Here is a 71,765-nt window from a genome sequence, read left to right on the forward strand (position 1 = left end):
TGATACCGGAGCGAGGCCCCTTCCTTTTCTAGTCCTTCCACGCGCCAGGTGGGTGGGTTTCGCGGTGACGAGGCGACATCTCTTTCCCCTCTGGCGAGCACGTTAACTGGGGAAACTGCCAAATTCTCACGCCTTAGCTGCCCTGCCTCCACCTCCCGCAAGTCCGTTTGCCCCTCTAGGCCTCTGCGCCTGCAGTGGTTCTGACCCTCGCCTTTAGAACCCTGCCGCTTCCGCCTCTTATTTCGCGCCTTGTTTTTAGTTTTGGAAGGGGCGGAGTTGAAATGACTGCGCCGCCGTTGCCGAAGCAACGCCTTGGTTACTTCCGTTGGTTTCAATGCTTCCGGGTTGGCGCTGCAGTGGCGTTTCCGACTGTGGGAGCCTCAGCTTCCCAGTCGTCCGATGAGCCCGAGCAGGTGAGGGGGAGCTCCTGGACTTCCAGGCTGGGGAGCGGGGCTGGGCCGCGCCAGGCCGCGCGGGGCCGGGCTGGCCTGGTTCCCGGCCTGGGAGGGGCTTAACGGTCCTCTGGTCTCTCTCTCCCCTCAGCTGAGTCCCTTCCCTGTCTTTCACTCTTCTGGCATCGGTGGTTTTACTTCTTCGATTGAACCCTGCTTCCTCGACCCCCCTGGGAGGCCGCCTCCTTCAGGCGCCTCCCTTCTCTCCACGAGCTCGCTCTGACAGCTGAGGAACTGGCAAGATCCTGCTACCCAGAGGGTGAATGGGTATCTTTCCCGGAATAATCCTAATTTTTCTAAGGGTGAAGTTTGCAACGGCGGCCGTGATTGTAAGCGGAGTAAGCAAACACCTCCATTGTATTAGTGTGAGGGATACTGTTGAAAGATGCTCCCCTTCGGTTTCTACCCCCTGTCACTCCTGAGGTCAAGGCATTGAAGGCATCTATTAAAATGCAGTTCAGTTACTTGATTGGCATGACAGCTGTTATCAACATGAATTAGTTTCTCAGACAGGATAACAGCAGGGACATTTATAGTTTCCTGTCAGTGATTCCTTGTTGTTGTTGTTTTTCCCCCCAGCCTAGAGATGCTTAGCGTTATCATGAACTCTTCCCTTGTCTTCATTCCCTACATCATCGAGTTCTTTGTGTCTTCATTGGAGAAGTCTATCTCTAACCTCAGTGCCAACAAGCATCTTTGTCTGCTGTACTTTGCACCATCCTAAGCTAGTCTCCCTGCCTCTCCCGTTTGTAATGTAATCCACTGTGTTTGCTGCAGCCCTAATAGGCTAAAATGTGGTGGATTTCCTCAAGTCACTTCGTTGTTAAACACACACACACAAAACATGCAGCCCCCTCCTACGCCCCCCACCCCCACCCCTTGTTTTCAAGCCTTTCAACATAACATGCTCCTTATCACACTTCTTGTCTGATACTGTTTCAGTCAACAAGGGAATTCTCTGTTCCAGTTAGTTTCCTTTCTTCTAAGGACAAACCATACTGATGCCTGCTTCTACATGCTGTGCTTGTTCCCACATTTGTGTTTCTGTTCATTCTGTCTCTTCCCTGCCCCTCTCCCTTACCTGCCCTAACCAGGTTGTACCTACTGTCTCTCAAGGTTCAGTTTAGGTTCTCTCACCTCGGCAATTTTCAAATTAGTCAATCCCATGCTGGTTGTAGTCTTTTCTATGCTCCTCTTGCTCTTAAAGTTTGTACTACACAGTTTAGCACTTAATTTTTCTCTAACGCACTACTTTGATTTCTTCCACCAGATTATAATCTCTTGAAAGGCAAGTACTGTATTTTGTACTTTTTTTCCCTGTCCCATCTCATTGGTTATTCAGAAAAGATAGGTTGAATGGTAAATATTGTCTTGGTGCTAGAACGAATATCTATGTTTTTCAAATATGATTATACCCAAAGTGCATTGCAGGTTTGGGCATTTAGCACGCCTTCAATAAATATCTGCTTGGCTCTCCATTGTTACCTTCTGAATCTGAGAATGTCTAATTTCTACTCTTTCTTAAAGGAGAAAGCAGGAGAGGCACCCAGAGTTTCCTGACCAGATCTTGGGAGTAGTATAGGGCAATGTAACTTGTATTGTAGGACATTCTTACTTTCACTCATTAGTCTATCAAATTCTCCGAAGTCAGATCTTCAGAATAAATGTTGGCATTTTGAAGACAATTTTCATTGGTTTCTTTATACAGTAAAAATATTTAGGGTACTATATTTTTATTTTACCTTAGATATGATTACTTTTACCCATATCTGGAGTTAGCCCCTGCAAGTTAAAATAATTTTTAGAGGGCTTGGGGTATTTTACATAAGTAATTCTTTGCAACAAAAGCAAGGGAACAGGGTTCGTAGGCAGAGAACATCTGGGGATCAAGATAGTGTCATACACAGGGTGTGTAGGATTGGCTAGGTCTAGCAAGTTACCTTCCTGGTTTCCCCTGCAATCTTTTATATAAGGGCTGCATACATAGGTAAAGGACGTCACACTGCAAAACCAACTAAGTATTGAATGGATGTGTATTCAATTCTATGCAAGCTATAATGGGGGTTATAAAAAGTACCGTGAGATATAGTATCTTCCCTTGGGGATCTTACTTAGTTAAGAGAGGAAATAACATTGGACATCTTGAAGTTGACCCTCATCCTAGTCATTATTTTTATGCCTGAGATTACGATATAGAAGGGATAAAAGAATGTTCAAAAAATATTGCACACCTGTAGAATAGGTGTGACACAACACGCATGCATGTAGACAACTTTATGTAAAAGACTTGGAGGTTTCAGCTGACAGTTTAATGATTTGATAGTGTGATGTGGCTCCCAAAAAAGTGAGTGCAATTTTAAGCTCTAGCAGTTGAAGTATAATGTGTCAAATGAAGAGAACGATCATGGATATTTAGCTCGAGAAACATGAGATGTAAGAGAACATCATAGCTGTCTTTAAATATTTGAAGGGCTTGCCTAGGGAAAAAAGAATGCATTTGTTGAATATTACCTCCAAAGACTGGGTACAAATTAGAGGAAGACAGACTTTTGGCTCAATATGAGGAGGGAGTGTCTAAAAACAGATCTAATCAAAGATGATCCAGGATTTCTTCATAAGATTTTTTCCTAGCATTGGAATGAAAGAGATTTTACTATCAGATGGGAGTAGGGAAGTCATGATTGTGGCAATGGTGGGTTTTGCCTGTGGTCTCCAGATTTTTGGATTTCATGGGCCAGTAAAATGTAAATGAAAGTGTGGGGCGGGTACACAAATACAGGCTAGTTAGCCTATGCTCCAGGCGTAAGAAGAATGTGATCTGTTAATAATAGACAGTCCCTAAATTAAATACATTTAGCTGAAAAAAAAAAAAAAGGACTAAGTACCCTTATTTTTTTCATTTCGCTCCAGAATTGTGGGAACTTCATTAGGGAACCACTGGGCTAACTGGCCTAAGATTCAGTGACTGGTCTTTCATCTTCCTGCCATATCCTCCCTGTTCCCTGCCTTTCACTGATTCATCATTGCTCCCTGAGCACATTTTCCTTATTAAAGCGCTGGTAGCAAGTTGTGAAGTTCCAATAGAGGCTTTCTGTGTAATACAAAGAGTTGAAAAAAGTTGTAAAGAGAAAGTTTTGGAGAGACAACTTTATGTAAAAGTAGCTGTCTGAAACCTTTAAGACTATTTGGGGCAATCGATACGTTTGTGAATGGAGAGTTAATTTTTTCCTCACAAACTCAAAGAGGGGATATGCCATGGTCTTGCTTTTCCATCTCTCCTCTCACCATATGTGTCATATTTTACTATCAATTCTAGTTGGAAAATGTGGGCATAGCTACAAATGGTGATAAGGTAGTATTTAGTCTTCAAGGCTCCTATTTCCAGCTGCAGTTGATATTCGAAGTGGCTATTCCTACTTTGCTCATTAGAATTCTTTTCAACAACTTTCCCCTAAAAGGGCTATCTATCCCAGACTCTATATGTACTATGCTTGAAAGGAAGCCTCCATAATGATTTTTGTGGCCTGTGACTAAAACATTTAATCAGCATGTTTGCTATCTTCTCTGGAAAATTGTATTTTGCTTAGTTACAGAGAATTCCTTATGTGGAAACAAAGCAAAACCTTTAAAGAGATACTGTGACTCATAGCTGCTAACCCCAGATTGGGCAATGGGAGGGAGGGGTGGGCAGCAAGTAATATCTGTTAAGATGTAAATTTGGGTACTTAAATTTTAAAAAATGTAATAATGATAGTTAACTAACAATTATTGAGCTACGTGCCAGGCACTTTTAAAGGTGTTTCTCATATATTATTTAATTTTCACAACAACCCTATGATATAGTTTTTATTATTAGTTCCATTTTACAGTTCAGAAAGTGGAGGCGTAGAGAGATTAAATAACTTGCCCAAGGTCACAGAACTAGTAAGTGGTGGAGTCAGGAAATGAATCTGGAGTTAGCATTTAAATTTTAACAGTCTGACTTCAGGAGTCTGCATTCCTGAACATAAACCACTTGGAAGTTGCTTTTGAAATTCAGAAGTATACATACTGTGAAGCTCTGAAAAAGGAATATTTGAAAGAAATCTGAGAGTCCATGCTAATAACAGATACTACTTTCAGGTGGACCAGGATTTAGTAGGCAATGCCTAGAGCAGTTCTTAAGTGTGGAAGCATCAGCGTTATTTGGGATCTTGCAAATTCTCAGGGCCATACCACCAATCAGAAACTCTGGGGGAGAGGCCCAACAATCTATGGTTTAATAGACCTTCTAGATGATTCTAATACATGCTAAAATTTGCAAAACTTAGAGGCCAGAGCTGTGGAAAAAATAAAATTCAAGAGAGAACAAGCTGAAAGTGGCAGAAAAAGAGAGTAAAGCTGAAAAGATTGATGATGACAGGTCTAACGGGGGTGGGATAGGGAAGGAGAAAAGGGAGGCTGGGAGCAGAATACGTTGTTAAAGAACTAGAACATAAAAAGAAAAACAGTATTTATATGTGTGTGTTTTAAAAGGTCAAGAGGAAGGAAAAGGAGATCCACTAGATGGATGTACGTTAATGTCAGAGGGAAGAGAGACATCATATTGCTATCATTCCTTTGGGCACTAGAAGGAAGGTGAAAAGATTCTTAGCTCAGCCTGGGCCTAGTTGGGGGGACAAAGTTATATATAGATAGAAACCCTATAGTGGAGAGATAGGAGGGCTAAGAATATGAGAGAGTAGTAGTGTGAGCCTGTGCTTTGCACCTGAATCAAGCTAACTGAATACCATGAACTGCTTTTATGAGATGCCTCAGCCTTTATAATTTGAATTCCGGGTTCCTTCATTTGTAATTATCTAGTTGAATGTCAAAGCTGGGCGTGCTGGATGGACCGAAGCCTCTTCTCTGGGTGGGGATGAATATAACATTAAAGAAACTGGAGAGAATGAAGGGCACAGGTCAATCTCTGAGTGAATCACACGCCTACCCCTACAAAATGTCAGTAAAGAACAAACTCATGATCATCCAGCACATAAAACAGGATCCCCCATTTTGTGTCATTCCACTTGGTGGGGTTTTTCCTCTACATCTGTTTTATTTGCCAATTTTGTTTATCTAAATTATATGATCAGATGCTAACAAATGCTCCTCACTCTTGTGCCTTGTTCTGATTTGTGTTTATTTTTAGCACCAGAAAAGTACCACTGTAAGTCATGAGATGTCTGGTCTGAATTGGAAACCCTTTGTATATGGCGGCCTTGCCTCTATCGTGGCTGAGTTTGGTAAGAATGTGAGAAATGACAAATCTGCATTATACGGTATAGATGGTAGCTTATGATGATGGTTATTTTTGGTGAAAGCTAGATAAAAAATAAGAAGCTCGCCTTATTTTGAAAATTGTCTCAAAGCCATGAAGTAATATTTCAGAGAATGTACTACTGATGGTATGGCAGGTGAGTTAAGAAAAGTCAAACTGAAGAAAGCTTTTTTGGTAGTTTAGTGATTTGTTAATTTGCTAGGCTTAAGTAAAATACATGAATATATAGAGGGAGTTGATATGTCATAAGGGTTTTTGCTATATTTCTGTATTAATAGTCTTTTATACTAAATTATAAGTTTATTTGTACTGAAAGTCCTTTTTTTAAACCTCTGTCCCATTTTAGAAGAAAATGTACTAACAAGACCAAACAAGATTCTCTTCTACATGATTTTAATTTTGAAATATTTTTAGATTGTCGTTTTTTCATCTTCCAGATGTTCTCTTTTCTAAACTATTCATAAATGACTACTGACCTTCTTGGCATATCCTGTGGTGTTGTGATATTCGGGTCATCAGTGACCAGAGCTACCTAATCACCTTGTTCGTTTTACACCCTGAAATATCTTTTGTCAATGTGATGACCACTTCTGTTTGTTGATGTAAAAGGTTTGGTTAAAGAAATTCCCCCCCCCAAGCACTCTGCTGGTATTAGTCCTGAATTACCTAAGGGACCAGGATGAGTAGAACCAAATAAGACTTTGCCATTATCTTTCATAATATTAGGGGACTATTTGTTTCTTGTAAACAGATAAAAGAAAAGCCCACAAAACTTTGTAACACTATGTAAGAGCGTCTGGAGCAGCAATCCCATGCTTTCCTATCTTTGTGAAAATTTGGGGAGATTTTATGAGACACAGAGGTGGGGAGACTTGGGGTGGGAAGGGGCAGGAGGGAGACTGATAAATGCCAGATTGTATGTTACAGATGAAATAAAAAACAACAATTATTTTGCATTTATAATAGGGCAATCTGAAAGCATTTTATTATATTACAGTTTGAAGTATATTGTGGGTCAATTGGTGCTGCCTATGTATAGTATAGTGCATTTTTCACTTACCACATGCAACTCTTGTCTTCTGACAGTGGTATTCTACTAAAGCTCTTCTATGTGTTATAAAAAGGACTTTGTCTTAGGATTCAAATATTGTCCTTGGCTTATATTTAGCAACAACTTAACTGTGATTCTTTGGACATTTATGAGTGTGTTCATAAATGTCCAAATGAGTGGACATTTATGAGTGTGTTCCTTTATAGGGACTTTCCCTGTGGACCTTACCAAAACACGACTTCAGGTTCAAGGCCAAAGCATTGATGCCCGTTTCAAAGAGATAAAATATAGAGGGATGTTCCATGCGCTGTTTCGCATCTGTAAAGAGGAAGGTGTACTGGCTCTCTATTCAGGGTGAGACTGGTTCTTTCTTTATATCATTAACAGAAATGCTTTTTAAAGAAGCCATAGTTTTCAGCTGTCTGATAGTTTGTGTCCGTTTCATATTCACCATTTTAACTTGTAATTCAGTATTGATATGCCAGTTTATATTTCTCCTGCTTGTAAGTTTTGAACTTTGGATTTTGTGTTCATTTGGTTGTAAGTGATAATAACATTTTAAAATGGATATATCGTTGCAGCATAGACTTTCTGTGGATTTCCCGAGAGTCACTAATAACCACTGTTAATAACAGCACCAATTAATTATATATATTTTTGTGATATCCCTCCTGAGTTGGCAAATTCTGACTTCCTTTAAAATTTTTCTCTTTGAAAAAATATTATTCTTGCAGTTTAAACAGAAAGTGCATAATGAGAGAGAGGGAGACCCATCTTTATCATCACCTTTTGATTAGCCATAAGTTTGTGGTTTACTGTCTAGTTTGTAGTTCATCTGTTGCCAGTTTCCTAGGCACTCCTGCATCTAGGCTACCAGTTTATTACTCAGAGAATAGACATCAATTTTATCGTTAAACTATGTTACATCGTTAAACTATGTTAGACTTAATTTAAAAGGTAATTTTCTTGGGAGAAAAATCAAGTAGTGTATCCTGAAGCATCCTGAAGATGATCCGCTATCCTGATTTGTGGATCATCTGTTTCACCTTGTTCTTTCATCAGCATGGATCATCACAAGATATTTTCTGATAGCAAGCAATAAAGTCAGAAATATGCATATTTAGTCATCATTTAAAAATCCTAACCATTTGAGCTGCTGCTGTCTTTCTATTTATACCTCCTACAGTATAGTTCTGCAATTTGGAAGAATCCCAAAGGAGGTATGAATGAGAATGTCTCCAGTTTAAAGGAGAACTTAAATAGGGTGGAATTTTGGCTCTAGTACCTCCTTGTTGATGTGATTAAAGACATATCTGCAACTGTTAGGAAGTAGAGGTTGATTTTTAAAAAAAAATCTTTATTAGGTGAGCAATGATGTATAATTCTTTTTATACATTGCTGGATTCAATTTACCAATATTTTCTTAAGGAGTTTTGCATCTAAGTTCATGAGAGACATTAGTCTGTGGTTTTCCTTTTTTGTACTGTTTTTGTCTGGTTTTCGTATCAGGGTAATACTAGCCAAAATAAGTTGGGAAGCATTCCCTCTTCTGTTTTCTGGAAGGAACTGTGTAAGTTTAGCGTTAATTTTTAAAATGTTTTGTAGAATTCCCCAGTGAAATTATCTGGGGCTGACTATTTCTTTTTGGGGAACATTTAAATTCAGAATGCAAATTCTTTAAGGTTATCATAGTTTGGGGTGCTATAACAAAATAACATAGACTGGGTGACTTATAAACAATTGGAATTTATTTCTCACAGTTCTGGAAGCAGGAAATCTGAGATCAGGGTGCCAGTATGGTCAGGTTCTGCTGAGGTCTCTTTTCTGGGTTGCAGACTGCCAAGACTTCTCATTGTATCCTCACATGGCAGAAAGAGTGAGGGAGCTCTCTGGGATCCCTTTTATAAGGGCACTAATCCTGTTCATGAGGGCTTTACCCTCATGACCTAATCACCTCCTATTACTATCATATTGCGGGTTAGGATTTTAAGATCTTGATTTGGGGACGATACAAACATTCAGTCCATTGCAATGAGTATGAGTTTTATTCAGATTATTTGTTTTATCTAGTTGAGTTTTGGTAGCTTGTGGTTTTCAAGGAATTTGTCCATTTCTTCTAAGGTGTTGAATTTATGAGTATAAAGTTGTTTATACCATACTCTTATTGTCCTTTTAATGGCTGCAGGAATTGTAGTGCTAGTCCTTGTTTCATTTCTTATTTGCATCTTCTCTCTTTTTATCTTTGTGAGTCTTACTAGAGGTTTATCAATTTTGTTGATTTTTTTTTTAAAGAGCCAACTTTTTGTTTCATTGATTTTTCTCTATTTTCCTATTTTCAATTTCATTGATTTGTGCTTTTTATTATTTTCTTTTGCTTGCTTTGGGTTTATTTTGCTCTTCTTTTTCTAGTTTCTTGAGGTAGGAGCATAAATTATTGATTTGAGACTCTGCCCCCCCTTTTCTTTTAAATGTAAGCATTTCATGCTATAAATTTCCCTCAGCACTGCTTTGGCTGCATCTCATACATTTTAATAGGTTGAATTTTGTTGTCATTTAGACCTGTGAATTAAAAAAAATTTCCTTTGACAGTCACTTGTTCTGACCAATAGATTGTTTGGATATATGTTGTTTAATTTCTAAATGTTTGAGGATTTTTCTTATTGATTTCTGGTTTGATTCCATTATTGTCAGATAACATTGTATATGATTTCAGTTCTTTTAAATTTGTTCAGGTTGGTTTTATGACCCAGAATATTCAGTTTCTTGCTGAGTGTTTCATGAGTGCTTGAAAAAAGTCATATTCTGCTGTTGTTGGGTGGAATGAGATGGGTAGTGCAAATAAGTAGGCTGTCTAGATATGTATAATCTGCAAATACATGTTGAGAATAACTTTTTTACTTTTTTTTTTTCAGAATTGCTCCTGCGTTGCTAAGACAAGCATCATATGGCACCATTAAAATTGGGATTTACCAAAGCTTGAAGCGCTTATTCGTAGAACGTTTAGAAGGTCAGTATACTCACCCTCTTTTGAGGTGATACTCAAAGGTATTGTTGAAATCATGCTTAGTGAGAAATGTTGGTCATGAGGTGCCTGAGAATGGAGGAGAGTCACTGCAAAGACAAAGTGAGCTTGTTCTAACTTGGAATAAATTTTTGCAGAGGTGATATATGAATTAGAGACCCGTTCTTCAAATTTGTCCCTTTTCCTATCAACAAAAAAGGCACGTGATCATCCCAAAAGAAACATGGAACAATCTTGTCCAGAAAATTAATGCTATCTTCATCAATAAGGGGAATTCAACTGTAAGGCATTTTCTAGCTGGCAATTTTGATAAGCTTTTATTAGGCGGAATAATTTTAGGCTATTTTCTAAATTCTGATGTACCTATGGCGACCTTATGCATATTCAGCATTATCATATATCTGTTTGCTGCTGTGGCATTTTCCATCATGATACTACACTAAATGGTTATTTTACCACAGGCCTGGGGCTGTTGGATGTTTGGGGACAGCTGGAAAGCCTTTCGGTTAGTAATGTCCTTTGAATCACTTTATTGTCCTAAAATCAACTTTTTCTGAGGACTTTTTTTGGGGATTGTGAAGGGTTCTCTTCCACCTCTTTCTGAAATATTTTTCTTTCATAGATTCTTCACTCGGGTTTATTTAGTTTCTATTTGTGGGGTCTTCATGGTGTGAAGGAGCGGTACAGATTGAATTTCACTATAGAACAATGTGCTCTGTGGTTTCTGTTCTTTTTTCTCACTGAGGAGATTTACTTCTAAATGATTGCTTTTTCATATTTGACTACAGAAATCTTTTGTAAATTAACAGAGGCTAGGAGAGATCTCAGGCCTATGAAAATTAATATTCAGATAAGTTTTTTGTATTAGACATAAGATTTTCTCTTTTAACATTCAGTTCCTGAATCTTTAGAGTTGATGATTACCCAGAAAAAGACTTAAAAAGTATGTTCTTTAGATGTTTGAAAAGGTCGAAGGGGAAATACCACCTTCTGAATTCGTGTGTGGGATACTGATAGTTATGTAGAAGAAAAGGATGTGTTCCAGTGTCCTTTAGAAATAATGATGTTTTTAGAAATGATTTATATTTTACAAGTTTTAATATATTTTAGCACTGAATTGAGATCTAGAAATATTTGAGTTTCTTTATTTTCCTAAGCTTTTTGGTTCATTTCTAAAGTCATCTCTCTAACCAAGTTTCCCTTCCTCCAGTAAGTCAGTACTGTGTTCTCAAACTGGTGCCTAATACGAGCAGACCTTTCTTTTTCTTTTCCTTTTCACAGATGAAACTCTTTTAATTAATATGATCTGTGGGGTGGTGTCAGGAGTGATATCTTCCACTATAGCCAATCCTACCGATGTTCTAAAGGTAAGAGAGATACAGTATGATTTGAAAGGAGCATAAGGTTTGAGTCAGATTTGGGTTCAGAGTACCACTCTGTCACTTGCCAGCTGTAGAACCTTGGGCAAATCAGTTAACTGCATTAAGCCTCAATTTCATCATTTGAAAAACGAATATAATACAGTGTTTATAACATAGAGTTGTAAAGGATTAGTGATTATATATAAACCGCCTATCATTGTACTTGGTGTAGTAGATGCTCAATAAATGGCAGTCAATTTATTATGATATGTGTTAATCCACTGGTCTTCACACTGGGGTATGCAAGACCCTATAGGTTCTTTCCAAAGGCTATGCAGTTTTATAGGAATCAATTTCCAGATCTCTTACATCCATTTGTACTCCATCCTAAAACTGGTATGAGAATGAATCTGTTCATAATAGCCGTTACTCAATTTTACAAAAGAAAGGTACGTCCCCACCTATTCTAAATCTTGGTATGGTATGTTGACCTGTGGTATAACCTGGGATGCCAAACAGAGGGGTAAATTGAAATACAGTTTTTGGAGAAGCCTACTTTAGTAACTAATTTGGGTACCTTAAGTCTGTAATGCCTCTGTCTTTCCCTGTCTTATTAATATTTCTATTCAGGGTGAGATTTGGCTTTAAAAATGGTATATTTTGGCCTGTATTGGAACATTCTGAATTCAGAACCAGAACAGTATAGGTTGGTGGTGCTGACTTGTTAAGAGTATAATTGGATTTCTTTAAGGTTTTTTCAAGTCACAGACTGAAACATTTCTTTTAATATAAATTTTCATTTTATTTCATAAAATGGTAAATATTTTCTACTTATTAACGTATTTAAACTTATGATTAGTTAAAAGCACTAAATATAGGATTAAAATAAGTGAGGGGAACCCAAAGTTTTAAAAAATTATTTTAAAATTATTTTAAGGGGATTGCAAGAAAAAAGTAAGAGGACACATGCTTTTTTAAATTTGACTACTAGTGAAACCACAAGTGGCTAGGTTAGCAAAGGAGAGATCTGTTTATTGCAATTCAGAGAGGGGTTTGAGAACTGAGAGAAAGACATGAAAAACAACACACATGAAATAAACCACTGGTGGTTGATGGATAAAAATATGAGACAGTCTTTCTGGACTAAAATGATATTAATTTACAGAATGTTTATATCATTTTAGATTTACAGAACAATTTTTTTTTCCCAACGTTTAGATTCAGGGAGTACGTGTGCAGGTTTATTACATGGGTATGTATATTGTATGATGCTGAGGTTTGGGATATGAATGATCCCATCACCCAGATAGTGAGCACAGTACCCAACAGTTTTTCAACCCTTGTCCCCCTCCTTCTCTCCCCCCTCTATTATTCCCTGGTGTCTATTGTTGCCATCTTTGTCCACGAGTATGCAATATTTAGCTCCCACTTATAAGTGAGAACATGCTATATTTGGTTTTCTGTTCCTGCATTCATTCATTTAGCATAATGGCCTCTAGCTCAATCCATGTTGCTGCAAAGGACATGATTTTGTTCTTTTTTATGACTGCATAGTATTCCATGGTGTATATGTACCACATTTTCTTTATCCAACGTTGGTGGGCACCTAGGTTGATTCCATGTCTTTGCTATTGTGAATAGTGCTGTGCTGAACATAGGAGTGTATGTGTCTTTTTGGTAGAATTATTTATTTTCTTTTGGATATATACTCAGTAATGGGATTGCTGGGTTGAATGGTAGCCCTCTGTTTTAAGTTCCTTGAGAAGTCTCCAAACTGCTTTCCAAAGTGGCTGAACTAATTTACATTCCCACCAATGGTGTCTAAGCATTCCCTTTTCTCTGCAGCCTCGCCAGCATCTGTTGTTTTTACTTTTTAATAATAACCATTCTGACTGGTCTGAGATGGTATCTTGTTGTGGTTTTGATTTACATTTCTCTGATGATTAGTGATATTGTGCATCTTTTCATGTTTGTTGGCTGCTTGTATGTCTTCTTTTGAGAAGTGTCCGTTCATGTCTTTTGCCTACTTTTTAATAGAGTTATTTGGTTTTTGCTTGTTGAATTAAATTCCTTATAGATGCTCGATACCAGATTTTCATCAGATGCATAGTTTGTGAATATTTTCTCCCATTCTGTAGGTTGTCGCTTTACTCTGTTGGTAGTTTCTTTTGTTGTGAAGAAGATATTTAGTTTAATCAGGTCCCACTTGTCAATTTTTTGTTTTGTTGCAATTGCTTTTGATGACTTAGTCATAAATTATTTCCCAAGGCCAATGCCCAGAATGGCATTTCCTAGGTTTTCTTTTAGGATTCTTATAATTTGAGGTCTTACATTTAAATCTTTAATCTGTCTTGAGTTAATTTTTGTATATGGTGAAAGGTAGGGGCCCAGTTTTATTCTTCTGCATATAGCTAGTCAGCTATCCCAGCACCATTTATTGAATAGGGAGTCCTTTCCTCATGCTTATTTTTGTTGACTTAGAACAAGTATTTATGAAGAGAATTTAATTGGAGAGCTCCTTGTTCCTCTTACTCTCAGCAGACAACCCCCCCTCCTATGGCCTGGCCTTATACCTCTCAATTTCGTGTCCTTTCTACCTTACAGGTGTAAACTTACTTCCATCTATACCCATCCTTATCTTGTCTTACTGTAGTGGTTTTCCAGACCAGACCAGTATTACCTGGGAACTTGTTAGAAATGCAAATTATCAGGCCCCATCCAACATCTACTGAATCAGAAAGGGTAGGATGGGGCCCAGCAGTCTGGTTTGACAAGCCCTTCAAGTGATTTTGATACATGCTCAAGTTTAAAAAAAAAACCTGGTTACTCTACTTTTATTCACTTCTGTTTCATCAGAGACCTTTATCTGTCATTTGTCCTCTTTCTCTTATCTTCAGTGTCTTCCCCTTTACTGGTTATCTGCTCTCAAATGATAAATATGGTCAAGTCTCTCGATCCTAAAATATTTTCTTGACCCTCTGACCTCAAAACACCATGCTATCTCTTTTCTTACCTTCTCATCCAGATTTTACAAAAGAGTAATCTTTACATTCCATTTCCTCCATAACCTGCTGTAATCACTCCTGCTACTTGATTGAAATCACTCTCTGCAGAGTCAGCAGTAATGTCCTCATTATCCAATCCACTGGACATTTTAGTTCTCATCTTACTTAACCTGTTTTGACTAATTCCTTCTACTAGAAGTTCTTTTTTGGTTTTGTTACTACACTATTTAGATTCTGCTTCTAGTTTTCCTGTTCCTTAGTTTCATTCATGGGCTTCCTTTTTATGCATATACTTTAAATCTTTTACTTCCCCCACCCAAGGTTCCATCTTTAGCTCTTTTCTCCTCTTCAGTCTCTCCTTGGTGGCCTTTTTCATTTTTTTTTTACTATTATTATTATTTTTTTTGAGACGGAGTCTCGCTCTGTCTCCCAGGCTGGAGTGCAGTGGCACGATCTTGGCTCACTGCAAGCTCCGCCTCCTGGGTTCATGCCATTCTCCTGCCTCAGCCCCCTGAGTAGCTGGGACTACAGGCGCCCGCCACCACGCCTGGCTAATTTTTTGTATTTTTAGTGGAGACGGGGTTTCGCAGTGTTAGCCAGGATGGTCTCGATCTCCTGACCTCGTGATCTGCCCGCCTCGGCCTCCCAAAGTGCTGGGATTACAGGCGTGAGCCACCGTGCCCGACCGCCTTTTTCATTCTTAATACTTTAGCTCTCACTATATCAGTTAGGTTATGGGCTAAGCTACTATCACAAAGAAACTCAAAAATAAAAAGGTCTCCATATACAAGTTTATATCTCTCTCATGTAACCATCTAGAGGACTGCAGTTAATGCTGGTAAGGCAGAACTACTTCATGTAGTCATCCAGGATCCAGGTTTCTTCATTTTTGTTGCACTGCCATCTCCTAGGGCAGGGATTGGCAAACTACTGTCTGTGGGTCAAATCTGGCCCACCTCCTGTTGTAAATACAGTTTTATTGGAACACAGCCACCCCATTTGTTTATTTATTGTCTATAATTGCTTTTGTGCTTCAGTGGCAGAGCTGAGTAGTCACAACAGAGGTCATAAGCCCTGCAAAGCCTAATATATTTACTGTCTGGACCCTTACAGAAAACGTTTGTTGACCCCTGTCCTATGGTATTATTTTAATCTGTATAATTGAAGTTGGACCACCATCAAACCTACATTCCAGCCCATGGGAAGAGAGTCAAGGGAAAGCAGTTTCCTTTTGATCTGTCAAAAATAAAATGAGTTAGGAAAAATTTTAAAGTTTATTGTATGCAATAAGAGAAAGTACAGATCTTGATCCAGGATACTTCAAACCAAGTGATAACAAACTTATCTTACAGTACAGTTTATAAAGCAGGACAGAAACATTTTGACCTTTATTGTGATTGGCTGTTGTAAATTATCCTTCTTTTAAAGGCAAGCAGCTGTTTAAGGTGATTGTCTATAGTTATTGGTTTCATTTTACTGAAGCATTCTGACAAAGATGTAAAGCTTATGTCTTGTGTTTATGATTAGAGATAGCAGTTCCGAGGAAATAGGATGACTTAAGTTTCGGTTACCTGATGATGGGTGGCTGGTCTTGGGGTTTATCTCAATTGTTGCCTCCATTTTTATCTTTAACAGTTTAAATCTTTATGTAGTTTTTGATAAACAATTTCAAACATATGAGTGAGTAGAAAATAACATAGTACAGTGAATGTCTTTGTATGCATCACGGAGGTAGCTAAGATTTTGCTACACGTGCTTTTTATTCCGTTTTTCTGAATTATTTTAAGGCACATTCCAGACATTGTCATTTTCCCCCATATACTTCGATGTGCATTTCATAAAAGCAATATTTGTCTATATAACCATGGTGCTATTGTTACATTTAACAAAATTAACATTTATTCATTAGTAACATCTAATAATCTATGTTCACATTTCCAGACTGTCATATTTTACAGTTGATTTGTTTAACTTGGGTTCCAAAGCCTATGCATTATATTTAATAGTTATGTTTCTTAAGTCCTTTTTATGCTAGAGCATCCCACTCCTGTCCGTATACCTTTTATTTATTTATTTATTTATTTGCTTTTTGCTATTAACTTGTCAAATAAATGGGATCAGCTCTCCTTTAGAATTCCCAAGTTTTGGATTTGTCTTTTTGCTTCCTTGTGATATCATTTAACTTATTCCTCTAAATCTTCTCTCTCTGTAAAAGGAAGGTTTCTGTAAAGGTCATACCGAGTCATTTGAGGAGGCACACAGTGTTTGGTTGTCCCAATATAGGGATGTTAAGATTGATCAGTGGGTTCAGGCATGACAGCCCGATTTCTCCTTTGTAGTTTCCTGTCAATCCTTCATCTAATGGTTTCATCCATTGGTGGCCATTACCTCAATCAGTTGTTTCATTTAAGGTCGCAAAGTGGTGATTTTCTAATTCCTCATTCCATCCATGTTTCTTAGCTAGAATTCTTCTGCGAGGACAACCTTTTTTTTTTTTTTTTTTTGAGATGGAGTCTCGCTCTGTCACCCAGGCTGGAGTGCAATGGCATGATCTCGGATCACTGTAACCTCCACTTCCTGGGTTCAAGCAATTCTCCTGCCTCAGCCTCTTGAGTAGCTGGGATTACACAGGTGCACACCACCACGCCTGCCTAATTTTTGTATTTTTAGTAGAGACGGGGTTTCGCCATGTTGGCCAGGCTGGTTTCAAACTACTGACCTCAGGTGATCCTCCCACCTTGGCCTCCCAAAGTGCTGGGATTACAGGCAGGAGCCACCGTGCCTGGCCAAGGACAACTTTTTCTCATTTAGTAGGGCTGTTTGGCTGTTCTGAAATACAGGCAATTTCCTTCTAAGCAAGACACTGGGAAGTTTCAACCATTATTTCTGTTCATGTTCCATTCTGAAGGACTTAGTTCCATGGCTACATCTAGCTTCAAGAAAGGAGAGTAGATTTTGGGAGACAATAATCTACCACACTACCCAGACCTACTGGGTCATATAAACTAGAAACCCAGATCATCTTTGATTCTTCTATATCTTTGCTTCCTTCTAGTATTGGATTAGGTATCAAGTTTCTACAGATTTTGCCTCATCTATATTTCTCAACTTTGTCCTTTCCCCACCATTCCTGTTGTAGGGCCTCATCTCAGTAGCCTCCTAACTTGTCCCTTCACTCTAGTGTGTACTCCACTCCCTCAACCCATCTCCAGATGAAGCTGGAGAGATCTATCTAAATCCATATCTGATCTACTATGTACTGCTTCTTTGCCTTTGTGCATGTAACACTTTCTTCCTGAAACGTCTTTCTCATTTTCCTGGTGAATTTGTCCTTCAAGACCAGGCTCATAAACAGGGCCAGGACTAGGGAAAAACAAGCAAGGCAGTCCCCTTTGATGCAGAATGTAAGAAGGTGCCACAAAACTCAGTAATCAATATAAACAACATTTGTATGCAGTATTTTTAAACAATCAAAATTAATGCAAAAAATTCATGATGAACCAAATACCAAAGTTTCATATAACTCATCTCATTCACCTTACCCTAATCCTGGCCCTGTTGAGTCCTAGCTTTAGTTAAATTTGATATTTGATTAATCATGGCTTTTTGTGGATTAATTTTGGTTAAAAAATATCATATTGAGACATCATTTATCTTGATTACTGAATTTTTCTTGCACTCCCTTACATTTCATGCCTAAGAAAAGTACTTCGCTTGCCTCATGCTGGTCCCTCTGTTGCTCAAGAATCACCTCCTTAAAGAAGTGTTCTACTTACCACAGTGTATTAGTAGTTTTCATTTATCTTTGTGATAGTTCGTATCTTGATTTAATGGGTTTAGGTTTTTATAATGATAATATTTGAAAACTCTTGGTAGTAACAGTTAACTTTCTGCATAAAAGCACGTTGCCATTACATGACTTACTAAAGACATTTGTTGAAACCTAGAATGGTAGCATGGTGCTTCATAAAAATTAGGCCTACATTTGGGCCACTAGTATTTAGTGACTGACTACTAGGATTGTGTGTGTGCAGAGTCTGTGGGAAATTGTACCAAACCTTTTACATGGCCATTTAATGCTATCTTTCCTTTCTTGCAGCTCTCAAAGGCCACTTGCCAGAATATAATATCATGCTTTTTATAAATAGAACTCAACTTAAGGTCTCATAAACATAAAATTATATTTTAAAACACATTTTTCGTTTTTATAATTACGTAAGCAATGCATGTTTAATGTAGAAAAATATGGAAGGCAGAAAAAACACAAAAGAGAAAAATGCTTACTTGTAGCCTCACCACTCAGACATAAACCACTGTAAGTATTTAGTTTTATATGTTCACCTCGTCTCTTTGCTGTGCTTATGGATATTTTTAAGTTTACATGTTTTTTATAAAAATGATATAGTACTTTGCAATTTTTTTTCTGGTTAGCAATTAATTTTTTATATCTTTCAGTGTCAGCAAACACCATTGTACAACAAAATTTTATGGCTCCATAGTATTCTATTAAATGAATATATAATTTCTGTAGCCAATCTGTGTAGTTGTTGTTTTTGGATATTAAGTTGTTTCTAATTTTTCACTAAATGAGTCATTTTTTAGTCCTGCTGAGTACTTGTTCTTTCTCTTTTCCAAATTTTCTTCTGGCTCCAGAAATAATAGACTTAGTGTGAGGAATGTGAGGCTGATGAAAATCATCTTTATAAAATACACTTTGACACAAATTCTTTTTCTATACAGTTTAACTAATTAACTTTATCATAATAGCAGATATTTTTCTGGGATTCCTGAATACTGCTTTTTAAATTTTAGATGAATTTAAAATGAATTTAAATGAACTTAAAATGAATTTAGCATTTTGGTTCTCTCTGACAAAACAAAATGTTCACCTCTTTTCATTTTAGATTCGAATGCAGGCTCAAGGAAGCTTGTTCCAAGGGAGCATGATTGGAAGCTTTATCGATATATACCAACAAGAAGGCACCAGGGGTCTGTGGAGGGTAAGTACTCTTCTCCTGCTATTATCCTACAGTCTCAGTTCCTACAATTTGCAGAGAATTTTTTTTTATATAAAGACATAAAATCATGAATTATAATCCAAAAACTAAGGTAAGAAACTCCTCATCTCCCTTGAAGGGCCAAAAACTTATCATTGGCCTTTTATTTCTTCATAATGTTTGGGGATTATTTAGGTGGGGAAAGTTATTACATTATTTGAGATGGCCGTTTCGATCATATTCACAGTGAATGTAGTTGTTCAGTGTATTTTTTTTTGCCAGTTCTGTACTAACACGATGATGTATGTCTTTGTAGTGCTTATGTTCAAAAGCTGTTACCGGCCGTGTGCTGTGGCTCATGCCTGTAATCCCAGCACATTGGGAGGCCAAGGCAGGTGGATCACTTGAGGTCGGGAGTTCGAGACCAGCCTGGCCAACGTGGTGAAACCCTATCTCAACTAGAAATACAAAAATTAGCCAGGCATAGTGGTGCATGGCTGTAGTCCCAGCTACTCAGGAGGCTGAGGCAGGAGAATTGTTTGAACCCTGGAGGCGGAGGTTGCAGTGAGCCAAGATCATGCCACTGCACTCCAGCCTGGGTGACAGGGCGAGATTCTGTCTCAAAAAAAAAAAAAAAAAAGAAAAGCTGTTACCTTAAACAATTTTTTAACCTAAAAAGTATAACATGTACTGTAAAATATTGAGAAAATATAGAAAAGTAAAAAGAAAAAAAATCCAGTAGTCCCACTGCCTAGAGATAATTTCTGTTAAACTTTTTGTCATATTATCTTTCAGTCTTCTATCTATACTTTGCTTTTCGTCATTGTTGCTCTAACTTTTTAATCCCTAATTATTGTAATATTAATAATATTATTAGTAGAATATACAGAGAGAGTGAAATGGGAAATCTATTAATAGACTTTTAAATAAAAATGAAAGCTTTGCTATTTTTCTTCCTTTATAATTTTTCATAACAAAAATTTCAAGCATAAAGAAAAATTGAAAGAATAGAACTATGAAATACATACCTATGAGCTGGATTCGATGGCTGTTAAAGTTTGATCGTATTTGCTTTATCTGTTTATGTGTATACACACATACACTCTTTTTAGCTAAGCTAAATGAAAGTAGGTTGCAGACATCATGGCACTCAATTAAATTCTTCATTGTGCATCTCCTAAGGATAAGGATAGTCTTCTACATAATAACAATACCATTATCATATCTAAGAAAATGAACAAGTCCCTAATACCTAATATCTAGCCCATATTAGAATTTCTTGTTAATGAGACTAGGCTAATTTATAATTTATTTTCTTCCTTCCTTCTTTCCTTCCTTTTTTTTTTTTTTTTTTGACAGGGTCTCACTTTGTTGCCTAGGCTGGTCTTGATCTCCTGGCTTCAAGTGATCCCCTGGCCTTGGCCTTACAGATGTGAGCCACCATGCCTGGCCAGGCTAGTTTTCTTATAAAGTGTTTCCTCATTGTGTTTAACTTGTTTCTCTCTCTTTTGTATTTCCTATAAACTGTAAATAGGGTCCATTGGCTTGATTAGATTCATGTTAAACATTTTTAGTAAGGGTGCTTCATAGGTGATGCTGTGTATTTCATACTGCATCACAGCAGGAGGCACATAATATTAGTTTGTCCCATGATTAGTGGTGCCAAGTTTGATTATTTGGTAAGATGACATCCACCAGATCTCGCCATTGTAAAACATAATTTTTTCCCCTCCTTTGCAATTAGCAAGTAATCTGATACGCATATATCCTAATATCTAATCACCTTTCATCTAACTAATGGTCTTTGCATCCATAATGGTCCTTGAGGTTCGCTTTTTGGTAACAGCAGGGTACACTTGCTTGATATGTCTAATTTAAAGCCAGAAAATAGAACTAACTAGAACTTTCTCACAACTGATGACAAGGAACACAAACAGAGGAATAAATAGAATTGGAGATTTTTTCACAGGAGCATAGCTACTTTATTTTTTATTGTAGTAAAAAGTAGACATAACATAAAATTTACCATCTTAACCATTTTTGACGGTTCAGTAGTGTTAAGTACATTCACATTGTTGTACAACTGATCTCCAGAACTCTTTAGGTCTTATCAAACTGAAACTCTATACCCATGAAGCAACTCCCCATTTCTCCTTCCCCTAGCCCCTGGCAACCCCCATTCTATTTTCTGCCTCTATCAATTTGACTATTATAGGTAATTCATGTAAGTGGAATCACACAATATTTATCTTTTTGTGACTAGCTGATTTTATTTAGCATAATGTTCTCAAGGTTCATCCATGCGGTAGCATGTGTCAGAATTTCTTCCTTTTTAAGGCTGAATAATATTCCATTGTATGTATATACCACATTTTGTTTATCCATTCAGCCATTGGACATTTGAATGGCTTCTGCCTTTGGCCTATTGTGAATAATGCTGCTGGGTAAATGGGTGTGCAAATATCTTTTTTAGACCCTGCTTTCAATTCTTTTGGTTATATAGCCAAAAGTGGAATTGCTGGATTCTGTGGTAAATCTATGTTTATTTTTTGAGAAACTGAACATAACTGTTTTTATGATCCAGGCTACTTACATGATCTAGGCACCTAACATAAAGAAGCAAAGTACATTGTTGAATGTATTCTTCTGAGACAGGCATGTTTTATTTGCATGTTAAAAATACAGGACTTATTTTTTCATTTCAACAAGAAAATATGTTTACATTTTTCTTCAAACATGTGCTCATCTTTGTTTATCTTCCTGCTCTGATTGTAACATGAATACTGAAAACATTTCACTTTCTTCCTAATTTCATTGTAAGAAAAAATAGCACGAGCACAATAACAAAGTATAACTAGCACTTACCACAGAGTTGGAGAGAGAGTAGCGTGGTAAGGACTGTGGTCCTGGAGAGCACGGAGAGCACAGTCCCCTTTGAGAGAGGACAGGACAGCTACTACTTAGCTCCAGCCCATTGCTGCCATGTGTTGACGGTGAGCCCAGTGTGGTCAAATTTTCTGGCCTTTCAAGAGAAGCTGGAAATCTGCATTTCTGTGTGAAATATCCTGATTTTTACATATTAACAGCCAATTCAGTCTTTTGGAAACACTGTGGGCCACTCAAAACATGTCTATAGCCTCATTTTGGCCTGTGGGCTCCAGTTTGGGGCCTTACTGTTCACCAAGGCAGTCTTCTGTGAAGGGTACCCTCTTTATGAGAAGCAAGTCAAAGAGCCAGCAAGGAAGGTACCCTTCGGCTAGCCAGCCATATCAGCACAATCAAGCATCTTGGCATAGCTGTGTCACTTCCACTTCATTTTTTTTGTTTGTTTGTTTATTTATTTATTTATTTATTTATTGAGACGGAGTCTTGCTATGTTGCCAGGCTGGAGTGCAGTGGCGCGATTTCAGCTCACTGCAACCTCTGCCTCCTGGGTTCAAGCGATTCTCCTGCCTCAGCCTCCCGAGTAGCTGGGATTATTATTATTATTCTTTTTTAAAGTGAAAGCAAGTTTATTAAGTAAAGGAATAAAGAATGGCTACTCCATAGGCAGAGCAGCCCCACTTTATAAATTGAGTTTGGGAACTTAGAGATAACTGAAAACTTTTTAATATAGTAGTTATCCCAGAAAGCAGATGTCCCCATGGTATGTTATTTTCAATTTTAACTGACACCTAAACACAGTTATAAAATTAAAACATGCATTGTGAAAATGTAAAAAGAAATAGGCATAAAAATGAAAATTAACATCTCTTATCCTAATACCAGAGGAAAAAAATATTTTGATGTATTTCATTCTAATCCTTTCTAAGAATTTGACATGTGTGTGTATACCTTTTCCCCTGAAGATGGAATAATACTATATATAATTTTATGCTTTGCTTTATTTAACATGCTATCATGCTATCATAAGCGTTTTCTTGTGTCATTAATATTCTTCAAACATGTGACTTTTAATGCTCTAGCAACCCTGTGTTGTAATGTGAGCTGTGATAGGAGCATCGTGCCAGTGAGTGAGACCCCGGTAATGTTACCACAGCAGGACTTGTAAGCGAAGGACCACTTTCCCTTGGGTTTTCCTCTTGTTTCTTCATACCTTTGCTGTCACCCTAGCGTTTGTCCTTTCTGCACATCGGAAAATTCTGTGAATTAAACTTGAAAGCTCTCTTCTCCCCACTGATTTTTGCTTCATGATTTTATTTATAACAGCTTTATTGGGAAAATTCACATATTATAATGATAATTCCCAAATTCTTTATTGAGATAATTCACATAAAATTCACCATCTTTAAAGCATGCAATTTAATTGTTTTTAGTATATTCACAGATTTGTGCAGCCATTACCACTGTCAAAGTTTAGAGAATTTCATTACCAAAAAGAAACCCTTACCCTTTACCTGTCACTTCTCATTTCCCCCAGCCCTCCTAGCTGTAGACAACCACTACTCTACTTTCTGTCTCTATAGATTTGCCTGTTCTAGGTATTTCATGTAAATGGAATCAGGCAATATGTAGACTTTTGTGACTGGCTTCTTCCATTTAGCATACTGATTTTAAGGTTTATCCATGTTGCAGCATGTATCAGTACTTTATTCCTTTTTATGGCTGAATATACCATTGTGTGGATATACCACATTATATTTGTCCCTTCATCAATTAATGAGCATTTGGGTTCTTTGCACATTTTGGCTATTATGAATACTGCTATGAACATTTCTGTACACATTTTTGTATGAACATATATTTTCAGTTCTCTTGGGTATATACCTAGGTGTAGAATTGCTCGCTCATATGGTAATCTGTGTTTAACTTTTTGAGGAAGTGCCAAATTGTTTTCCACAGTGGCTGCCCCATTTTACATTCCCACTGACAGCGTATAAGGGTTCCTGTTTCTTCACATCCTCACCAACACTTGCTCTTTTACTTTTTATTTATTTTTATTTTTATTTTTTTTGAGGCAGGATCTTGCTGTGTTGCCCAAGCTGGAATGCAGTGGTGCAATCATAGCTCACTGCAGCCTCAGCCTCCCAGGCTCAGGTGATCCTCCCACCCCAGCGTCTCAAGTAGCTGAGACCACAGGCACATGCCACCATGCCTGGCTAATTTAAAAAATTTTTTAAGAGATAGAGTCTTATTGTATTGCCCAGGTTTGTCTAGAACTCCTCCTCAAGTGATCCTCCTGCCTCAGCCTCCCAAAGTGCTGGGATTACAGGCATGAGCCACTGCGCCTGGCCTTCTTTTACTTAAAAGAAAAATTGTTATAGCCATCCTAGTAGGTATGAAGTGGTATGTCCTTGTGGTTTTGATTTGCATTTCCCTAGTGACTAATGATGTTTAGCATCTTTTCGTGTGCTTATTGGCCATTTGTGTATCTTTTTTGAAGGAAATATCTTCAGGTCTTTTGGCCATTTTAAAATTGGATTGTTTGCCTTTTTTGTTGTAAGAGTTCTTTATATATTCTTGACACTAGTCCCTTATCAGATATATGAGTGGCAAATGTTTTTTTCCATTGTGTGTGTTGACTCTTCACTTTCTGGGTGGTGTCTTTTGAGTCACAAAAGTTTTTAATTGTGATGAAGTCCAGTTGATCTTTTTTTTTCTTTTGTCTTTTGTGCTTTGGGTGTCGTATCAATTATTTTATTTTTAGTATAGCAAGTGAATTGGAAATTTGTATATGTTCCATTATTAGTCATTGATTTGAAAGAGCGACCTCTATACTTCAGACTTGTATTTTTCTGTTACTTTTCAACTCCTGACCTATTTTGTTCACTCTAAGACATCATTCCCTTTGTATTTCCTTGGTGCCTAATGTCACTTGTGTTTCGTAGGGTGTGGTTCCAACTGCTCAGCGTGCTGCCATCGTTGTGGGAGTAGAGCTACCAGTCTATGATATTACTAAGAAGCACTTAATATTGTCAGGAATGATGGGTGATACAATTTTAACTCACTTCGTGTAAGTAGGATGGGATGTGCTCATTTTATTTCCAGTATTTTGAGCACAAAAAGCCTCTTTTACTGAAATCCTCAGGTGGAATTTGATAACTGGTAGGTATGGCCTAAATAGCTTTATCTCTCCTATTATCAGAACTTCAAGCCTTATGAACACTTTATACTTCACGGAAATGCCAGGTGCTATGGGGGCTTGGGTACTTGAGAACATTGTCTAATACAGCAGCCTATCAGAGGTCTAATTGATTTACATTTATCCATACACAGCTTCTATATCTAATAAGCACATCTATTATTTGCTTTGGTTAATTTTGTTTGAGAAAGCAAACTTTTCTCAGTGGGAATCAGAAAAAAAGGGGTAAATAAGGTCTGTGAAACTAAAGCAGTTTTTTGGCTAAAGACTGTTGCTGATCTCATTTTACATTTTCTTTGTCTTGCAACCTTTATGATAATTTTGTTACTCTAATGCATTTGGCATGTGATGCTGTGGTTTGAAAAATTTATGTAACTGATAGATGGTGCATGATACTTTCTACTTAGGAATCTTGTTAGGTTTAGAAACTCTCCTTTAAAAAAAAGGCTGAGTTTCAGATTGAAAACTGAAGGGACAGCCTTTGAATGATGTCTCTTTAGAAAAATTTCCTGTCTCTTTAGATTGTAATGAAAGGCCAAGTGCCAGGTTTTATCTGATGGGTCTGAGTTACATTGTACAGTTTACGTTTGGCCTAATTTCTGTTTAAGTGGGCAGGGAGTGGAAGTGGGGTCAATCTACTTAAACTTTTCCTCTTAGTTCCAGCTTTACATGTGGTTTGGCTGGGGCTCTGGCCTCCAACCCGGTTGATGTGGTTCGAACTCGCATGATGAACCAGAGGGCAATCGTGGGACATGTGGATCTCTATAAGGGCACTGTTGATGGTATTTTAAAGGTAAGTACATTGTGGATTTGGGTTACAATTTGGTTTTCTTTGATGTCTTAGACCTTCCTTCAGTTCTTATTATTAGTTGCTACATACCATTTTGAACATGAAAGAGTCATATTTTTTAGTAGCTTCTCAGTTATTCTCAGGTAGAAAAGCTGTCTCCTTAGCAATCTGCTAATTTGCAGTGGTACTTAATATAATGATTCCCATTTGAATGCTTTAAAATACAGGATACTTTTATTAATAGTATCATGTAGAATTACTGATAGAAAAGACAGTATATCCCCCATTTGCCTACTTCATACAACACAGAGACCCTGCAATAGAAAACTCAATACTTCAGGAAAAAAGCCTGTATTTTATTTCAGTTCAGGGTTATGCTATTGTTCACTTTGGCTTTGAAAGTTCCTGCTGTTGTGTTTGTGGGAACTGAATATTCTAAAAGTATTACATCATTACTGGTGATATTATTGCTACTGAAAACAAATTGAGGCTAAAATATGATGTTGCCATATGGTTTCTCTCCTGTTACCAGTTTTATTTAACAACTATTACATATTAGACACCATTTTAGTAGTTAGAGAGAAATTACAGTTATTACAAAAGTACTATAGGTATACAAACAGATCATCAGTACAGCCTGATAAGTGATAAACTCAGAGTTCTCAATTTGGAAGCATTGAGGTAGGCTCCCTGTAGATGGTGGCATCTTGAATAACAATAACTCACATCCACTGAGTGCTTTTTTGTGTGTCAGCAACTGTCCTTATGAGACTTACCTGTATTCGTTCATTGAATCCTCACCATTACTCCACGAGGTAGACACTGAAGCACTGAAAGATTAAGTAAGCTGCCTAAGGTTTCACAGCTACTAAGTGGGAGAACTGGAATTTAAACTCAGATCATTTGACCTCAGACTGACATTTACCTCTTCACTATGGTGCTTTCCTCATATTGGTGGCCAAGGGTTAGATTATAAAGGATACTGAATGCTATATTGAGGTGCTTGGACTTTTTTTTTAACTTGTCAGGGAGCTGTTGAAAGTTTTTAATCAGATTAGCTTTGCATTTTAAATAGATCACTTTGGCTTTGTGGAGACTGGATCTACCACAGGGGTTCCTCATCTTGGGTACACACTGGAATGACTTGGGGGAACTTTCGCAGCTCCCTCTTCTACCTTAGACGAATTAACTCAGAACCTGGGGAGTAAGGTCCAGGTGTCAATATTTTAAACTATATCAGGTGACTGCAATGTTCATCCAAGGTTGAAGACTACTAAGGGGATAAGCCTGGAGCTGTGGTTTTTAAAAGTTTAACATGCATCAGAATCACCTGGAGGGCTTGTTAAACTGCAGTTCACTTGGATCCATCTCCAGATTCTGATTTAGTAAGTATGGAGTGGGACCTGGAAATTTGCATTTTTAGCAAATTCCCAGGCAATACTGATGTTGCTAGTCTGGAGACCACACTTTGAGAACCACTGACCTACAGATAGGGAAGCTGATTAGAAGGCTCTTGTAATTTGAGAAAGAGGGGATGAAGGCCTGAACTTGAGCATGATAATGGAGATATAGAAGGTGGGACAGAGTCAAGAAAGAATTAGTTGATAGAGTCAACAGGATTTGATTGACTGGATGTGGAGAGGTGTGGGAGAAAGGAGGTGTCAAAGATAAGTTCTGGGTTTTTGGAGTTGGTGACCAGGTGGTGACATTCATTGACAGAGACATCACAAAAGGAGCATGTCTTGGGGGAAACATCATAGTTTTGGATACCCAGTTTGATGTGCATGAGGAAAATCCAGTGGATGCATTTGGATATTCTAGAGCCCTGACTCAAGAGAGGGTTCATGGATATAGATAAAAGCCCATGGAGTCATTAGCACACAGGTGGTATATAACTGTGGAGAGAGTTGACCAAGGAGAGTAGGTAGAGGAGTTCACAACCTTTTTGCCTTCCCAGCATACTGGAGTACTATAAAATTCTTTCCCGTAATAATGATTGACTGAGGCAGCAATTCTCAGACCCTGGAAAGTATAGTTTGGCAAAAGCCCCCGTTGGTATTTCTGCATTTGACAATCACTGGTGTAGAGGGAAGAGCACTGGGCCAAGGAAAGAACACTGCAGAATACCAATTTTTATTTATTTATTTATGCCCAGGCTGGAGTGCAATGGCGCGATCTCTGCTCACTGCAACCTCTGCCTCCCGGGTTCAAGCAATTCTCCTGCCTCAGCCTCCTGAGTAGCTGGGATTACAGGCGCCTGCCACTACGCTTGGCTTATTTTTGTTTTTAGTAGAGACAGGGTTGCACCATGTTGGTCAGGCTGGTCTCGAACTCCTAACCTCGTGATCCACCTGCCTTGGCCTCCCAAAGTGTTGGGATTACAGGTGTGAGCCACCGTGCCCTGCCTGGAATACCAATTTTTAAGGTCTTGGCAGATGAGGAACCTAGGAAAGACACCAAAGACAAGGAAACTTAGAGAGTAGTGTCATGGGAGCCAAAGAAGTTAATGAGTTTCAAGAAGGAATGAGTAGTTACTTAATGTCACATGCAATAGCGATCTAATATGATAAGGACTGCAAAGAGTCTGTTGGATTTAATATTTTTTAGAAGATTTGGTGAATTGGTGTTTGCAAAAGCCAATTGCTGTGCATTGAGGAATATGTTTGATTATTCATTCAAGTAATAAAAAAGAAAAAATCAAGCTGACTCTTGAAGAGGCCCCCACACACACACAAAAAAGAAAGAAATGTTTGTCTTATGTGCTAAGCACTGTTCTAGGTTGTTGAGGATGTATTGGTAAACCAAAATGTCCCTGTGTTTATGACACTTAGATTCTAATAGGAGATAAACACAGGAAGTAATGATAAATAGACAAGTGTAAAGCACTGTTTCAAGAAGATTGGCTAAAAGATTTACTATAAGATTTACTATACAACAATATAGTAATAGCTAATGTTTATTGAATGCTTATTCTGTCGCAGGCACTGTACATAGAGTATATCCTTTAACTCTCACAGCGACCTTGTGGAGTAGATATTATCTTTCCCATTTTATAAAGGAGGAAACTTAGGTTCAGAGTAGCTAAGTAATAACTTACACAAGATTACACAGCTAATAAGAGGCAGGTCTGAGACTTAATCCACAATCTGTCTGATTCCAAAGTTTGTACTTACAACCACTATGCTGTTCTGAATCTGCAGAAACATGTTTTTATGTTGGTAGTAACCTTTAAGTACTTACATTTGCTCACTCATTTACTCACTTGCTACTAAAAATTTTTAATAGCAGTCATTTTTTAAAATGACTTTGTTCTATTTTGCCATTATATGTAATAGCATCAGACTTTATTATTTTGTCTATGCTTATCTATAGAAGTTCTTTGTTTTCACACAACTGCTTATGCCAAAAGGTACCTCCCAGTTCTCACGTTGTGGAGAAATTGGTCACTGTTTTTGGAAATTTATAAAGGTTCAAGCCGGGTGCTGTGGCTTGCATCCTGTAGTCTTAGCTACTCGGGAGGATCGCTTGAGCCAGAGTTTGAGGCTGCAGTGAGCTATGTAGTCTTGCCACTGCACTCCAGTCTAGGCGACAGAGCAAGACCATGTTTCTTAATTAAAAAAAAGATCCAGATGGCTCACAAGAGTGTTAGAGACCCTTACTGTTTTTGTGTTCACCTCCTCAACAAATACTTACGGGAAAATTTCTTGCACCAGACACTGTGTTAGGTGGTGGTGACACAATGGTGAACAAACAAAGCTAGTTTCTGATCTCTTGGAGATTTCATTCTAGTTGAGGGAGACACAATAAACACAACGAAACAGCATAATTTTAGATAGAAATAGATGCTATGCAGAAAATAACAGCATATTGCAATAGTGACTCAGTAGTGGGGAACTACTTCAGCAAGGATGGTCAAGAAAAGCCTCTGAGGAGGTGACATTTGAGCTGAGATCTGAATGATGATCTCATTTTTCAATGTCTAACATAATGCCTAACACACTGTAGTTACTTAATAGATATTTGTCCATTATATATGAACCGTTTCTGCTGGCTAAATTCAGCACATGCCACCAGTTTACAACGTTTATGCATAATTTGTCATTTAATTATCATTACCATGTATATAAGACCCCTGTTGTATAAAGTAGGAAACCAAAACTCAAAACACTTCACATTTTTCTTCATGTAATCCTCAAAGCATTCACATGAGGTAGGCCATGGCATTATATAGAATTTATAATGATGAAACAGACTCAGAGAAGAATAATGACTTGCCCAACTTTCTATTTTCTTACCCTGCTTTAGTTCTCTTTGTAGCACTTATTTTTGGATATAATATATATCAATTTGTGTATTTGTCAGCCCCACTAGAATATACACTCCATGAGGGTAGAAACTGCTGTATAAGTTATCTATTGCTGTGTAACAAATTACTCCAAAACTCATTGCCTTAAACCATTTGTTATTTTGCAGTTTCTGTGGGCCAGGGATTGCAAAGCAGCTTAGCTGAGTTGATTCTGGCTTAGGCTGTCTCCTGAGGTTGTAGTTCATATGGCAGCTAGGGTTGCTGCCATCTAAAGCCTCGACAGGCTGGGATAGCTGCTTCAGTGATCACTCATGCAGTTGTTGGCTGGAGCCCTCAGTTCCTCACCATGTAGTCCTCTCTTCACGATATAGCAGATGGTTTCCTCTAGAGTGAATGAATCCAAGAGAAAATAAGGCAGATGCTTTATTATATATAAAATATATTTTATGACCTAGCAATGGAAGTGACATATGTTCACTACTACCATATTCTGTTGGTGACACAGACCAAATACTATGGGGTGGAGGCTACACAAGGGTACAAATAACTAGAGGTAGGGTTCATTGGGGGCCATCTTGGAGGCTGGCTACCATAGACACTTTTTCTGTCTTGTTTATTAGTATATTCCCAACATCAAGAATCGTGCTTTGCATATGTATGGTAGGTAAATATTTATTGATTAAGTGGGTGGATGGATTTAGACTACAGATGAATTTAAAATGGACCTTTAGAGAAAAGACTATTCATGGAGCCATAAGTTGCCCTGGGGTGAGAGTGGAAGGTGATGTCAAATGTAGAGAAAGGTGAGTTCACTCTGTTTTTGGTTATATCTTTCCTGCAGATGTGGAAACATGAGGGCTTTTTTGCACTCTATAAAGGATTTTGGCCAAACTGGCTTCGGCTTGGACCCTGGAACATCATTGTATCCTTTGAGAGAATGAAAGCAAGTGCTTCAAGCTCCCAGATAATTCTAGGCTATGGGAAGGAAAATTTGATTATTAAAGCCTTTTAGGCTAGTGAGAAACTCAAGCATCCCATTAGCGACCCTTGAGAATGGAATTAAGTAGAGAAACAGCTTTCAGTTGGAGGCTAATACAAACTAAAGGGGATAGAAAAGATATGTCAAATTTACTCTTTAAAACAAAATGACAACAAACACAGCTAATCTGGAAGGGGCTATGAAGTTTTTAGAAACCCTGATGGAAGAAGCCTACAGGAAAGTCCATGCTGAGGTGGTTCAGATTTCCTACCCCTAACTATAGGACCAAAATAGCTGGGAAATAAAAACAGGACAGAAGACATTCATGGGGTGAAGGAATCCACAGCCAAGTAGGCTTCTTTCTTCATGGGTAAATCTATCTCCTTCAGTTTGTTTGAGTGCCTCCTAAGTGCAGAGCCATGTATTGGATACTGTGTGTGGTGTTGTGTGTATAATGGTAAGCACTGCAGGGTTGGAAAGTAATTCCCTGCCCTTGTGGGGTCTGTAGACAGAGAGAGGGTATCTCATTCCCTCTTAGAATCACTCTGATCATCTAATTATATGTCGTCACTGATGTTCTTGGTTACTGTGTGTGTGTGTGTGTGTGTGTTTGTCCTGTTTCCCCCTGAAGACTATAAATATATTAGAGTTTTACTCTGTTTATGTTGTTCGATGCCAGTGATCTAAATGGGCACATGGTAGGCACTCAACGCATGCTTGATTTGACAGGTGGTGTTTTAAAAAAGATTTTAAAGCAAATGCAGCTTAGAATAGCATAGACTACCTTAATTTAAGAGAATGCAATACTAATTTTAGAACTAGCTTTGGCTTTCAATATCAACCTGGTGATCTTCCTTGACTTACCCCTCAGTTTTTTATCACATACGAGCAGCTAAAGAGGCTTCAAATCTAAGAACTGAATTATATGTGAGCCCAGCCCTGCCAGCCTTTCTACTCCTTTGCCCTTTTCCCGTGTTCTAATGTATTTTGACAATGTTGTAAGTGTTTACCAAGCCGTTGGTCTCCTAAGGGCCTCCTGATGGAAGAACAGTGGGGTGGTTCAAAGTTATTTCTATGTTTGTGTTACCATGTTAACTTTTCCCCGAGAGAAAGTGTTAACATTGAGACTCTGGCCCCAGATTGGTATCTTCTATGAAGATGGATACTGATGGATGACATTGAAAACGGCCTGCTTTCCAAATGTGGTTAAACGTAATTGGTTAGCCCCAGACTTGGGCTAGAGCAGAAGGCATAGGCCAGGGTGGTTATTGCTATATGTGTTACAGACCTCGGTTCTCATTAAAGTATTTATTGGCAGAATCACTTTGGCTTTGTCTTCATTTACTATTTTCTCCTTTGCCAACTCTTGAAGTTACATTCTCCAGAGAGTAATAAAGGAAGATAACTATGAAATTGAGACTGGACTCTTAAAGTGCACTTTTATGAGACGAGAATGAGTGCATTGTGCTTTCCCACTGCCATTCATTGTCATAATGCCACTGCTAAACGTTGGGCAGGTGGTTCTTTCTTAAACATGAATAAACAAGCAAGTGGCTCATTTGGAAGTTTCTACAGGTAAAAAGCTAAAAAAAAAAAGGCTTAAAATAGAAGCCTGTTCCCAGGGTTCTAATCATCTTACAGGTACAAAGTTCTGGCTACTTTTTTTGTACTGGAACAGAGCCCGGCTCATTGTAGGCATTCAGATATTTGTGGAATTAATAGTTCTTCATCTTTATCCATTCATTAATTTGTTCAACATTTATTATGTATCTATTATGTCTAGGACTATAAAATGACTAAGACATAGTGTCTGTTTTCAAGCTCACATTATAGTGGAAGAACAGATTTGTAAGTAAATAATTACAGTAAGACCTAAGTGCTATGTGAGAGATGAACAAAATGCTGTGTGGGAGCACAGAGGAGGAACAGCCTTACCTAGAGGATTTGCCAAAGGCTTCATAGCAGAAATGACACTCGAGGTGAGACAGAAGAAGAGTCTATGTCACCATGAGGATAAGGCATTATACATTTTGACAAATGTGTAATATGTATCTATCATTATAGAATCATATAGAATGGTTTCACTGCCCTAAAAATCCTCTATGTTCTTATTCGTTCCTTCCTTTCCCCTAACCTCTGGCAACCGCTGAGGCTTTTTACTGTCTCCATGGTTTTGCCTTTTCCAGAATGTCATATAGTTGGAATCATACTTTTCAGATTGCCTTTTTTTTTTTAACTTACTTATATGCATTTAAGGTTCCTCCATGTCTTTTCGTGGCTTGATAGCTCATTTCTTTTTAGCACTGAATAATATTCCATTGTCTGGATGTACCAGTTTATTCATTCACCCACTGAAGGACATCTTGGTTGCTTCCAAGTTTTGACAATTATGAATCAAACTGCTATAAATATTTGTGTGTAGGTTTTTGTGTAGACATTTTCAACTCATTTAGGTAAATATAATACCAAGGAGCACAATTGCTAGGTGGTACGGTAAAAGTATGTTTAGTTTTGTAAGAAACTGCCAAACTGTCTTGTGAAGTGGCTGCACCATTTTGCATTCCCAACAGCAATGAATAAGAGCTATTGTTGCTCCACATCTTCTCCAGCTTTTGGTGCTGTCATTGGTTTGGATTTTGGCCCTTCTGATATGTGTGTAGTGGTATCTCATTGTTTATATTATTTATTTTTAAAAACATTTACTATATCCATCAGATACCCTACTCATCCCCAAATTAGCAAAAGGGAACACATTTTTTTTTTTTCACAATAGTACAGGCTGAAAATAGTTTCTTTTTTTGTTGCCCAGGCTGGAGTACAGTGGCGTGATCTCGGCTCACTGCAACCTCCGCCTCCTGGGTTCAAGCGATTCTCCTGCTTCAGCCTCCTGAGTAGCTGGGATTATAGGCGCCTGCCACCATGCCTGGCTAATATTTTTGTATTTTCAGTAGAGATGGGGTTTCACTATGCTGACCAGGCTGGTCTCGAACTCCTGACCTCAGATGATCCATCCGCCTCAACCTCCAAAGTCCTGGGATTACAGGTGTGAGCCACTGCGCCCAGCCTGAAAATAGTTTCTTGAAGGATTTATATATATTGCAAAATGGCTTTAATTCACCTCAGCCTAAATATTATTCCTTCAGAAAAACCTTTCAGTGATTTCCTCTCCCCCAATATAAATAACTTTCCTCATTATAATTTCATATACCATGTATCAGAATTTATATCTATGTACTATATGTGTGTGATTATTTCACTAATTTCTGTATCTCCCATCATTTGGGGCTCCATGAAAATAGGGATTATGTCAGTTTTGTTCACTACTGGGTTCTCAGTGCTTTATACAGTTATGTGCACTTAGTACACATTTGTTAAATGAGTAAATGAACTGGTCTGTATCCAAAGGATCTGACTAAATGCCTAAAACATAGGAAAGGTTCAACAAATACTGTGGAATTTAAATTGAATTAAATTAAAATTTGATTAACTGGGTGTGGTGGCCTGTAATCCCAGCTACTAGAGAGGCTGAGGCAGGAGAATCGCTTGAACCTGGGAGGCAGAGGTTGCAGTGAGCCACAATTGTGCCACTGCACTCCAGCCTGGACGACAGAGCAAGACCCTGTCTCAAAAATAAAATAAAATAAATTTTGAATTATTAGGAAAATGGCTGTAAGCTAAGGATTACTAAAGGTATGAGCAAGTAGCAGGGCAGTGTTTTCCATGGTTTTAGTACCATATATCTGCTGGTGACTTCCAAATATACATCCTCAGCCCATACTTCTCCCCTGAACTCCATATTTCTATGTCCCACTGCTTATTCTACATCACTCTTAAAGTCTAATAGGCACAAGTTGAGCTCAGTGGCAGACATCTGTAGCCCCAGCTACTCAGGAGGCAGAGGCGGGAGGATCACTTGAGCCCAGGAGCTTAAGGCCAGCCTGGACAACATAACAAGACCCTGTCTCTAAAAAATAAAGTCTAAAAGACACTTCACAAAACAAAATTCTGGGTTTGCCCCTAAAAACCCTTTTAGTGGCTCAGTCCTTGAAGTAATCTTTAACTCTGCTTGCTCTCTTCCACAACCCACATCCTTTCCCCTAGCAAGTCATATTTGAAGGGATAAAATGATAACCAAAATCTGTAGGTTGTAAGATGCAAAAACTTTCAACTTTTTTCCCCTTTTTTTGAGAGGCTGGAGAATGAAACAACCCAGATAATAGCTAATTAATAATTAGCTTAATTATTAGCTATTAATAATAGGTAATACAGAGTATGGGTTTTATTATGTGCCAGGTACTGTTTAAGTATATTGTGTTTATACTCTGTCTACATCCTTACAACCAGCCCTATGAGAGTAGGTACAATTCTCCTTTTTCAGATGAGAAACTGAGGCACAGAAAGGTGAAATACTTTTGCCTCTAAAACATGGCAGAGTCAGGATTCTAGCCCAGGCAGTCTGGCTCATGATCCCATACTTACAATCACTGTGCTTGAGGTGTACTGACTTAACCTTGTCCAGAGTCACTTAAAGTTTATGGCACGTGAGCAGTAAAGAATATTGATTTCATTAATTCCCCTATCTTTATAGCGCCCTGGGAGAAAGAAGGTCAATAGTTTTTGTGGTTGGTCACTCTTTATCACTTAACAGTAATACTGGATTAAGATTATTTTCCTGGAGACCTGTGACTGCAAATACATCATTTCCCCTTTCTCCACTTTCTCCTGCTTCTCTTCCATTTGTTGGCCTTTCTTCTCCGTGACCTCCTTCATCACTGCTCCACCCCCTTCTTCCTCCAGTCTGAGGACAGTTCACTAGGGGTAGCACAACAGGGTTCAAAAAGAGGGTCTTGCAGTCAGAGATGGCACACCAGAACAACATGAACTTGTTCCTGTTGTATGTAAGACCATTTGTTGAAGAATGTGGAATTACGGATACAGATGTCACTAGTTTGAAATTTAGTAATTTGGACATGGGGCTAGGCTTTCTACCCTTTCTCCTCCAGGCTATCCACCCTTTCTCCTCCAGGCTATCCACCCTTTCTCCTCCAATGGAAAGAAGAATTTTGTTACACTTATAAACAAATTTATAGGAGGAAGGATTACTATGAACCTGATTATAAATTAAATCTCCATTCACCAAAGCATGTCACTTAAGGGGTAATATATTTATTAGCCTAATCTAGTCAGGATATTGCATGTAGGTTAAAGTAATAAAATTGCTGGGTATTAAAAAATAAATATCTTCATGTCTTCTCAAAATGGCCATTTCTCTCTCTCTCGCTCTCTCTCTCTCTCTCTCTCTCTATATATATATATATATATATTTTTTTTTTTTTTTTGAGATGGAGTCTCCCTCTGTTGCCCAGGCTGGAGTGCAGTGGTGCAATCTTGGCTTACTGCACCCTCTGCCTCCCGGGTTCAAGTGATTCTCCTGTCTTACTCAGCCTCTCAAGTAGCTGGGATTACAGGCATGTGCCACCACACTCGGCTAATTTTTGTATTTTTAGTAGAGATGGGGTTTCACTATGTTGGCCAGGCTGGTCTCGAACTCCTGACCTCAGGTGTTCCACCCACCTCACCCTCCAAAAGTGCTAGGATTACAGGCGTGAGCCACCACACCCGGCCAATAATTTTTATTTCTGAGGTTTCACTATTAAAGGATATTTCTTCTCTCTATTCAGTGTCTCAGCATCAGAATTCAGTTGTATTTTGGGCTGTGCTTTACTTACCATAAACACTTCATGCATCCTTGTCACTCCCATTTATTTTGTAAATAAGAAAAACCATTTAGCACTTTCACTGTATAAGATTACTAAGGGACCTAGTAATATTAAAGTGGTGGTTGGAATTTTGGATAAGAAATGTTTGGATTATGCATCTGTTTTTCACATTTGAAATAATCTCAGAGCCATTCAGCTACAATTTCTTGGTTTAGTTTTCTCATCTTTTTTTTTTAACTACTTCTGAGATGATATGATACCCATTTGCTTTCTATAGGAAATGCTTTCATATTTGTTGAGTGGCTCAATGGACATATCTGCAAAAATACTAAGGAGGGGTTGGTGGGTAAAAGCACATTGAACAGTTTTGTTATACAGCATGGCATTTTACTGGGCCTGTGACTGTGTTATCTCAGCAAGCTTATCAGCTTTTTAGTGCCTTAATGTCAACACAATTGAGACAGAACTGGAACTGTTATGGATGTATCATGGTAAATGGGAACTGTGATTCAATCATGGGATTGTTGGGCAACATACACCAAATAAAAACAAACTTAAGCAGATGAAGAGAGCCCCTCAGGCTCTTGGCCCTACGGGGTTTTAGTTTCCCCAGTGCTTGGTAGCAACTGAATCCCGTCTGCCCCATTGTGTACAAGGCGTTTTGAAAGAAACAGGAACTGCTTTGTGCATTAAAACAGACTCTTAGACTCTTAGCAGCTGCATCGGTCGTTTCTAGGACTCCTCATGAGAGGGCTCTTTGAGCCCAGTGGCTGATTACGGTCCCAACAGCTTGTAAATGCAGGGAACATATGGCTGAGTAGTAGCATGTTAAGCTTTCATGCACTTTACCCTGCCATGGTTGATCCATTAGCTGAAGCATATCTTGCCCTTTCAGCAAACTGCAAGACTATGGCTTCAAGGCTTCATTCAGCAGATTCAAGAACGGTTTCCCAGCTCTGCGTGAAAATGTTTTCTTATTCTCATGTCTACTTAGCATTTTATGGAGCAACTACGTCCAAAAATTTTAAGAGCCAAAAACACTGAAATCGATATCTGGATATCACACTGCACTGTATTGATGGAGTTGTACTCTGTGAGAGGCATTCTTAAACTACTGTGTTCTGTTAGTTCAGATTTCCGAATTTGCAGAAGGCAGATGAACCCTAGCAGTAGGCCATATCAAAAAGCTTCCTTTTGTAAAAAAAAAAAAAAAAAAAAAAAAAAGCAACTGGTTAACTTCCTCAGTATGGTTTATTCTTTCAGGAAGCTATGTGCTTTTATCTCTTTGGGATGTTCCTATCAGTGTGGTCTGTTCATTTATGGCTCACTTATGACTTCTCTTAGCAGGTGTCTCAGGGAAATATTACACTTCAAGAAATGCCAGCACAAATGTGAATCAAAATTCTTGGCCCGGTGCAGTGGCTCATGCCTGTAATCCCAGCACTTTGGGAGGCCGAGGTGGGTGGATCACGAGGTCAGGAGTTCAAGACCAGCCTGGCCAATATGGTGAAGTACCATCTCTACTAAAAAATACAAAAAATCAGCTGGGCGTGGTGGTGTGCGCCTGTAGTCACAGCTACGCAGGAGGCTGAGGCAGGAGAATCGCTTGAACCCGAGAGGCAGAGGTTGCAGTGAGCCGAGATCATGCCACTGCACTCCAGTCTGGGCAACAGAGTGAGACTCCATCAAAAAAAAATACTTATAAATATTTAATGCTTCTTGATCTAGTAATACTGCTTGGTGAATTTATCCTAAGGAATGGGACAGAGACATGCCAATGATTTATACACAGGGTTATTTATCATGCTATTATAACAGAAATTAGAAATAACCTAAGTTTTAGCACAGCTACAGGGAAATAGTTAAAGTATTATACCATTTGTTGAAAAAGCATGCAACCATTACAAGTTGTGTTTTTGAAAAAGACTTGATGACATAGGAAAATATACACAATATAATGTTAAGTGAAAAAAACAGATGAAGGAGAATAACAGTGGTCATCTCTGGATAGTATAATTATTGGTAACTTTGTGATTTCCTATGTTTGCAAAATTTTTTTAATGAACAAAAGTTGTTTTTATAATCGTAAAAGAAATAGTAAACATCATTTATGTATCAATCTATACCTCTAGAAGATATCCCAGCAAAGCTGGGGCAATTTTAGCACATAGCTCTCAATGTTTGTGAGATAGGTAAGTGGATGGACAGACGAATGAATGCATGACGATTGGCATTTGTAGTCACCATCATTTAATTTATAAGATTGCAGAAATAACAAGTGAAGATTTTTTAATTAAAAGGAGGAAATTCCAGACCTGTCAGCAGTTTGAAGGATGACGTGGAAAATACTGAAGGAGCCACAGAATTGAGTGGCTGACAGTAGCCGAGGAGTTGTGGTCTGTCATTGGGTCCATTGCTATTCTTGTTTTTGCTGATTCTGTGTGTGTCCTTAAGTATCTTGTGCCTGCTGTTTTCACTGGTCTCTATTCAGTTTGGCCAGTGACTGAGCATGATGGGAATGAAATCAAGGTCATGAGTTCCATTCCCATTTGAACCAGTTAACACTTCTCCTTCTAGGGAGAAGATATCCCAAGGCTATCTCTGGCTGACACTGGACATATGGACAAGCAGGAGTGTGTTGGTCAGGGCAACCTGCCTCTAACACTTGTGAAACCACTTAAAACACCTCTATACAGAGGCCTATAGTATCCTTATGTTCTTTGAGAATAGTCCTCTGAAATTGAGGTGTTGATATGTATAACCTTTCCTACCTAAGGAATTAATATAAAACTTAGTCATGTTACGATTTTAATTACAAATTCAGCCTGGTGCAGCGGCTTCCTCCTGTAATCACAGCACATTGAAAGGCTGAGGTGGGAGGATCACTCAAGACTATCATGAACAACATAGGGAGACCCTGTCTCTACAAAATATAAATAAATTAGCTGGGCATGGTGGCATGTGCCTGTGGTCCCAGTTACTTAGGAAGCTGAGGTGGGAGGATCGCTTGAGTCTGGGAAGTTGAAGCTACAGTGAGCCATGATCGCACCACTGCACTCCAGCCTGGGTAATGAGCGAGACCCTGTCTCTTAAAACAAAAACACCACAAATTCACAGTAAGCTGTTCATGGAAATAATAAATGGGACTGATTGGCCTACATTGCATCCTACAAGGTATTAATATCTGGGATGTTTTGATCACCTTGCTGAACTGAATCTGGCTTCTTGGTAAGCCTATCAGGAGACAACATCAGATGTATGAATGAAATCTAAATGTTTCCAGTACATTCTCTTATCTGTGAAGGAGCCTGCATCAAAGAAAGCCATTAGACTTTTGTATAGCATCCTGTATCTCTGCTCTTGGTGGCTTATTAAGCACAGTAGTGTTGTTGTTGTTGTTGTTGTTGTTTTGAGACGGAGTCTCACTCTGCCACCCAGGCTGGAGTGCAGTGGTGCGATCTTGGCTCACTGCAACCTCTGCCACCCAGGTTCAAGCGATTCTCCTGCCTTAGCCTCTTGAGTAGCTGGGATTACAGGCGCCTGCCATTGTGCCTGGCTAATTTTTGTATTTTTAGTAGAGACAGGGTTTCACCATATTGGTCAGGCTGGTCTTGAACCCCTGACCTCGTGATCCACCTGCCTCAGCCTCCCAACATGCTGGGATTACAGGTGTGAGCCACCATGCCCAGCCAAACGCAGTGTTTTTTAATTGTGATTACTCTTAAATCCAATTACCATACTAGTGCCAGTGCCTTGTTTGTATCTGCTGTGTCTTGATACTGCTAAGGTATTAGATTTATTGTTTGTCTTTTTCAACCTGAATCACCTCTCATCACTCATTTTTAAAAATCTTATTCAGGGGTTGAGGAATTTACAGTTCTGAGTCCAATTGTCCTTGTCCTGTATGTCATAATATCTGAATATGAGGGACTCCCTTAAATGGGTCAACTGACTGTTTAGTTCAGGGTGTTTAAAGAAGAGGAAGAGAACTGACATTTTTGAGCACTAACAATATGCTGTAGTTTACTAGATATTTACATATACATTATCTGAGTTAATCTTCAATATAACCATGTAAAGTAGGCATTATTACCCCAGTTTGATGAATGAGAGATCCAGTTTGAGAATTTAAATCACAGAATTATCATTTGAACACTGGTCTGTTGGATTTCAAGACCTGTGATTTTTCCATTGCACATACTGACTCCCAGGGGTAGCAGAGTTTCTTAGATTGAACCTAATAACACACTGATCACCTGGCCTCCCCTCCCCTCCTGCTTTTCTGTACTTATATATATATATTATTTTTAATTGACAAATAATTGTATATATTACATGGGGTACAATGTGATGTTGATATATGTTTAAAACGTGGAATGATTAAATCAGGCTAATTTCCTTTTTTTTTTTCTAAAAGGACCTTGGCTTCATAATTAACTTTAATTTTCATTCCACCTTGCTTATATTACCTTGGCAAGATCAGTCCTTTGTAGCAAGGCCAGGATTTAAGCTTTGAACCACCAGTAAGGAGGGCATTGGTTTGAGCCTGCTTTCAATTTTGTCCAAAATCCAGTTATTCGTATTTTACCTAGTTCCCAGTAACTCATAATACAATCCAAGAATGTGCCTTATTGCTGGCCTGGTACTTGCTGGATGCTCAGCATTTCAAGGCATATTGGGTTCCATCATCCACTTGAGAGTCAAAAAGTTCTTCAGTTGTAGGAACACGATGCTTGCTATGGTGAAAGCAGGCATGTTTCTCCTCTGGGCCAGACTGGTAAGTAAAGCGACTGCAAAAAATTTACCAAAGGTGGGTTGATGTGTACGTAGTAGAATAGATCAATGAGAAACAGACCATTTGGGCTGAAGAAGATATAGGGTGAAGGTAGGGAGAAGGAAATTTTCAAGAGTAGGGAAACTGAAAGGGATGATCATTATCCTCTGAATGACTGAGGAAAGAAAGCTGGGAGTTAATCTAAGACTAAGGGGAATTAAGAAAATCTGAGTGCAAAGCATAGTGGTGTGGTGACATCCTTTGAAAGGAGGGTGGCTGGATTCCATCCAGGTCTAAACATTATAATTTGTGATTAGAATGAAAAATTTCAAGGGCCTCTTGGAATTAGCCATTACACGTTGGATTCAAATGCATCCTCAGGTCATTAATTTAGGGATATTGAGGGATTAACCAACCTAAGGTTGGTACCTAATTTGGTACCTAATTCAGTACCAAATCCTAGGCAAGTTAATCCATACTGGTTTGGTTTCTTCTTGCCCTCTTTTGTTGTCAACTCGGCAGCTTTCTGGGGCAATATTACAGTTTAAGGTCTTGAGAGCCAAACTCTCTAGCAATCCACTGTGGAGACCAGGAGGTTTTGGAGAGGGTTACAGGGAAAGTCAGAAAGGCAGAGAGTGGTTCCTGAGTGTCTTCACCATTCTATTCTTGATTTTTTGCTGCCAGGTTGCCCAGAGAGAAACTGAGCATACTTCCCATCTGCCAACCTTGTCATTTTCTGTACCCCATGGAAAGGAGGATGAGGCACCTGCACCTCAGCTGGTCTCCTGTGCAACAGTCTCTTAGGGAAATGCAAAATTGGGAGTAAGTGGAAGGAGCCCTGAGGAGCAAAGTGGCTCCAGTCTGGAGAGTTTGGCTGTGCCTGCCTTGGTACCCACATTTTTTCTCTCTCTCTTCCCTCCCAGTGCCTCAGAATTTGTGATCCAGCATTGTCATCAGCAAGTAGCCACAAGTGACATATGAGGCCATCTTAAGGGAAGGGGCAGCAGAGAGTTAAAAGGTGGTGGATTGGGACTGGTAACAGCAGAAATAATCACAAGATAGTGTTTCTTTGGGAAATAGCCTATTTTAAACATCATGAGGTGTGCGAAAAGACAAGCTTTAGAGGAATTGAGGTTTCTACCTTTTAGGCACATTCACCATATAAGATCTCTGATTAATATCAGTAAGGGCAGGAGGAGGAGGGACTCCTCACCTTGCCAAAGCAATTACTGTAGTAAGTCACTATAGTAAACACTTAAAAATAACAGAACCTCATTTCTCTAGTGCTGTTCAGTATGGGAGCCACTAGCCACATGTGGCTACTGAGCATTTGAAATATGGCTAGTTTAAACTGAGATGTTTTGTAAGGGCAAAATACACACCAGATCTCAAGGACTTAGTATGAAAAAAAACCAGCATAATTTTTATATTGATGACATGTTGAAAACAATATATTGGTTACATTGGGATAAATGAAATATTAGTTTTGCCTGTTTCTTTTTACCTTTATAACACAGTTACTAGAACATGTAAAATTATGCGTGTGGCTCACGTTATATTTCTGTTGGACAGTGCTGCTCTGGTATACTCAAAAATAGAATTTGATCTATAAGCATCTTTTTAGCAGTACATTTCTTGCTTTAAGCAAGTGTACCTGTACACCAGAGACAGGCTTATTTCAAAAGAAGGACAGGGAGGAGTGGCGATTTGAAAATGGGGAAACTGATTATAGAAGAAAGTCAGGACCCTGCCTCAGTTACCTCTCAGTCTGGGGGTGGGGGATGCTGGGACAGGGGTCAATTGCCTGAAGCAAGTGCTCTCATCCCCCTAGCTCCTGCTGATCTAGTTGGGGCTCCAGAGTGGGGAAGAGAAAGGCACTTTGAAACTTATCTGCCCTTACCGTCTTAGCCATCAAACTCTGAGCTGGAGATAGTGACGATGTGACAGGAACTTTCCCTGGGCCTCTTTGGGCCACCATTCCTGGCTGAGAGAAAGAGGAGAAATGAGGTGAGCACCTTCTTCACTCCTAGGGCCATGTGGTAGAGCTGCAGTCGCACCTCCTTCTGCCAATAGGCATAGATGAGTGGGTTGAGCAGGGAGTTGCCCACGCCGAGCAGCCACAGATAACGTTCCAGCACAAGGTAGAGGTGACACTCCTGGCAGGCCACCTGCACAATGCCAGTGATAAGGAAGGGGGTCCAGGATAGAGTGAAGCTCCCAATGAGAACAGACACAGTGCGGAGAGCTTTGAAGTCACTGGGAGTCCGTGGGGGTCGATAACCTCCAGCCATGGCTCCTGCATGTTCCATCTTTCGGATCTGCTGGCTGTGCATGGAGGCAATCTTGAGCATGTCGCAGTAGAAGAAGACAAAGAGGAGCATGGCTGGGAAGAAGCCAACGCAGGAGAGGGTCAGTACGAAGTGAGGGTGAAATACAGCAAAGAAGCTGCAGTGCCCTTTGTAGGCAGTCTGCTGGAACACGGGGATTCCGAGTGGGAGGAAGCCAATGAGGTAAGACACTAACCACAGCCCGGCAATGCAGGCGCCGGCCACGAACCCACTCATGATCTTCAAGTAGCGGAAGGGCTGCTTGATGGCAAGGTACCTGTCAAAGGTGATCAGCATGACCGTGAGGACAGAGGCAGCTGCGGAGGAAGTGACAAATGCCATCCGCAGGCTGCACAGGGTCTTCTGTGTGGGCCGAGAAGGGCTGGAGAGCTGGTCTGTGAGTAGGCCAGAGATGGCCACACCAATCGAGGTGTCAGCCACAGCCAGATTCAAGGTGAAGCAGAGATTGACACCATCATTCTTGTGGATCAACAGCAGCACAGCCACAGCCACCAGTGTGTTAGTAGCAATGATGAGGGAGGCCAGGACAGCAAGGATCACTCCAAATGAGAAAGATGATTCCATGTCTTGAAGTGGCAGGACTTCACTTACCAGGGCATGCTGTCTCTCCAGCTGAAATTCTCATGGGCCAGGGGAAGAGGAGCTGTGGGTTCAGAGCTAGAGCACGATTCTGGCCTTCACTGGCAGTCCAGGCTGGCAGGTCGCCATCTTTGGGATCCTACAGGTCATGAAGAATTACCCTCTCTTTTCAGTCCTCAGCCTCCTGCCTCTCCAGCTCTCTAAAGGCAGCAACTTCAGTATAGACCTCCCCCTGGGCCCTGAACTAGTCCCTCCCCCTCCAACCACCAAGTTACTAGACAACTCCCAAGTACCTGTACATGCTGTCTCGCCAGGCCCTCTCCCTTCATTGGTGCTTCAGGGACTCTGGAGGGACAGGGACATTCATCAGGTCTCCTGTCTGTCAAAAGATATAATTGACTCCAATCATACTTTTTTCTTCCTCCATACCTTGACATTAAATTTCTACTTTTCTTCCAAAACCTTGAGTACCAGCTTAAATAATTAATCTCAGCTTAATTAAGCTTTTTCTTAATAACTAATTCTCAATTACTATTATGAATTGCTTTTAATCAAGCAAGATGCTCATAATCAGTTGAAGTGGGAAGTGAGGGCAGGTGAGCTTTCTGAGGGGCCCCAGCATACTTTCAGGAGTGCTACCACACATTTAAGCTGTCTCTTACCTTTTGCTTCCTAGCGCCTCAAATTCTAATTCTCTCAAGTAGGGCGTGCTGTTCCCCCGTTTCTCATCCCTAGGAACTGAGTTGAGGATTCAGGACAGGAAAAACAGGGCCCAAAACTGTTAACAGCTGTCATTCAGTTTAGAGCCCATTCGCCACCTCGCGCTGCTGTCTCTCAAGTATACTCATTGATAATTATTTCTGCAGTATGTTGGGCCAGGTCTGGTCAGTGAGTAGTGGCTGCTGGGCTTGCCTTTCTCAATCCTATAGACCCGAGGTATCTCTGTGGGAGGAGAAGAGGAGATGAGCTGCATTCTGGGAAGTGTCTGCTTGATGTTTGGCTATGGAATTTTCCATTTTCCAGGAATAGGAACGTGGGGGCGGTTGGGGGGGGAGGTTAGACCAAAGGGCGACTGTGTTGCCGAAGCAGGTGAGATGCACTCCAGAGGGGCAGCTGCATAAGTCACTCTTGTTTTAGGATGTGTATCCATTTGCTTGGGTACATTAGAACTACCCTTTCGCCTGCCACTCTTATCTTGGATACCAAGAAGAGAGGGGTGGGGAGAAGAGTGGTTAGAAGCTTATTTACTCAGTTCAGGTGAGAGCACAAATGGGAAAGGTTAGTGTTTGAAGTGAGGGAATAGAGAACAAGGTGCAGAGTTGGACGCAAATATATTCCAGGATGTTTTGACAGTCTGAGAGGGCCTTTGGCAGATGTCTCTCCTAAAAAAGGATCAGAAAGACTGTGTTGTGGGGACTCAGTATTCTAGTTGCCATCCTGAAAACAGTTCTTATTCTTTGGTACGTCCATTAGGAAATTGATTCCAGTTGCTTAGAACCTAGCCTAATTTTATACCTGGACCTAAGGTGTGCTTGGGTTTCCCCAGCTCTTGACTCCACGGAGTCAAGTTAGCCCTTTTCAAACCCATGTTCAAACTTGAGAGTGTATCAGAATCACCTGGAGGGTGTCTTAAAACCCAGGTTCTTGGGCCCTACTCCCAGAGTTTCAGGTCATTGGTGAGTCTGAGAATCTGCATTTCTTTCTTTCCTTTTTTTTTTGAGAAGGAGTTTTGCTCTTGTCGCCCAGACTGGAGTGCAATGTTGTGATCTCAGCTCACTGCAACCTCCACCTCCCAGGTTCAAGCAATTCTCCTGCCTCAGCCTCCCGAGTAGCTGGGGTTACAGGTGTGCAGCCACCACGCCCAGCTAATTTTGTATTTTTAGTAGGGATGAGGTTTCACCGTGTTGGCCAGGCCAGTCTCGAACTCCTGGCCTCAGGTGACCCCCTTGTCTCGGCCTCCCAAAGTGTTGGGATTACAGGCATGAGCCACCGTGCCCGACCAGAATCTGCATTTCTAACAAGTTCCCAGATACTGCTGTTACTTGCTCAGGGACCACACTTTCAGATGCACTGCTCTAGTGCAATGGTTCTTACCCTTAGCTGTGCATTGGAATCACCTGGTGATTCCAAAAAATACTGATGTTTGGGCCACACGCCAAGAGATTCTAACATAATTTTTCTGGGTGGTACCTGTGCAATGGGAGTTTTAAAAGTTCCTTGGGTGATTCTAATATTCAGCCAGGGTTGAGAACCACTGTCTTTGGTTTCCTCATTGGTAACATGGGGACAGTCATAGTTATATCACAAGGCTGTGAGGATGATAAAATGAGGTATGATATGGGCAAAGACTTCATGACTAAAACACCAAAAGCAATGGTAACAAAAGCCAAAATTGACAAATGGGATCTAATTAAACTAAAGAGCTTCTGCACAGTAAAAGAAACTATCATCAGAGTGAACAGGCAACCCACAAAATGGGAGAAAATTTTTACAATCTATTCATCTGACAAAGGGCTAATATCCAGAATCTACAAGGAACTTCAACAAATTTACAAGAAAAAAACAACCCTATCAAAAAGTGGGTGAAGGATATGAACAGACACTTTTCAAAAGTAGACATCTATGCAGCCAACAAACATATGAAAAAATGCTCATCATCACTGGTCATTAGAGAAATGCAAATCAAAACCACAATGAGATACCATCTCACGCCAGTTAGAATGGCAATTATTAAAAAGTCAGGAAACAACAGATGCTGGAGAGGATGTGGAGAAATAGGAATGCTTTTACACTGTTGGTGGGATGTAAATTAGTTCTGCCATTGTGGAAGACAGTGTGGTGATTCCTCAAGGATCTAGAACCAGAAATACCATTTGACCCAGCAATCCCATTACTGGGTATATACCCAAGGGATTATAAATCATTCTACTATAAAAACACATGCACACATATGTTTATTGCAGCACTATTCACAATAGCAAAGACTTGGAACCAACCCAAATGCCCATCAATGATAGACTGGATAAAGAAAATGTGGCACATATACATCATGGAATACTATGCAGCCATAAAAAAGAATGAGTTCATGTCCTTTGCAGGGACTTGGATGAAGTTGGAAACCATCATTCTCAGCAAACTAACATAGGAACAGAAAACCAAACACCACATGTTCTCACTCATGAGTGGGAGCTGAAGAACATATGGGCACAGGGAGGGGAACATCACACACCAGGGGTCTGTTGGGCGGGTGGGGGGCAAGGGAAGGGATAGCATTAGGAGAAATGCCTAATGTAGATGATGGATTGATGGGGGCAGCAAACCACCATGGCACATGTATACCTATGTAACAAACGTGCACATTCTGCACATGTATTCCAGAACTTAAAGTATAATAAAAATAAATAAATATAAATAAATTTTTAAAAATGAGGTTTGATAGTTATGAAAAGGCTTCATAAAGTGTAAAATGTTACATGGGTATCCAGTGTCTTCTAGTCTCTGCTAATCAAATTAACACATTGTTAATCAAAGTGTGTATCAGAAGCATTGTTATGACCTGAGAGCTTGTTAGAAATGCAGAAGCTCCGCTGGGCGCACTGGCTCACACCTGTAATCCCAGCATTTTGGGAGGCTGAGGTGGGCAGATCACCTGAGGTCAGGAGTTCAAGACCAGCCTGGCCAACATGGCGAAACCCCGTCTCTATTGAAAATACAAAAATGAGCTGGGTGTGGTGATGGGCATCTGTAATCCTAGCTACTCGAGAGGCTGAGGCAGGAGAATTGCTTGAACCTGGGAGGCGGAGGTTGTGGTGAGCCAAGATCGCGCCACTGCACTCCAGCCTGGGTGACAGAGTGATACTATGTCTCAAAAAAAAAAAAAAAAAAGAAAGAAAGAAGAAATGCAGAATCTCAGGCCTTATTCAAGACCTAGTGAAATAGTCTGCAGTTTAACAAGATCTCTAGGTGATCTGCATGCACATTTATCTTTGCCTCTCTCCTACTCTCAGGTGTCTAGCTGTATTAGTTTTCTTTTGCTGCTGTAATGAACTACCACAAACTGACTTAACAGGAATGTAGTATCTTACAATTATCAAGGTCAGAAGTCCAAAGTGGGTCTTACAGGGCTGAAGTCAAGGTGTCAGCTGAGCTGTGTTCCTTCAGGAGGCTCTAGGAAAGAGTCCATTTCCTTATCTTTTTCAGCTCTCAGAGGCTGCTTGCATTCCTAGGCTCCTGGACACATCACTCCATGGTCACGTCTTCTTCTCTGACCTTCCTGTTTCCCTTTTTTTTTTTTTTTTGGGACAAAGTCTCACTCTGTCACCCAGACTGGAGTGCAGTGGCGCCATCTTGGCTCACCACAACCTCTGCCTCCCGGGTTCAAGCGATTCTCCTGCCTCAGCCTCCTGAGTAGCTGGGATTAGAGGCATGCGCCACCACGCCCAGCTAATTTTTTTTGTATTTTTAGTAGAGACGGAGGTTTCACCATGTTGGTCAGGCTGGTCTCGAACTCCTGACCTCGTGATCCGCCCGCCAGGGCCTCCCAAAGTGCTGGGATTACAGACATGAGCCACCACACCCGGACCCCTGTTCCCCTTTTTAAAGGACCCTTGCGATGACATTGGGTCCACCTGGACAATCCAGGATAACTCCTCCATTTCAGGATCCTTAATCACATCTGCAAGTACCTTTTGCCATGTGAAGTCACATATTCACAGGTTCCTAAGATTAAGACACGGACATCTGTGTTGGGGGACATTTTTCTACCTACCACGCTGGTATTCTTTGCTGCATGGATCTCTTCCTTCCCAAACCCCCCTTCAACAGTCTGCCATTGGAACCAGGCTCCTGGGAGAGGAGCTCTAGGAAGGTAGCCAGGATAAGCCAGGCCTAATTTCTCATGGTGCCTAGATCAGCCATCTGCCTGTGATGATTTAGCTGCATCTTGCCTAAGGACAAAGGTGTAGTGATATTTAATAAATACCTCTTCCTGAATGACTAGACTGGCACATATATTACTATAAAATATTATGCAGCAATGTGAAAAGAATGGGATAGGCTTATATGTACTGATATAAAGAGACTTCCAAGATACGTTGTTGATTGACAAATCACAAATCAGTTTCTAGAGTCTTGGCTTACTTATGAAAAAACCCCCAAACCCAAATATATGTGGATGTAGATGAACAGAATGCATAGAAAAGAGACTATTAACAAAGAGTGAATAACTTTGAGGAGGGAATGGGATTGGTGGGGGCTGAAGAGTCACGATTTGCTTTGAATACTTTTTACTTGTCGTATATATATATAAAATATATAATATTTTATTATTATTATTATTTTGAGACAGGGTCTCATTCTGTCACCCAGGCTGCAGTGCAGAGGCACGATCTTGGCTCACTGCAACCTCCGCCTCCTGGGTTCAAGAGATTTTCCTGCCTCAGCCTCCTGAGTAGCTGGGATTACAGGCACCCGCCACCACGCCCTGCTAATTTTTGTATTTTTAGTGGAGACGGGGTTTCACCATGTTGGCCAGGCTAGTCTCAAATTCCTGACCTCAGATGATCCGCCTGCCTTGGCCTCCCAAAGTGCTGGGATTACAGGCGTAAGCCACCGCGCCGGATAACTTGTCATATATTTTCACAGCAAGAATGTATCTATGTAATTTCAAAAGAAACAAACATGCCCCTTAACTACCTCTCCCTGTTCCAACCCAGGCACCATTTTGCAAAGGGATTTTCCAAACAACATAAAAGTGCATGTGTGTGTGAGTGCACACCCACGCAAATATCTATAGTCACACATCTCTTAATAATAGAGATATGTTCTAAGAAATGCATCATTAGGCAATTTTGTCATTGTGTTAACATCACAGTACTTACACAAACCTAGATGGTATAGCCTACTGTACATCTAGGGTATATGGTATGGCCTATTCTCCTAGGCTACAAACCTATAGCTTGTTGCTGTACTGGATACTGTAATTATTACACAATGGTAAGTATTTGTGTATCTAAATATATCTAAACAGAGAAAAGGTACAGTAAGAATACAGTATTATAATCTTATGGGACCACTATCATATACGTGGTCCATTGTTGACTGAAACATCATTATGTGCCACAGAACTGTATATATTTATATATACACATACATATATACACTATTGTATATATGTAATATATATGTTATATACAAAATACACAGATACATATGTACACTATATAGTATACACATTATATATATTAAAATAACACATACATATATACATGAAAGAGAAAGAGAGAGAGAGAGAGACAGAGACAGAGACAGAGAGGATGTGTGTTTCCTTTTATTCATATTGCTGTTACTGGCCTGGGCTACAACTGTAAAGAGAGGGGTGTGTGTGGATTGAAAGAAATGTAGGACATGACAGGGTGGGAGAATCAGTATTTGAGGCTCTTCTTGGAGTGGGGGGCGCTTTGAGGAAATAGCCCTATCCTTCTGGGGCATCTGAGTCTTCTTGCAGCAATGGATGATACCAGCTAACATTTATGGGGCCTTTAAGTGCCAGGTACTGTGCTAAATATACAACATGGATTTTCATTTAACCTTCACGACAATTTTGTAAGGTAGGTACTATTCATGCCTTGATTTTACAGGTTAGGAAATCAAGGCACACAGAGAGGGTGACTTATTTCCCCAGGGCTACACCACTTCTAAGTGGAAGATGTTGGAAATCGACATACAGGCCAGCAGCTTGTGTGAGACCTGTGGACAGCCACCAAGAGTTCATCCCGTCTCATGTCAATCACAGAGATTACATCCTGTCCCCTTTTGTTACCAGTTTGTGTCTCTGTGCCTTTGCACATCCTATCACCGCTGGCCTTCAAGCTGACACTTTTATATTTGGGTTTTTTTTAAGGCCGTTAGGCTGAGAAGTAGTAGAAGCCTTTCTTTGTTAATAAAGTCCAATGATCATGGAAAATGAGGCTCATTTTACCCTAAGCCCAAGGAAATGTATAAATCTGGACTCATGTGCACCTCTCCATTTATCTTATCACTCCTGCTTACCATTCTTGCTATTGCCTCTTTCATTCAGTACTTTATTATAATCTTTCATCTGCACTATTACTGTAGCCTTCTAACTACTAATCCTGCCACCCCACACAAACATTGCCTATACAGCAGGTTTATGGAGTGCCTATTCTATGTTAGTTACTATGATAGGAAAGAGCTTTTCATACATTCAATAACATGTTGTGAGCTATGGGTTATTATCTCATCTCCATTTCATAAGTAAAGAAGCTGAGGCTTGGAGAGATAAAGGGACCTGCCCAAGGTTACCCAACTAGGAAAGGGTGGCAGAGCTGGGATTTGGAATCCAGTTCTCCTTACTCTTGGCCCAATGGTCTTTTTGATGTTGCAGAAGCCTGGGTGTGGTAGGCTGAATAATGCCCCCCCGCATAGATGTCCACATCCTAATCCCTGGAATCTATGAATATATGACCTTACTTGGCAAAAGCTAGTTTGCAGATGTGATTAAGCTGAGGATTTTGAGACGGAGAGATTATCCTGGATTTTTCCTGTGAGCCCAGTGATATCATCCCTGTGAGCCCAGTGTTATAAGGGTCCTTACAACAGGGAGTCAGGAGATCAGAGTGGGCAGTTTTGGAGATGTGATGACAGATGCCAGTGGTTGGAGTGATGCAAGGAAGGGATCACATGCCAAGGATTCAAGAGGCCTCTGGAAGTCAGAAAAGGCAAGGCAAGGAATCCTGTCCTAGAGCTTCCAGAAGGAATCAGCCCTGCCAACACTCTGACTTTAGCCCAGTGAAACTGATTTCAGACTTCTGACCTCGAGAACTGGAAGATAATAGATTTGTGTTGTTTTAAGCCACAAAGTTTGTGGTAATTTGTTACAGCGGCAATAGGAAATTAATACATTGGTTTCAAGAGTTAGTATGTGGAGACAATTCAAAAACTGGGTCCTGGTTATATTGCTGCTTGGCGGTGGCTACTGCCCAAGAGGCATTTGGTTGCAATACTACAAATGTTCCTACATAGCCAGGAAACAGCAGCATTGTTGGCCTGAGATGCCAAAATGCCAGTGGCCAGGAAGCCCAGCAGAGGGCACTCTGCAGGGAGAAAGTAATCCTTGGAAAGGCTCTGCTCCTGTTTAGCTGGATAAATAGGACACTTTTCGCACTTCTGGGTTGCTCTGAATTTGTTGCATCTTAGCTGGGACTCATGCAAGCCAGAGTAGCTCTTCAGGGACATTTCCATTTGTCACTCAGGACTCAGAACCTTCTTGCTCCATTAAAAAAAGGATGTATATAGTTACAACTAGTAGGCTGAAATCCTTCCCCTGCAGAATAGGAGTTGAGTAAAAACACACGTACCTTTTTGGCCAATGTCCATGGCTTGTGGAATGGGGTGGGGTGAGGGGAGAAAATATATATTCAATTAATGTTTCTAGCTTTCTTCATTGCAAATCTTTCTTGAAGTGTATTCTTCAAGAAAGATACCAGTCAGGGGGTCATGCTAGGCTGAGTTTTATATAGCAGCCCTCCAACTCTCAGAAAGCGATTTCCACCTTTTTCCTAAGGAAGAACTGGTTTCATTCACTAGGGGGTAAGATTTGTGGGTTGCAGAAGGGGTCAGGGGGTTTGTAACAATGGCTGGGAGTATTTGGAATGTGAAAAGAATATATTATTATTAATATTAGTAATATTCACCTCTTATCACAATCCTTGCAAGATCTCTAAGAGGTGATATTATCACCATTTCATAACTTGGGAAGGCTACCACAAAAAAGTTAATTGAAGCTAATTAAATTGCCCAAGTTTCTATACCGAGCAAGTGGTAGAAGGGATTTGAACCCAGGTCTGCCAAGCTCTATGTGTCCCACCTGTTCTCTCCAGAATGTAAGTTGCTGACCAGAGATGGAATGCAAGCTGTGTGGCATCATACTATAGCCTTGAAAACCTGCATCCACCCTCAAGAAGGATGCCACCTCCTGCCATTCCAGGGTAGAATGCTGCCAGCCTTCATGCAACATCATTGTGATTTGAGCCAAGACAGACCCATCCTGTGCTTCTTCTCTAGAAGCTTAGCATTGTCCGTCAGCTTGTCCCCGAGCACTCATGCGCTCTGGTCTTTACAGTGTCATGTCTTGGTGATCTGGCTTCTTTGAGCTGTGGCCCACTCATTCCTTTCCCTAATTTGTAGACCATCTCCTATACCTTGGATCAGTGTTTCATCTAGCACTCCCGGCAACTGGCTTCTTCACCTCAGGCAACAGAGCACCCCAGGAAAACTCTGGCTCAGAACAGTGAAAATGAATAAGAGGAGGGTAAAAGCTGCCCATGCAAGGAATATTTTGGAGAACAGGGAGTGGGCACTAGTCACTGGGGGGACTGACCTGCCTAGGTGAAATTGTGATGACCATTTGGGAACTCTTGCTCTAGGTAGGTTCCTGTTATCCCTGAAAAATACTTTTACATTCAGCTCCAGTTAGATCTGCCCAGTGCTACTTCTCCTCCCACCAGATCTGATTGTCCCATTTGGTTCAGTCCAGCTAGCATGCCCTTTAGGACTGCATGCCAATGGGAACTTCACATTATGAATTTAGAGTAAATGTGATTTGTGATTACAGGTGGGTTCTACCAGAACTAGAGACATATGCTCCTCCAGCACTTTTTTTTCTCTACTTTCTCCCTTTCTTCCCTGGAACTAGATTCTCCTTTTTAATCAGCTCATCAAGAATCTTGGCAGCTTCTGAAGTTGTGCTGCTTGAGGTATGGAAAATCGCTGCATTGGCTTAGGCAGTGGAGGAAAGGTGAACAATAACAGGCAGGTGGTAAAAGACATTTGTTGTGCGTCTTTTAGAAGGCATACTCACCCCTGGAGGCAACTTGGCCTCCTCCTCCTCAAGAGTTTGGGATTCTTTTTCCAATCCCTCAAGAGTCTACATAAGCATCAGATTGCTGGGGGCAAGCAGCTGTGCTGAGCCACGGGGGAGCTCAAGGCAGTGCAACTGTGCTTCCAATTTATCTATCTCTGACTCACATAACTCACGAGAATTCTACTACAACACCTGCTTGCTAAGCTTTGCAAACTGCTCTCAGTTATCTGTGGATGACGGTAATTCATAGGTAATCATTAGATGCTCTAAATCAATTGTCCTTAGCTATTGTTTTTGAACTATGGAACTATTTCAGAATCTTATGGGAGCTATGGACTTTCTAAAAAATGCACATGTTCACATGTAAACACATCGTACACACAAATTCAGGGTCCTCGCAGACTCCCTAAAGATCATGCATGTATCCTAAGTCAATATCCCTGGAAGAGTCAATAAGATCTTCCGTTAATACAATGCATCATTTCTTATTTTCTTATTCCCAGGCAACTTACAATTAAGGAACAGAACTTATAAACACATAAACTTAATCTGCTTTCTTAACACAAGGAAAGTATGGCCCACATCCACTCTTTTAGACTTGTGTTTTGCTTCCATCTGACACTTAAGTCTTCAGCATGGGAGAAGGTAAGTACACGATGGCATGCTGGTTAGATTTATGGGTCCTCTCAAATCAGTTTTCCTGATGGTGTTGTTTTGGATCAATTGAAATAAGTGGGTGAAAACATTGAAAAATTAAAGGTGCTTCTACCAAGAGAACTTTTCTGCAGTGTTTGACAATAATGATCACCTTTCACTCCCTTTTACTTTAATATAATTTTGTGTTTTTTTTTAGAGACAGGGTCTTGCTCTGTCACCCAGGGTGGTGTGCAGTGGCACAATCACAGCTCTCTGCAGCTTCATCCTCCTGGGCCCAAGTGATCCTACCACCTCAACCTCCCAAGTAGCTAGGACTATAGGCTCACACTACCACGCCTGGATTTTTTTTTTATTTTTTGTAGAAATGGGGGCCTCACTATGTTGCCCAGGTTGGTCCTGAATGCCTAGCCTCAAGCAATCCTGTCACCTTGGCCTCTCAAAATGTTGGGATTACAGATGTGAACAACCGGGCCCCTCCCCTTTTCTTTTAGAATACACGTTCTCCTGCTTTTTCATCTTCCTCTGTCATCCTCCTTCTCAGTCTCCTTTATTGACTCCTCCGGTATTTTTAACTGATTTACCAATTGAATTCATTAGTTTTCTTCCAAACCAGTCTTCTTGCCTGTTTTACCTTAGCAAAGTGTGTCACACCCAACTAGTGTCTCAAGCTGGAAACCTAAGCATCATCCTTAGATGTTTCCTCACTACCCACATCTACTTGAATCAGCATGTTGTGACTATGAAGTCTGTTGACTTTGTTTGCTCCTGCTCATCACAGTCAACTGGTATCCTAACTGATCTCCCAGCATCAAGACTTGCATGCCTTCAATCCATCCCCCACACTGGTTCCAAAGTGATCAAAGAGAAAATTGACCATGTCACTCCCAGGCTCAAAGAAACATGCTCAGATTATGTTTTTGTCCCCACATATATGTTTTCCTTATAGGGTGAGCATGTTCACCTTTCTATTCTCAGCACCTAAAGCAGTATCTGCCTATAGCAAGTCCTCAACAAAAGTGGTCAGCTGGTTGACTGGCTGAATGCCTGAATGATTGAGCTATATGATCACTTCTCATTGCCTACTAGCTAGAATCAGAACTTCTTGGCTTCATCTACAAGGCCCTTAACAAAATGGCCAGAACTCTTCCGTCCTTATCTTCAGCCATTACCACTCTGCCCCATCACATCCCCTGGTCACATCATATACTTTTCACACTTTGATGCTTTTGCCTCTGGTGGTTCCACTGCTTGAAATGCTGTTTCCGTGTGGTACCCATCCTGCGTCTTCCATCTACATGTGACTGCTTTCAAGGCTCAGCTCAACAGTCACCTGACTCTATGTGACTTTCCCTGACAATCTACTTTCCATCCCCAGCTTCCTCTGACCCCCAGCATCAGAATTAATTATCCCTCAGCTGGTTCTAAAGGCATTTCACTCATACATTCAATATGACATTAATCACCTTGAATACAAAGTACTTATTTATATCTGTAACTATCTTGTAACACTGTGAGCTGCTCAAGGGCAGGTACTGGCTTTTGTGGTTTTATTCCCTGTAGTATCCCCAGCATCTAGGCCAGTGTCTGGGCACTGACAAACACAGGATGTGCCTTCATGTTGGTGTCATGTGTGTTCTTATTTATTTTTATTTAAAAATACAATATTTTTTTAGTTTGGAACAATACCAGCATGGAACACCATCTTCTTTGCTGTCACCTGGAGACAAATCACCATCATCCGTCATCTGATTTATTGTAGAGCTTCCAAAGTGGTCTTCCTGCTTCTACTGTAGGCACCCCCTGCCCCCTCCCTGGTCTGTTATCAACACAGCAGCTAAGGTGAACCTCCTAAAATGTACATCAGATCAGAGTTCTTTGGTGACTCCCTACCTCACATTGAGTAAATTCCAAAGCCAGTACCCAACATCGTCACATTTGATCTGTTCTCCTTACCTCAACTTATCCTGTGTATAGGGGTTAAGAGTGCAGACTTTGGAGCTATATGACCTGGATTCAAATCCTGGTTTTACCATTTACCAGCTGTGTGACCTAGGGCAAGCAACCTAACCTCTCTGTGCCTCTGTTTTCTCATCTACCAAATGAGGATAATAATATCTGCCTCATAGGGTTGTTGCAAGAAGTAAATGAATTTATACATGTAAAGTACCTAGAACAGTGTCAGGTACATGGTAGGTACTAAGTAAGATTTTCTCAAATAAACAAAAATCTATCATTCTCCCCCTTGCCTACTCCTCTCCAGCCACCCTGGCCTCCTTGCTGTTTCTGAAATACACTCAAAAGAGTGTCTCAGAACAACAGTTTTCCCAGACACTCACATGGCTTCCTCGCTGTCTTCATGTGGTGGCACATGCCTGTAGTCCCAGCTACTTGGGAGGCTGAGGCAAGAGAATTGCTTAACCTGGGAGGCGGAGGTTGCAGTGAGCCAAGATTGCATTACTGCACTACAGTCTGGGCGACAGAGTGAGACTCTGTCTCAAAAATAAAATAAAATAAAAAAAAAAATAAAAAAAGGAAAATTCTAACCATATAGAAATGAACAAAGGGAAAATAAAATAAAGTCTTCTTTACCCCTACCCTCATCTGTTTTCCTAAAGGTAATCATAGTTGTGTCATTTTTCAATTTCATTAACCAGTAAGTATATTGGTTGCATTCTATGTATGTAGGAAAATGTTTGAGGCTTGAGGTTCTGAGAGGCTTATAAATGCAGAGCCTTTACCTTCCAGGATTTCATAGTCTTTCTGGGAGAAGAACATAAAGGAGTTCTGTAGTGTTACAGAGTTCAGAAGTGAGAGCCATCACTGTGGGCACATAAGATCAGGAAAGGTTTCCTGCATGATGAACGACTTGTTGGGGGCTTGGGGCTTGGGCAGATTTCAGTGAGAGAGAGGAGGGTGGCCCAGGGATATGAGGCTCTCTCAGCAGAGGTGCCTAGGTGGGATGATGAAAGGGGCCTTTGAGGGAATGGATAGAAGTGGAGCCCGCCTTAAGCTGAGTTTTTTAGTGGGGGAGCAGTGACAGAAAAGAATGGAGAATAGGGGCTGGGGCAGCTAGAAGAGTACTGAAAGAGCTAGGAGGCATGTACTAATGGCTCAGATAGGACTGTGACTGGAAGAGACACATTTTATAGATACTTCAATAGTACAATTGTTAGGACTTAGTGAGTGAATGGATATGTTGAGGTGAAGAAAAGGGAAGACCGAAATATGAAACCCATGTTTTTGAGCATGGGCAACCAGGAAAATGATGATAATATTGCCCAAAATAGGGAAGTCTGGAGGAAAAACTGTTTGGGGGTGTGGTGTGGTGGTGGGAAGTTGGGAGATGACTCTGGCTAGATAGTTCAGCCTTTCCTTGAATGTGGGGACTGCCTTTGACTACCTTAGCATTACCCTCAGAAGCTAGAACTAAATACTGCATAGAATATTTGCTAAATGGATGTTATTGGTGGAGATCACTTATAGCCACCTTGGATGCCAAACCCTGGTTCTACTTTCAGATGTTAGGTTCAGATGGTCCTCTGCATCTCCACCTCTTTTCAACCCAGACTTATGGATATCTCTAGGCATCATCTTACCTACCAATTCCTGCCAAATGCAAGTACATCTATGGAAAATCCGACTTCCTTGCTTCGTTATTTACTTCAGGATCTCCTAGGGTGATGAACCATCCTGGTTTGTTCTGGGGTTGCCAATTTTAGCTCCAAAAGTCAGAAGTCTCAGAAACCTCTCAGTTCCAGGAAAACTGGAGCATTATTCAGCTCTCTCACCTTCAGAATACCTCTGCTGAACCTACCAGCTGCATAGTAATAATAGCCTTCTCATGTTCTCAATCTAAATTGGTCTTATTCTACCCTTTTGCTTCAGCTTCTCTCGGAACACTGATGACTGATCCCCAGGTATAGTCTTAACTCTCTCATTTCACAGCCATTTGAAGAAGTTGGCAAGATAATGCTGCATGCTAGTTTACCACTCTGCAGTGGTTACTTCAACCCACAACTAAGCAACCTGAGATTCCTAGGAGCAGATAAACCCCATATGCAATCTGTCACTGTTTAGCTTTCATTGCCAAGATAATTTTACAAAGTTAATGAATAGCTGGGTTGGAATGGGGAAGGCGGAACAGATACAGAATGAATGAGGAGGAACTGTCATTGGTATGCAGCCTCTGTTCTCCTTCTTAGCAGGACATTGGTTACATGGTGGGCCACTTGAGGGTACAGTTGTTATCATCATCAAAATGCTTTTATGAAGGACCTAATATCTGGTGCTCTGAGCTGGGCCGCACAGCTCTGGACTTTCACTTTTAGAACATCCTGGTCCAAGGGCAGGTATTGATGTGGACACGTGCAAAATGGATTCAAACTGTCAATATGGGTTAAATCACATATGTTAATAATCTCTTCCACTGGTTTCTAGATATTTCTGGTTGAAATCTATCAAGCAAATATATCTTGTCCCCTTAATTATCATATTCGCTCCTTGAAGGCAGAGGACCCACCCTGATACTCCTGTCTACAGACCTTAGCTGTACAGGACAAATCTAGATGTTCAGTAAGGACTGATTAAATCAACCTGACCTGATGGGTGCAGGTAGGGTACCTTTCAAGTTAATTTATTTCTTTGAGCCTCATTTCTTCCTCTACAAAATGAGGGTGGAAATTTTTTTCTTTTCTTTTCTTTCTTTTTTTTTTTTTAAATAAAAAGGAGTCTCACTCTGCTGCCCAGGCTGGAGTGCAGTGGTGCAATCTCAGCTCACTGCAACCTCTGCCTTCCAGGTTCAAGTGATTCTCCTGCCTCAGCCTCCTGAGTAGCTGGGATTACAGGTGTGTGACACCATGCCTGGCTAATTTTTGTATTTTTAGTAGAGACAGAGTTTCACCATCTTGGCCAGGCTGGTCTTGAACTCCTGACCTCAGGTGATCCACCCACCTTAGCCTCCCAAAGTGTTGGGATGACAGGCGTGAGCCACCACACCTGGCCCCCCCTTTTTTTCCTTTATTTTAGAGACAGGGTCTTGCTATGTTGCCCAGGCTGGTCTCGAACTCCTGAGCTCAAGCAATCCTCCTACCTCAGCTTCCCAAAGTGCTGGGATTACAGGCATGAGCTGCTGTGCCCGGCTAGGGATTGTAATTTTATCTGCTTTATTGGGTTGTTGTGAGGGTGGAGAGACAATACATGTAAATTGCTTAGTACATACTCTAGCATCGTATAGTACATCATCTGCTCAAATGTTAGCTATTAATTTAACAATATTAATTTCTGCCTCCCGCTCAACTAGGAGAGAGCCTATGGAAAAGAGTAAGTGCAGCAGCTCTCATGCAAATGTGTAGGTATTCAATTCAGCCTATAGAGGCACACTGGTCTGCTGCCTATGTATTGGGATAAGGACAACAGATTTACCTTTTCACCTATCTTCTTCACTTTTCTGCCATGACAGGGATGCTTTGATGGGTCTGTGCGTTAGCAACTGACTAGGAGCGAAGGTCCAAGTGGGACTCTGGACTGGGAGCGAGGGCTGAGACTAAAGTCGCCACATCAGGCTGCTTGTTCCGTTCACTCAGCAAATATTTATAGCTAATCTAACCAGTTTCAGATATCGTTCAAGAGCTGGGGGTCCTGCAACGGCCCATGCTCGTGCCTTTACCCCATTTCACAGAGAAGGAAAAACAAAAACTAGAGAAAAACCGTCTCTACAACAGGTAACCGCACGAAGCGCAGAAGGCTGCTAGTGCGCAGGCGCCATGCCCCCGTACGCCCCGGCTCTTCCGGCGCGAGGTCACCGAATCGACTGGCTACTGGCCTCGGGGCCGCGCATGCGCTGCGCTGCCCCTCCCGGGCGCTGATTCCTGAATGCCGAGCGCGAACTCGAGGAGATGAAGTAAGGCGTCAGCTTCCTTTTGAGAAAGGAGCAGCGGGCCGCTGGGGGTGGTCCACCGGGGCTGGGGTGGTAGAGCGTCTGCGGGGCCGAGGGGCGGGAGCGGCGCGGGGACTAGAACAGCTCGTCCCCTAGTTTTGCTCTTCCTCAGCTACGGCCGGTTCGCACTTACTTGTCTGCTTTTCTGCCTCCCCCCCCCGCCCCCGCCACCGCCACCGTGAAGCCCTTTAACTAAGGTGAAGCTCATCAACGAGCTGAATGAACGAGAGGTCCAGCTTGGGGTGGCCGATAAGGTATCCTGGCACTCCGAGTACAAGGACAGCGCCTGGATCTTCCTGGGTGAGGTCCACATCTTTCTTCCGCAGTGCTCTCCAGATTCTCCTGCTTGGTTTCCGACTATTTCAGCATTTTCACCATTCACTCCTGCTTACATTCATCGCCCACCTTTATATCCATCTGCTGTCTGCCCGGGAATCCGTGTTCCATCTCTTTTCTGCCCCATTTTTAGTTTTCCTTCCCTGCCGAATCAGTGCTCATGAGAGTTACTGTTTGCCATTTGCTGTGCTAAGGTTCAGGGACTGTTGTTATTTCTCTCACCCTCTGACCCGTTATACAGCTGAGGAAATTAGGGTGCAGAGAAGTTAAGGGACTTCCTTAAGGTCACATAGCTAGTAAGCGCAACAGGCAGAACTATAGCATTCTAGAACTCATGGCCTTAGCCACAGCCCCATATTGCTACCACCGCCCTCCCCCATTCCCCTTCCCTTCCAGAATTCACTTTGCTCCTCTAGCTCCTGCTTTGTAGTCCATGGCCACGTTACCATTACTGTATTCACTTTATATCACAATCAGTAATTGTACAAGTTTGATGCTTCAAAGAGGTGATTGTACCAAACATTGTGCTAAGCACTTTATATATATCGTTTTATTTAACTCTTATAATAATCTTGCGAGTTACATGCTAATATCCCCATCTTACAAATGAGGAAAAAAACATTTGGAGGGGAAATTATTCTCTAGGAAATGCTCAACAGTGTCTTTATAACCTCTGTCTATGTGTAGGTGGGGTTAATCATGACATATGTAGACTGATTTTGTATCATAGCTGTAAATTTGTGGGTAATGAGCAGATGAATTCAACATGTTTGTGGAAGCAGAGGTTTGTGATGGAAACTATCTGCTTTGTCCATAGGATTTTGGGTGCCAGGAGGACTGAGTGATCAGATTAGTTTTGTTAGTGGTGACCCCTACTTCCACTCAAAATTAATCACTCCTTTTCCTGTACTACTGGTACCTTACACATATGTACTTCTGTCATTGCATCAGACTTGATTTCTTTCTTTCTTTTTGTTTTTTGAGTTGGAGTTTCACTCTTGTCGCCCAGGCTGGAGTGCAATGGCACGATCTCGGCTCACTACAACCTCTGCCTCCTGGGTTCAAGCGAGTCTCCTGCTTCAGCCTCCTGAGTAGCTGGGATTACAGGTGCCCACCACCTCACCTGGCTAATTTTTTTTTTGTATTTTTAGTAGAGACGGGGTTTCGCCATGTTGGCCAGGCTGGTCTCGAACACCTGACCTCAGGTGATCCACCCGCCTCGGCCTCCCAAAGTGTTGGGATTACAGGCGTGAGCCACGGCGCCCAGCCCAGACTTGATTTCTTTAAGGGCAGGGCCTATTGCTTACTGTTTCCACCCCTAGTGCCTGGCCTAGTGCATGGTATGTAGTAAACACTTGGTAAATGTTGTTGGAACTGAAATGTGGTTTTCTCTTCTAGGAGGGCTTCCTTATGAACTGACTGAAGGGGACATCATCTGTGTGTTCTCACAGTAAGTGTCCTTTTCATTTCCTGCCTCCTGAGTTGACAGAGTACTTTGTTTCTGTAATACATTTTGTGGCATCACAAAAACCACTTATTTTCGCTCTAGGCTGAATGGCATCCCTGCATGGGGAGGGCTGGAGCTTCTGCTCTAGTCTAGATCAGTCCCAGGACATGGTTCTAGAATGTTCTCCTGTGGGAGATCCAAGAGGTTTGCTAATTTGGGAGGCCATCTGGGGGATTCTAGTCTATTTCTGTTGTTTTTCATTGAGGCTTGTTCAGCCTGGTCCTAGACTGGAACAGACTGGAACCCTCAGGAAGGTACCATGTCGATATGCCTCCTTGGGCTCTTGCAAACTAGGGGTGACCCGTGGTCACAGGGCCCTTCTGGCCCTTACCTGTGTGGCATCATACGATTGGGGCAAAGCACAGAGGAATTGGGGTAAAAAACAGAAGGTTGTAGTTTGCTTTCTTTGTTTCTCGATGGGTGGATTGCAAAGGCAATCTCTACCTGGAGGCTGAGAATCACAGCCCAAAGGGAACAAGAATGAATAGGAGACCTGTATATTCTTCATTCTGCTGAGGTGTTAGCAGCAGCATTTTGTGGGAGAGGGTGTTGGCAGCTCATACTGATAGTAGCAGCTGGTAGGAGAGGGGCTGGGCAGCTGGCCTGCAACCCCAGAGCTAAACAGCACAGTTAGTCCACAGGGCCAGAGGACCACTACGTTTGGGTTTTGTAGGCCTTGGGAGCATAGTACTGTTTCAGAGAAGTTGGACAGCATGTACAGGTAGTGGACCATGGCAAAAGGGGCTGGCCAAGCGAATAGGTAGCATACACTGGCAGAGGGATTGCTATGGCAGGATGGTAGGGCCATCCATGGACAGAGGGCCCTGGCCGAGTGGTTGGGCCACTTATGGGGCAGCAAGACATGGGAAAGGAATTGGGCAATACCCATGAGAAGAAGGCTGTGATAGAGAACCTGGGCAACCCACACAGGTGGAGGGCGCTGGCAGGGACAAAGATTGCTTCCTCCAACTTCTGGATGTTGGGAAGTTCACAGCAGGTGCAGCCTATAATTTCTACCCCTTTGTGGTACTTCTACTCAGCCTTCCATCTTGGAGCTGTTCTACTTGCATTGAGTAATGATCAGCTAGCATGTGTGCATGTTTGTTTATTCTAATTATCTATTCTCTATTCTGGTTATGCACGTTGCTCTCCATGAAGATTGCCTTTGCCGCTGATAACAGTGCCTTTCAAAAAACTACTTTGTTGGCTGGGCGCGGTGGCTCACGCCTGTAATCCCAGCACTTTGGGAGGCCCAGGCGGGCAGATCACCTGAGGGTCAGGAGTTTGAGACCAGCATGGCCAACATGGGGAAACCCCGTCTCTACTAAAAATACAAAAATTAGCCAGGCATGGTGGTGCGCACCTGTAATCCCAGCTATTCGGGAGGTTGAGGCAGGAGAATTGCTTGAATCCGGGAGGTGGAGGTTGCAGTGAGCCAGGATCGTGCCATTGCACTCCAGCCTGGGGGACAGAGCGAGACTCCCCCATCTCAAAAAAAAAAAAAAAAAGAAAAGAAAAACTACTTTGTTTTCTGATTTTGAAGGTAATATATAGTCATTATAGAACATTTGGCAAAATAAAGTATAAAGAAGAAAATAGGACATACTCTTAAGGAAAACCTTAATGTTTTGGCATATCTCTTTATCATTTTTAAAAAAAGTTGGACATTATTTCCAATGGTTTGCTATTATGAATTATACTGCAATGTACATTATAGTATATAAATTTTTGTATGCATCCCTCATGGTCTCTTTAGTGAAAGAGGAATATGGATCAATATGTTAGCATTTTAAAGATGTTTTATAAACATTGCCAAATTGCTCTCCAAAAGGTTGTACCAATTTCCACACTCATTAGAATGCCCATTTTTCTGAATCCTGATTAACAGTGACTATTTTAAAAAATATTTGCCAAAGGGCTTCTCATTATTACTTTGCTTTGCCTTTATTTCATCATCAGTGAGGTTGAACATCTGTTTATAGATTTGCAGCCCATTATTTTTCTTTGTAAATTGTCTATTCATATCCTTTGTCAACTTTTTTCTACAAGTATTTTCCTTATTTTCTTGTTGATTTTACATGAGCCCTTCATGTATGAAGGATATTAACTCTTTGCTATAGTACTTTGTTGTGTATTGTATTATAGGTTGAATATCCCTTATCCAAAATGCTTGGGGCCAGGCACGGTGGCTCACGCCTGTAATCCTAGCACATTGGGAGGCCGAGTCAGGTGGATTGCCTGAGCTCAGGAGTTTGAGACCAGCCTGGGCCATGTGGTGAAACCCCATCTTTACTAAAATACAAAAAATTAGCCAGGTGTGGTGGTGGGTGCCTGTAGTCCCAGCTACTCTGGAGGCCAAGGCAGGAGAATCACTTGAATCGGGAAGGTGGAGGTTGCAGTGAGCTGAGATAGTACCACTGCACTCCAGCCTGGGCAACAGAGTGAGACTCTGTCTCCAAAAAAAAAAAAAAAAAAAAAAAAAAAACAACAAAATGCTTAGGACCAGAGGACCAGAAGTGTTACCAATTTGCATAAACGTAATGAGCTATCTTGGGGCTGGGACCCAGATCTAAACATAAAATTCATTTATGTTTCATATACACCTTATACACATAGACTGAGGGTAATTTTATACCCTCAATATTTTCAATAATTTTGTGTGTGAAACAAAGTTTGTGTACATTGAATCATCAGAAATTAAAGGTGTCAGATATGGAATTTTCCACTTGTGATATCATGTTGGTGCTCAAAATGTTTCAGACTTTGGAGCATTTTGAATTTTGGATTTTCAGATTAGGGATGCTCAGCCTATACTATGGACTTATTTTTTCTTAATTTGATATGTTATACTTATCATTATTCTTTCTTGATGCTCAAATTTTCCCTATTTGAGGGTCAACATGAGTTCCTTCAAGCCAGTGCCTGTATTTTTTTTTTTAAATTCCTGTTTTGAAACAATTTCAGGCTTAATACAGGAACATTATAAAATGGTATAAAGAATACCTGTATCTCCGTCACCCAGATCCCCCAGCTGTTAGCATTTTAATTTAATTGATTGTTCTGAGACAGGGCCTTGCTCTGACACCCACTGTAGCCTTGAGCTCTTGGGCTACTGTCATATGTAATCTACAAAAAGGTAGTGTTACTTCCTTTTTTCATTTCTTGTATCTGTTTTATCTAATTGCATTGGCCTATACCTCCAATTTAGTATTAAATAGTTCCTAAACTTAGTTGAATTGGTTCTAGTATTTCTTATTAAGTGGGATGCTGGATTTTGGGCTGAAGTGTATGTATGTGATTATGTAACATATCTATCAATTCCTATTTTATTTTTATGACTTTATTTTTAAATTTATAAACCTCTAACTTACCTGGAATTTATCTTTTTGTAAGGAGTAAGGTAGTTTTTTTTCTAATGTTTTTTCTTTTTTTTTTTTTTGAAACAGAGTCTCACTCTCTTGCTCAGGTTTGGAGTGCAGTGGCATGATCCTAGCTCACTGCAGCCTCGAACTCCTGGGCTCAAGTGATCCACCCCACGCACCCTCCTGAATGGCTGGGACTACAGGTGCACATTATGTCTGGCTAATTAAAAAGAATTTTTTTTTGTAGAGACAGGGGTCTGGCTGTATTGTCCAGGCTGGTCTCAAACTCCTGGCATGAAGTGATCCTATGGCCTTGGCCTCCCAAAGTGCTGGTATTATGCACGTGAGCCACCGTGCCTGATCTTTTTTTTTTCTATTTCCTTTTTGTTTTCCTATTTCTATCTTCCTTTTTGTTTGTTAGCTTTTTTTAGAGACAGGGTCTTGTTCTGTTGCCCAGGCTGGTCTCGAACTACTGGCCTCAATTCTCCTGCCTCCCAAAGTGCTGGTATTATAGGAGTGAGCCACCATGCCTGGCCTTTTTTTTTTTTCTATTTAATTCTGCCTTTTTGTTTGTTTGTTTGTTTTAGAGACAGGGTCTTGTTCTGTTGCCCAGGCTGATCTCAAACTGCTGGCCTCAAACAGTCCTCCCACCTTGGCCTCCCAAAATGCTGGGATTACAGGCATGAGCCACCATGCCTAGCCTAATTTCTGCTTTTATTTATTTATTTTTTCTTTTTTGAGACGGAGTCTCGCTCTGTCACCCAGGCTGGAGTGCAGTGGCGCGATCTTGGCTCACTGCAAACTCCGCCTCCCGGGTTCACGCCATTCCCCTGCCTCAGCCTCTCCGAGTAGCTGGGACTACAGGCGCCTGCTACCACGCCCGGCTAATTTTTTGTATTTTTAGTAGAGACGGGGTTTCACCATGGTCTCGATCTCCTGACCTCGTGATCCGCCCGCCTCGGCCTCCCAAAGTGCTGGGATTACAAGCGTGAGCCACCGTGCCCGGCTTCTGCTTTTATCTTTATTAACTGCCATCTGCTTTCATTAGGTTTGCTTTCTTCCTTTATGTTCATCCTTTCTCTTCACAATAAAATTCTTTTAAAATTACAAATTTTCCTGAGTATGACGTTAGCCACATTTCATAAGTTTTGGTATATATTCTCATTTTTGCTATTTTCTAAATAGTCTGCCATTGATTTTTTTTTTTTTTATTTTGCTTCGTCTTCTCTTTCATGCAGTTAGGAGAGTAGCTTTCAAGTTCTAATTAGGTAACGTGTTTTATTTTAAATTTCATTTCCAGCTTTATAACATGATAATTGGAAACATAGTCTGTTCTGTTTTTTGTAGTATAATTATTGAGGTTTACATTGAGACCTAATCCATAGTCAATTTTAATACGTGCTTCATGGATTCTTGAAAATGTCATCTTGTAGGATTCAAAGATATCTATGTATCTAATAGTCCTACATTAATATTTGTTATTATAATAGAGTATGTGTATTAATTAATCTGATTTTAGTTTATTTCTGTCCACTTTGTGCATGATAAACTTCAAAGTGGTGTGTTAAATTCTCCCATAACTTTCTCTATTAGTTTCTTTTTGCCTTTCTAATAGCTTTTTTAATTAACATTTTTGATTTCTTAATTAGCTCATAAAGTTTTCCTGGCTTATACCTTTGTTGTATATTTAGGCCTTTTTCAGTGTAAAATAATCTTCTTAGTCTCATGTGATATTTTTATTTTGGCCTTGAATTAGTCTTTGCTCTGGATATTGCCACCCATTTTTTAATTGGGGATTCCTGTTCTTGTCTGACTTTTTCTTTGCAACCTTTCTATGTCATCTTGTTCTAGATGCATCTCTTGTATACACTATATTATTTGAATTTTGTTTTATTACCTTATCTGCATGTTTTTGCCTTTTAAGTCAATAGTGTCTTACTCTTTTATAAAATAAATAGATATGGGGAGATTGTTAACATTAATCTCGTGCGGGACAAGAAAACTGGGAAATCCAAAGGATTCTGTTTCCTCTGCTATGAAGACCAGAGGAGCACAATTCTGGCCGTCGACAATTTTAATGGGATCAAGGTGAGTGTGCTTACTAAGCAGGTTGGTTGGACTTTTTTCCCATGTATAGGGGTTTCGTTTTCTACTTGGTTCCCACAGACACAAGGGCAGCACTTGTGAGCTTGGTGTGTTGCGGGGGCTGCAGAGATGTGGAGACACTGGTCAAGAAGAGATTCCAGGAAATAATTCTGTTGGCTCATGGCCCTGCAGGACTTGCTTCTTTTCCCCATCTGTTAACAAACCATCTCCCCAGGAGCATAGGCACCAGGCCTGCCTCTCATCCAGGCTTCTGTTTTACGCCTTTCTTTTTTTTACTGTCTACTGTCATCTCTGGTGTACTGGAGGATGAAGAGACTAGCAAACATTGCCCTTCCATATTGTGGTGTGTTGGGGGTTTTGGGCTTCATCATGGCCTCATAATCTAGAACATAGCCATGTATGTCTGTCATATATCTCCAGTGATCTAGCATATTAGGCCCTAGAAATTCTCTAGTTAAAATCTGATGACAGATTCTACAAAAGTAATTTCATCCTGAAATTTTCTCCCCCCAGTTCCCTCTCATTTCCACTGTCATAAGTGCGGCACTGAGTTCTTAGAAGGAGATAGGGCAAGTCAGGCTTATTGATGCTCCATGTGGTTGCTGCACTCATTTAGGAAAAGAGCGTCACAGAGTTGGTGGGGGGAGGCTTGAGTTGGAGAGTTTGTCACTGATTCACGAGTATGGAATAGCTGGAGATTATAGAACAGTGGAACAAGGTTCTAGGCTTGATGTTTAAGGGAGCCAGCAGTCAGAGGGCATCACTGTAAAAGGAAGGTTTTCCAAAGTGTTTCAAAATGGAGAAGAGGATACATGACAGAAGCCACTCAGGCTTCAAGGTAAAAATAAAAATATGCTCTTGTATTGGAACAATAAAAGCCAAACTTTAAATTTTGGATGACTTTGCCTAGGGAGTAAGTCTGTATCTGCCTATAAATAGAATGTTTTTATTTTAAGTGAGGTGTTAATTTTTGGGGGGGTGGGGGAGGGGGACAGGGTCTCACTCTGTTGCCCTGGTTGGAGTGCAGTGGCGTGGTCTTGGATCACCACAACCTCTGTTGCCTGGGTTCAAGTGATTCTCCTGTCTCAGTCTCCTGAGTAGCTGGAATTACAGGTGTGCACCACCACGCCGGGCAAAGTTTTGTATTTTTAGTAGAGACGGGGTTTCACCATATTGGCCAGGCTGGTCTCGTATTCCTGACCTCAAGTGATCCACCCGTCTTGGCCTCCTGAAGTGCTGGGATTACAGGTGTGAGCCACTGCGCCTGGCCAGAGGGGTTAATTTTTTGTTGTTGTTCATCTGGAGAGATGTGATTTGTAGTGCAAGAATCAGTGTGAGCCGATTGTTCCAGTATGGTGGGGCTAGAGCAAGGTGTGAGGGCTTAAGAAAAAAGCAAGTGCCCTTTTCTTGATTCCTTTCTCCCTCCAAACTGTTGGTCTGACTTTGCCTCCTAATTACTGGGTGGAGAAAGCAGTTGTAGCATTAAGCTAGACTTCAAGAATTCCTTCTAGTTGCCAGACCTTCTTAGGGTATGTTTCACTGTAAACTTAGGTTACAGATCAAGGGTAATTCATCGTGCATCTAAATCTCAGTCTTCCCTGATGCTTGTGCTTTGAGGTAGTTTTCCTAGTCTTTTTCATTTTATGGCACATACAGAACATGAAGATATTTGTATGCTGCCCCGGAGTAAAGTGATGAGGCTGCTGGTACAACTGCCCCAGGCCTCATCTGGCTGCACTGAGAGCTGAGTGTATTAATATTTAGGTGTACATGCTATGACACACCAGTTGGACAGGTCTGCTTTAGTGACAGAATTTAACAAGAAGGTGAAGGATGTAGTTCAAATCATGGTTCTCTGTAGCTTGTGTTCAAATAGTTTGACAGTTTGGTATGAGGTCTGTCTTCACTGAAGCATCGCCTGTCTTGCTTAGATCAAAGGAAGAACTATCCGAGTGGATCATGTATCTAACTATCGGGCTCCTAAAGACTCAGAAGAAATGGATGATGTGACCAGACAGCTCCAGGAGAAGGGCTGTGGGGCTCGTACCCCCTCACCAAGTTTGTCTGAGAGCTCTGAAGATGAAAAACCAACAAAAAAGCACAAAAAGGGTAAAGCATTAAGACCTAAGAGAAGATTCTGGGTGGCCTTAATGTCTGCTCTTCCTTGCATTCACTGATAGTTGATAATCAACTCAAGTGTGAAAGGGGACGGTGTGGGGAAGCATAGTTTAATTGGGAAAGTGGGGAGTATCAGTGGAAGGCTGGTGCCATGGGCAGAATTGTGTCTCTCCCCAAGTTAATAGTGGTGAAATCCTAACCCTCAGCACCTCAGAATGCGACTGTATTTGGAGATAAGGTCTTTGAAGAGGTAACTCAGGATGGGAATTACCTTGTACAGCAACTTGACATATCAAGGGTGACAGACATCCAAGTTGGCTTCTCAGAGGCGCTCTCCTGGAGGCCTAGACAGTGGCTGCTTCATGCTGCTGCGAAGGTTGTTCTCCTTATGCACATTCCCCACCTCCTAGCATGTGAAAGTTTTTTTTTTTTTTTTTTTTGAGACGGAGTCTCGCTCTGTCGCCCAGTCTGGAGTGTAGTGGCGCAGTCTTGGCTCACTGCAAGCTCCGCCTCCTGGGTTCATGCCATTCTCCTGCCTCAGCCCCCTGAGAAGCTGGGATTAGAGGCGCCCGCCACCACACCCGGGGAAATTTTTTTGTATTGTTTTTTAGTAGAGATGGGGTTTCACCGTGTTAGCCAGGGTAGTCTTGATCTCCTGACCTCGTGATCCACCCATCTCGGCTTCCCAAAGTGCTGGGATTACAGGTGTGAGCCACCGCACCCAGCCGTGAATGTTTTTGAACTATAGCACCTGTGGTTGATGTAATGTATTCGGAAAAGAAAGGTGCTTTTTTTTTTTAAGGGAGTTCTTTATTTTTTTTCCCTTTTCTTATTTACTGCTTCTTTTATCCTCCAGACAAAAAGGAAAAAAAGAAAAAAAAGAAAGAAAAAGAGAAAGCCGACCGGGAGGTGCAGGCAGAGCAACCATCCTCTTCGTCACCCAGACGCAAGACAGTAAAGGAAAAGGATGACCCTGGCCCTAAGAAGCACAGCAGCAAGAACTCGGAGAGAGCTCAGAAGTCAGAGCCCAGGGAGGGGCAGAAGCTCCCCAAATCCAAGACGGCCTACTCTGGTGGAGCAGAGGACCTAGAGAGGG

The 71,765-nt window shown here is 40.7% G+C and overlaps 3 protein-coding genes across 6 annotated transcripts in view; 2 read left to right on the forward strand and 1 right to left on the reverse strand.

The window, feature by feature from the left end:
- The first annotated feature begins 327 nt into the window (after window positions 1-327).
- SLC25A14 (solute carrier family 25 member 14) lies at window positions 328-32,667 on the forward strand. 4 transcript variants are annotated; one of them, XM_030807095.1, is made up of 11 exons: window positions 328-413; window positions 544-790; window positions 5,623-5,716; window positions 7,009-7,156; window positions 9,715-9,809; window positions 11,106-11,191; window positions 19,095-19,190; window positions 25,016-25,140; window positions 25,927-26,062; window positions 31,207-31,287; window positions 32,216-32,667. In XM_030807095.1, the coding sequence occupies exons 2-11, from the start codon at window positions 716-718 to the stop codon at window positions 32,255-32,257; spliced, it is 978 nt and encodes a 325-aa protein (XP_030662955.1). In that variant the 5' UTR covers window positions 328-413; window positions 544-715; the 3' UTR covers window positions 32,258-32,667. The 4 variants fall into 4 exon arrangements, with proteins under 4 accessions (XP_030662955.1, XP_030662957.1, XP_003262367.2 ...); XM_030807096.1 differs by having other exon boundaries at window positions 352-413; window positions 544-781; window positions 32,216-32,664; XM_003262319.3 differs by lacking the exon at window positions 544-790 and having other exon boundaries at window positions 331-413; window positions 32,216-32,664.
- Window positions 32,668-43,653: 10,986 nt separating this feature from the next.
- GPR119 (G protein-coupled receptor 119) lies at window positions 43,654-44,872 on the reverse strand. The gene has a single exon (XM_003262320.2). The coding sequence runs from the start codon at window positions 44,748-44,750 to the stop codon at window positions 43,743-43,745; it is 1,008 nt and encodes a 335-aa protein (XP_003262368.1). The 5' UTR covers window positions 44,751-44,872; the 3' UTR covers window positions 43,654-43,742.
- A 16,243-nt stretch (window positions 44,873-61,115) lies between these two features.
- Window positions 61,116-71,765, forward strand: part of RBMX2 (RNA binding motif protein X-linked 2) — an 11,394-nt gene continuing 744 nt past the window's right edge. Inside the window, exons 1-6 of the mRNA XM_003262321.4 lie at window positions 61,116-61,204; window positions 61,425-61,540; window positions 62,975-63,026; window positions 68,404-68,533; window positions 70,483-70,660; window positions 71,526-71,765. The exon at window positions 71,526-71,765 is cut by the window's right edge and continues 744 nt beyond it. Of these exons, the coding sequence (XP_003262369.1) occupies window positions 61,200-61,204; window positions 61,425-61,540; window positions 62,975-63,026; window positions 68,404-68,533; window positions 70,483-70,660; window positions 71,526-71,765 (721 nt within the window). The 5' untranslated portion in view covers window positions 61,116-61,199. The remainder of the gene's footprint in view (window positions 61,205-61,424; window positions 61,541-62,974; window positions 63,027-68,403; window positions 68,534-70,482; window positions 70,661-71,525) is intronic.

This window comes from Nomascus leucogenys, chromosome X, assembly GCF_006542625.1.
Source record: "Nomascus leucogenys isolate Asia chromosome X, Asia_NLE_v1, whole genome shotgun sequence".
In the NCBI taxonomy this organism is placed as follows: domain Eukaryota; kingdom Metazoa; phylum Chordata; class Mammalia; order Primates; family Hylobatidae; genus Nomascus; species Nomascus leucogenys.

What these genes read in the sequence shown, in the direction of transcription:
- GPR119 (XM_003262320.2), bottom strand. Translation starts at nt 44,750, where the DNA reads ATGGAATCATCTTTCTCATTTGGAGTGATCCTTGCTGTCCTGGCCTCC.
- SLC25A14 (XM_030807095.1), top strand. Translation starts at nt 716, where the DNA reads ATGGGTATCTTTCCCGGAATAATCCTAATTTTTCTAAGGGTGAAGTTT. An exon ending in CGGCCGTGATTGTAAGCGGA is followed by an intron (nt 791 to 5,622) that starts GTAAGCAAACAC and finishes GTTTATTTTTAG; the next exon opens with CACCAGAAAAGTACCACTGT. An exon ending in GCACCAGGGGTCTGTGGAGG is followed by an intron (nt 19,191 to 25,015) that starts GTAAGTACTCTT and finishes TGTGTTTCGTAG; the next exon opens with GGTGTGGTTCCAACTGCTCA.